Source organism: Anopheles nili, chromosome 3 (genome assembly GCF_943737925.1).
Source record: "Anopheles nili chromosome 3, idAnoNiliSN_F5_01, whole genome shotgun sequence".
Classification (NCBI taxonomy): Eukaryota; Metazoa; Arthropoda; class Insecta; order Diptera; family Culicidae; genus Anopheles; species Anopheles nili.
This window is the reverse complement of record NC_071292.1, coordinates 16443002-16510962: the sequence shown is the minus strand read 5'-3', so window position 1 is coordinate 16510962 and position 67961 is coordinate 16443002. Positions and strand designations below refer to the sequence as shown.

The following is a 67961-nucleotide window of genomic DNA, read 5'->3' as shown; positions in this document are numbered from 1 at the left end:
GATTGGCCCGCGCGTTAATCTAATTTATATCACAGCGCTAATGGGAGGAACGGCATGCGAGTTGAGCAATACTCAGCGCCAAGTACGAATCGGTGGCCTCCCCGAACGGTTGTTGTTTTTTCTCTCCTTTGCCCACAGCTTCGAGAAACCGACACGCTTCACTGCACTGCACCAAGTCAGCATACGCTCGTCTGGGGCCATACATATACACACGTTCCCAGCAAAAAGCTCGCTCAACTGGAAGCTCATTGCATGTGAGTCATTTCGTGCACATCGAGCCACCAACGGACCCAACTGTTGCTTAATGCACTCGTATGCATCACCATGCCTGAGTGTTCTTACGTCGAAGTCTGTGTCTCTTAGAGGGTGGTGTTATACTCCCTAACACGCCAGCGCGATCGATAATGGCGATGCGTGAACACGTTACAATTCGCGACATTCCCAACGCATTACGCACCGCCAATCGCGCTAATGTGGCACGCGCCACGCCAATCGGAAGTGGTCCCTTTTCACCTGCCACACGGGCACGCATCGGCTCGTACAAGGCGAAATTTCTCACCACAGGGAAAAACAAACGCGATCGCACGGTATAACTTCACTTTCCCGGCTTTAGACGCGCGAGCTGATGCGTACGCCACTCCACTCGATCGAAGCGCGCAAACACTACTACACCGTGCGGAGCCGATCGGAGCCGGTTGAACCGTTGAGTCCGATCGCGTCAAAACATAACCCGAACGTAAAACAGCGCGATCGTTTGGAGTTTGGCCGATGGTATGGGGAGGATTCGAACCGCGACCTTCTTGCGCGAATTCGCACGCCGTACTGATGCGCGACGTCCGGTTGGTGCAAAGTTTTATTTTACATCGCACCCGGCTCGATTCGAACCACTCCGGTTGAGGTCCGCTGGTCGAGGATGTGGCGAGGTTCGGTTTTGTTGTGGTAGGTTTGTGTTTTTTGGAGTCGTTTTTCCTTTGTGCCGCGAGCGTGTATGCTGCGGAGCTTAACCTTTGTGGGCACTTTTCGTTTCACGCCTGCGCTCCTTGGGGGTGAGCTTAAATTTTGATTTTCAACCCGGTTCCATGGGGTGTATCTTGGGGTGAAGTTTTCGTATTAATCCTTCCCGTTCTGCCGTCTCACTATGTGGAAACGTTTTTTGGGTTTAACTTCTTAACGCGGCGTAGAGTGGTTTAGTTTGTGTAGCACATTCCGGGTGGGATAAGATTATTCTGCTTGCTTTTCATTTTGTGGCCTCATTTCAATATAATTTCGCTGTTTCCACACTTGAAAAACAACAGTGTGTAACATTAACAACTACATTTTCTACACATTTCGGCATGTTTTGGTGCAAAAGGCCATGAACTTTTTGTATGTAAAACGTGTCGCTCGAAAAGGGCTTGGTCATCTGAGCAATAATGCACATTTACCGTAAAGCATAAAAAAATACATTTTCTAAAGACAATGCTCAAGTTCACAGTTTTTTATTCTCACTGGCTTATGTAGCGCAACATGCTTGAATAAGGGACAATTGAAATGCCAAACTGTTCGCACTGTGGAGTGTGAGATAGCCCTTGAGTGATCCAAAAATCATGTTGTTTACAACAAATGCAAATATATTAATTATTCGTTAAAAACTGCTCTCTTTCTGACATAATTGGATGAAAGAATCATTTATTTCTTTGCTTTTTTAACGCAGAGAAATGAATTGGAACTATACAATTTTGAACACAAAATCCTCTTTTACACAAGAAATTTTTTCAATGCTAAAGAAATAATTCTCCTGGAACATTTTTCTGGGCGGTAAAATATGTCAATGTACAGCTTAACCGTCATGAAAATTAATTGCAGCAAAACTCATGTCCACGAAATACGTTAGGCAATTTTTTTTTCGATGGCATTCATTGCTTTTACACCCAATTGGCGGCCACTCCTCACATCAGGAGCACTGCATGCACCATCGTCGGTACCTTCATTTTTTAATGCCCAAAAATATCCTCTCATTCGATCGATAAATGCAGCTCTGACCAAAACTAGGTGGGGGTGAAAAGAATCACCGACCAACAACGCAAAAATCACAACAAGACACGCGAAGCAAGATGGGTAAAACCGAAACCATGTTAAACCATTTATTCGGAATGAGAAGGAGGGAAATTCCGATATAAAGCAACAAACAAGCAAAACAAAAACTGGAAGAATGAATCAGAAATATCATCAAAAACATCAAACATATAGTGCTGCTACACAACGTATCAAAGTTGCTTTTCATCTTTATCAAAAACAATTCAGTATTCGAGCGAATGGATTTCCGCTTGCACTGAAATCCTGTCAGCTTCAGGAAATGCATACGTCAATGCACATTTTGTTGAAGTTCAATGTATGCATCGAGAATTACTTTTGATGTTTGCCTCGCGTGCTTCAATCAGGATAGTACGGCGAGGAACACAAATATACACATAATGTCCTTGAAAAATAAAATACCTCCAAGGCGCCATGCAAATCATTCAAGCATATACTTTTAGAGAAGAGTTTTTTTTATCGACCAATCCCCATTGAAAAAAGATCGTCCTTTTCCAAACCACCACGGGCGAATGTTTCACTCTGCTTTTAAATCGAAAAGTTCGACGATGGAAAAAGTAAAACACATACGCATTGCGCGATAGAAAGAATCCGCAGCATGGACCACCGGTGCAAATGCAATGTTCAGAGTGGGGGCTCGGAACATGGAAACGGAACATTGTTTTTGGAACGCTGGGGTATCTCCACGTTCGAAAAATACATAGTTCTGTTGGTCCCTTACGGCTGATTTGCAGCTCTTGATTCAAAAATAGTGTATTATAGTTATAATCTACGTTGGTCATAAAGGGTGACTGAGCAGGTGACTGACTTTTTAAATTACAAATTCAAGTTTACCCAAGAAATTTTTTAAGTTGGCTATGATTCCCTGAAATTAAAAATTAAATTAAATATTTTATTTGTGTATTTTCATATTCCTTTTATATTCCACATTTCCCATAGTACATCTGCACCGTTACCCGGTACAGATCAATAAATGGAAATGAACGTAGGACACCCAACGGTTTCTGACGGTGTCAATAAAATCATTCGCACCACTGTGTTATTGCAATGCATCTTTCGATGAGAAGGATCCACACGAAAAAAAAAAGATTTAAATAACAGCAACATCCCCGTTGGAAGGACGCAACATCAAGTGTAAATATACAAGCATATCGTACCCGGTGATGGTGATAGGTTGGACGCATTGAATATTCATCATACCTCTATCGTTGATACCATTTGCCATTTGATGATGCTGTCGTGTCGTTTGCGATTGCATGTGGGGCGATAGTTTTCCAAGGGAGGCAAACGACACACGATCGCTTTTATGCGGAAGCTAAAAGCATCCACTACGACTACGACCGGTATTTGCCGCTGACCGTCGGAAAACAATTCCCCGGCGGACGGAGGCTGTGACGATTAATGCATGCCATTTAGAACAACGCAAATGCCAGAGATCGAAATTAATTTCAATCGCTATAACCTTACGCTAGCGTGAGTTAGTTAGTTGTATTATTGTGCTATTAAATGCATTTTTGAATAGTTCAAAAGGAGGCAAACATTTTGCTCCAAATATCCACATAGCATCCCCGATACATCGAGTGCCATCCTTGCTCATCCAACCACCCAAAGGACACAACTTTTTGCGGTTGAACGTAACCACGATGAGCGTGTTTTGCTAGCAACAACGACCGAATCTCGACGTGCGTATCTGACTCCATTTTCTTTCTAAGCCCCAAACCCGGATCTGGCACCGTTGTCTATTCGGGCGGGAAAGTGTGACCACAAAAACGAATCCGTGCAATTTATCGGCACTGTCGCATCGGTACGGTTGTGGCCAAAATCCCACCAGAGATAACGCCGTATCTTATCGCACAACAAGGAAATGGTACGTCGTTGGCTCGGAGCTGCGAATGTCAATTAACCCGGACCCGGTGGGCATTCGAGTGCTTGACCTCAACTACCAGGATGCCTGGTTGGAGAGATTTACGAGTTGGATGAGCAGAAGTTAAAAAAAAAATACACAGGAAAAGGTTACCATCTGCAACACCGCCATCAAATCCATTTCCGGAGGCTTCTGGGCGTAATGGCAATTGAACGTTCCAGCGTGAGGGAGTATAAAAGAGTGAAAAACCTCACAACCGACGCAAGTGCCCCAAAGGGCATACCAGCCTCGCAACCATGAACGGGACGAAATGAAACATGGGCGTTAGAAAGTACCATGTCCCGTGGCAAGGGCCATTCCGGCCCTGCGGTGCTTCAACGGCATCGATAACGGGAACCGGGAAAAGTTCTTCCTGGCCCCGATCTGAGCGCTGGCGCTATTTCTAGGTCACGCTAGCGAAGCATGAGCGCGACTCGCTGCCACCGGACGTCATAATGCTGCGCGACCATAAAATCGGGCATCGTGTGCACCGACGAACGCCGTGCGAAGATAAATGGATGCATAAATTGTGGTGCAAAACTGCACTCGCTTCGCCCAAGACCCGGGACCATGATGATTATTTACAGTGACATCAACAACCCCGCCATCGTACCGACCTGTGGTTAGCTTGGTCAAACGCGCCCTGAGCATTAGGACGCTCTGGGTGGGCGTCGTGGGAGGGTGAAAAACAGAGGGACATTAAATTCATGGCGTAAATAAAATCGATTGCTTGTCACCCTGCCCGGAGAGGCATGGATAAATGTTTGCCGACATGCTGGGAAAACGATGGGTTAGGAATAAAAACACGGAACGCGTTGTGCTCCATGGAGGGTAAACATAATCGCATGCGTATTAATAACCTAAGTAGGCTACAGCAAAAACCCACATCCCGTAATTAAAGCTATAAATTGAAAAAATATTTATTGTTAAGGCGCCTGCAAAGCACCTATTTTAATTTAACGAAGGCTTCTTCTTCACTCACATGGGTTCATGGAATCAAAGTCCAACATTACCACAGCAAGAAAGCGTCACATGGGGAGAAAAAAATCTCTTCCCAAAATGCAATCAATCGTAATCGCAGCAACACAATCGCAGTTGGCAAAGCTTTTGCACATGCAGCAAAAAATGCTATTTTACGTTTTCTCTCATGATTCCAATCCCCACTTCCCATGGGAATTTATCAAGCGAACGAAAAAGGCGCCAGTTCACGAAATGGGGAAGAATCTTCTCGAATTTCGTAGCCCATTTGCGTCAATGATCGACTTATGACGACTGTTGGTGCGATGCGCAGCAATGGAAATAGTTTCCGCGCAGCAACTAATAAATTACACACCTTATCTGTCAGCGCCATATTCGACTCCTTTTTTTCGCTCTCTTACATCATTCTCGAATGTTGCAGAGATTGATGGATGCTGGTGGAAGAAAACACCACGAAACCCATCTCTACACGCTGGAAACCCCCTGTACAGCGTGCTGATGTGGGATAACGCCACAAACGAAAAAGAAAAACAGCCCCCCCCCTCACTGGAGCCAAGGTCAATAAATACTTTCTTCCACTCGACGCGGATGAAGTTTCACACTTTCACTCATTTCTGCATCCGGAGGCACGTCTGGTGCTGACGCCACGTTAATATATGCAGTCCTTTGTTAGGGTGGTTGTTGATGTGGTTTTGTCTGCCTCAACTTATGCAACGCCCTAGGAGCTCCCGAAGGTATTTTGCAAATTGAAAAAAAAACGAGGGTGATTTAAGGAAGAAGTTATCCTCCTGTTGTTTCATTGCTAACTTTTGCCAAAATTATCGGGAAAGTTCCATCAGTTTATTTACGATTTCTAGCAGTCACGGGTTGTTGAGCAACGTTCAAAAGTGCAAGTTATATTTGACGAATGGAGCTCTCGAGACCACCCAGCTTGAGCATGAAAAGTTGGTGATTTTGTCATGTACATTAGCAACAAAAAAGTGCAGTGTGCAATTAGCAAAAAAAAAATTAACAGCTAAAGCAGATTGATCCCTTTGGTTAATTCTTTTTGCTTTTCTCCCGCAACCTAAGCTTGCCAATCCGACATTCCTTTGCCTTATTTTACACTGCGAATTTTATCCTTCCGACATTCCAGAACGACAAACACTCACCCGAAGCGTGTCTCCGTAATGGTTCTCTTCACGCCAATAAATACCCCGCCCGAATCGGTCTAGACAAACATTTACCGGTGGCAAACAGGTCACTTAAGTAGTGCCCTCCCTGGGCCCTGTAGGCATTATGCGAACACACGGGAGCAATCGGAATCAGAAAACGTACAATCGCTTGCCAAACAGCCCCGCTTGCCAAAAACTCGCTATCCAAACAGCCCCCAAAGGACGGTTGTCTGCTGATACGCCCACGGTTGCCCGGGCGCTCGCTAAGAACGCCGCAGGCAAACACTCGACTCTTTCTATGCTACCAAACTCACATCTCGGACGCTCGAGCTGGCAAGTGTACTCGACCCTGCCGGACACGGTGCGTCGCCCTGTTTACCGAACTCCGCTGGAAACTCCGGCAGGACGAGAGCCCGCAATCCGCACGCACTGATAGCTGCCCTGAACAGCGTAAGAATGGGCCGTCTTCTTTTCTCGTTTCCCCTACACTCGGCAGCTGATCGTTGGTCATCACAGACGACATCTGTGACCAGCGCTTCCTGTGGACGCCATTGCGCTCCTGTTTACGATGGCGTGTCAGCAAATTTTGCCCGTCCCAACGCGCACGTTCCAAAGGGCACGTTTCGGTTCAAAGACCACCTTTTTGGCCACGATCGAGAATGGGGCGGTGGCAAGCGGTTTCATAATCTGTCCCGGCTTATGGCGAGTGTTTGCCCGCCTGCTAAATATACTTCACCGCTCAAGTGCCAATCGTCTGCCAGTCGTTGGGGTGGATGGTATTCTAATTCCCGCTGACAAATGGTACGCGATGCACTTGACGGATGGTCGTCTCGAGCGGCCGTCAGCGAGAGCAACAGCGTTTGATTAAGTGGTCCCATCGTGCAGGGCCCAGGGCGGTTTCGGTGATGCTTGAGATTTACGCAGGAAGTACAAAGTCATACGATATCTTCCGGGGGTCCTGAATAAACAACACGATAAAGCACGAGTGGAGGCGATAATGGTAGAGGTACTTCAGAACACGTTGCTCAGAAGTCGCGAGGATGAGCAACGCATTGACCCAAAATGACTCACCTCAACTCTTTGCTATTTATTGATCCATGAACATTGAATATGCCTGAAGCGTGCACTATTTCATTACGACTATAACTACGCATAACGGATGGAATTCAATTAAGACATACCCACCCACCGGGGCAGGGTTCTATTAGATAACCAGTAACTTGTAATTGAAAAACCTGTCCACGAAGCAGGAGCCCTGCAACAGGAAGATCACGGATCCGTGATAGAACCAGCCGCCACTGACGTCAGCAGGTTTGATTGGCAGGAATCGAGTCTCCAATCGAAGTCTCCGATAACCAGCCGGCTCCTTGGTTTGCCTTCATCACGAGCTCCCCATGGCGTTCATATTTTTTTCTTTCTTTATTTCCATTAGATTGCATTTTCTCACCTTTTGCAAGGTGAGGCTCATCAATTTATTAATATCCGTAACATCCCTTCATCGGATGGATTTCAATCGGCTGCGGCTGGTTCTACGCCGTTTAACATTTCATCGGCTTGATTGGATATCCTGGTTTCTAATGAATTTTTCATGCATCGCCGTAGGAATCAACTTTTTTCCATCGGCACCCATCTGGAGATATTATAAATAGCAATCATACGGCAGCTTGCTTCCTTTTGTGTACCATTGTGAAATGTGAAACCCAGCCCTTCTGAGAGCACGTTCTCTGTAGCTGTTGCAATGCTTTCTCTTGCGCAACACGGCTCCACCGCAATCCACAGGGGTCTCCTGTTTCTAGGGATGGATTGTTTTGAACCCACGGCGCCATCTTGGCCTGTCCACCCGGTTTTGCAATCTTGCTGCGGTTAGGCGGTGGTTGCCGAAAATATGACTGAAATGCCCTCGGCACAGTCGGTTGTGACCCGTGACCGAGGACGGGATCCTGCCCGATCCTGACCACAGAAATCACGACCCATGCGACACCGCATGAGACTCGAACGGATTTGCTTGACGTGCTGTGGGACATCACGCGACCAGTTTCGGGATACGGAAAGAAGAACAAACCGCAATACCGCAACGCATATGACGCTGCCCAGCGGCGTCCGGTGGTGTACTCAATGCCAACACGAAGGAGGCTTAAGGAGCCTTTCGTTGCACCGGAGCGAGTAATGGTACAATACTTGACGTAAACCTCTTAATTTAAAATTTAAACTGCACACTGCTCAACTGACAGCTCCGTGACACGTAAAATGAACAGTTTGTCAGGGCTGTGACAACAAAATCGGAGTCAGCCTTGAACGCAATGCATAGCACTCAAAAACTGAGTAATTTGTAGTAGCCACGCATTTTGTACAGCTAGAGCTGGACGATTTGTGTACGGATTGCTTAAAATAATAATAAAACAGTACAGTTATATTTAATCAAGCCCCAACATTTCAATGTCAATGTTTGGAATAACTATTAAATCGGTCTTCTGGAATGCAAGGATAATTAACACACATGGTCCCATCAGATATCGATTAAAGGCGCATTCTCGGAAGCAACCATAATTAAAACCTTGTAGCGGACTTCAGTCGAAGTCTAAATTGACGCATGCATTTATCCAGTAATTAACGGAAATATTATCTCCGAAGGACTTCTAATACAGCTTCAATTCCGCTGCATAAGATATCTTTCCATGGAACTATAATTTTGGATCCTCCGATTTCAACCGATGACCTTAGCCCATTTGCACATTTACAAGGTGCGCATCAATGATGCACGATGCGATAGTAACTAATGTCTGAGCCAGAATCAAAACCGAATATACAACCAGTGACAATTATTGGACCGTTCGTTGGCTAGAAACGATAATTGAACACCATCCGAAAGAAAATTAGATTGACTTTGAGACTCCAGTTTCGAAATTGCATGTTGACTCGACGTTGTAGCTCACCTCAAAGCACGACCGGAAACGAGGAAGTGGCTTCTCTACGGAAGCACTTGTAACGTTATGGCACCATCGATTAGCATCAATGTGGTGATTTCTACTTCTTCGGTCCTTGCGCTGTTCGAGAGACATCGCCGTGCATGTCGTCAGCCAAAAGTTTGGAACCTGCTCACCGTTGGACATGACAATTATCGTCGCCAGTGACCAGGTTGAAGTAATGACGAACGTAACCTTCTTTGGCTAGCATTACAGATGAACGACAATGAAGATGCAACTTCTCTAGTACAAGGAGACCACATCAAATCACATAAACCACATACAACAAAATCCACGCTTTCTCTATCGATTTTCAAGCAGTATACCTACAAAATCCCTTCTGCCCTTCATGAGCTTCGCCACTTTGTCAATGCGATGTCCATCAAATGGTTGGTGATTGAAATTACCACACTTACTCTGCAATAGCTTCATGCAATGAAACTGCAAAGCCCCACCCAAATCTCTTCTGCTAAAGGCAGTTATTGCTACGATTTCGATCATCAAATGTGGCAGGAAAGAAAAATAAAATTTTGGAAATGGTATATCGTTCCACTGCTTCTCGTTACGATTCGATGCGATATTAGGTAAAATCAGTACTGCCAACATCGAAAATTTTTAATAGCAACAATACAACGTAGGGTTTTCATTTAAAATTCACGCATTGATGTTTAAAGATGCTAATAAGTCGTCTGGGAATGAAACAAAAAGCACGGATCGTCATTGAATCGTTACCGAAGCGTTTTTTAATGCTATAGCATTGCATACCCTGCAGGCGCATTTACAGGTTTCGTGGTGTATGCACTGAAGGTCATCCAAGAAGATAATGTTTACGATGTTATTGAATCCATGATTGCGATCTTATAAAGCAAATTATTACCATATATTTATGCATATTTTTCATGATTTTATTCAGATAATATCTTATTGTAGTGTTATAAAATCATTTTAATCGTATTTATATCAGAATGCACAATATAGCGTACTGGTACTACTTCAATAAAATGCATATTTTCTTAATATTACAATAGAAGTGTATTCATTTTGCATAAGACACTAAATCCTTTATTGTTTTCGTCCTTAAGATTATCGTAAAAAATTTTATCTTTTCCTGAAAAAAGAAAAAAAAATGTAACTCACATAATTCAAAAATTTAGAAGTGGTTAATCATGCTTTTGTTACAACCACGTGTTTGAACCACAAAGAAACTCTACCAACCGCCAATCAGCAAACATGGCTCAACATCTTTCAATCGATCTTTCAAGGGAGTTTCCAACCTAAACTCGATTAACGTTCTGACGTCAAAGAATGAGTGTTTCAAATCAATGGCACAAAATTATTCCGGAACGAACAGCTGAACACTTTAGTCGAGTATGCTCGATGAGACGAAGCATTTTTTCGCGCCTCTAGTAATCGAAAGGCGTCTCAACTCATACAAACCCAACCGTAGCCAAATTCTGACCACACTACGCACAAGTATACGTACAGTGCTGCGAATGTATTCGAACAATAGGTACTCGTAATTGCCGTCCGTCGATAAATGAGCAAACAAAAAAACGTTTTAAACGTTACTTGAACAGCTCTCTTTGAGAGTACACCTATTGCAGCTCATGGTAATACAAAAGAAGCGCATAATATACACCACTGTAGGTTTATTTTAGGCAGGTATACTTGACCTCTGGTGACCGCCTTTAATGTGCCATAAAATGAGAAACACAGAACGGTCTACAACGACATTCGACGCTTTTTAAGCTATCATGACGAAAAAAAGCTTACTGTTTTTGCACATGGAGTTTTACAAATTATACTACATATACAGAATTATACTAGCAAAATTGATACTCGAAATCAATTATAAATTTGCATTGTAAAAATGCTTGTTGCTGATTATTCAAAATAATAAATCTTTATAAAACTAAAGACAAATATTGAGGTAACTGCTAACAGGCCATTCGTTTCAACGAATGGCGTACGGAAGGATAATTGAGCGGCCAAACATCAAAAGTCAATGGCACAGATTGTAACACTAATGCGTGCGCGTGCTGCAGAGACTGTTCGACAAACATAAGGCAAACAGAAGTACGCTAACCCGTTATTTTAACGAAATCACTGAATACACACGAGCTGATATCATCTCGGATGCAAACAAGCTGTGTTTTTTGCAAATCCTCGTACGATAAAATGGTCGACTCCACCGAAAAGCGACAAATAATACGTACCAGTGAAAACGTCAGCTCAGTCTTTACACACTCATTGTGATCAATTTGGATAATCCATGCAATGGGTAACAAGTTGCATCCTCCATGGGCACGTTTTTTCAACAGAATAACAGCTCAATCAGTGCAATGAAATAATGTTAATCTTATAATGCCCACCAATCATTCGCCCATCCGATCCAGATGAAATCGTCGTAAATGTTGTTTGTCAAAATGCCATCGTCCAAATAAACCTGTCTCAAAAAGAGTAAAACAATCAATGTTACCAGAAATATGAAAATTGATAATCTATTACCTTTCGGCGATTCACCAACAAAGTCTAGACCACGGAGCGAAGATTCATCTTCAATGTACTGGGCCATGACGATCCTTTCACGATCGTGGAACAGCACAAAATTGCCGAGCACTAAACAAAGTAGCACCAGCACTATTCTCTTGCCAATCGTGGCCATATTTTTTACAGATTCTGCTAGCCCGAGAACAATCGTAAGTAGCGTTCGAGCAAGTTTTCAAAGACGCGTCCCCCACGAGATCAACTTGTGCGCACCTTCCACTTGCCGAGACGACGTATCGTACAGCGTGATAATCAAACGAGAACTGAGCGTCCACGCCGTTTGCGCAATTGTTCTTCCCTGTTTTGCGCTTCCTCCTTTGCGTAATTCCGTCCCATGTCGAGGGCGTCCGTCACCGGTGGTACACGATCGTATGGCTCAGACGGAGGATTACCGATGGACTCGTCAGTAGAAATACGAGAGGATGCTTCGTTCGATTCACTTGCTTCGTTTTGCATTTTGTAAAACATGACAACAAAACGGCACGCCTTATATTGACGCTTGTTTGATGATGATCACTAATCAAAATGTTTGCTAATCGTTGTCCATCCATTCTATGTCACTCGGCCATTCCTCGCACTGTTTCTCTAACTCTCTCTCATTCGCTATCATCACTTGGGCGAGATGCAGTGGGGATAATTTGATTTATTCCAATCTTCCATTCTGTGTTGTAGCGCTTTGTTGCTGTGTTATCATTTAAATTGAATCCTCTCTAACACAATTCCAGTCTCTTTATATCAGGGAACCCCTATGTGGCGAAGCTTCGAGATCTTTTTGGTAAAAAAATTAAATAAATGTTGCCACACAGTGATCATGCTTGCATCTCATTGACGAGAGCAAAACGATTGCTTCGTTGCATGGCTAGTGCCTTTTTTTACCTGTCGCTTGTAACACTTTGTAAGTATACTAGCTGTATCATTACTTTGGCCACTGAGAATGTCACTGTGCGTAGCTATATCCACCGACATCCGGTATATGGTTGATCAATTATGCTACCGTAACGGTGTCAATTAGATACATCCACAACCAGCACACACCCGATGCGCTCATGTTCTGAGTCACTTAATTTCGAGCATTAGCGCTGCTTACGCTGTCAACGCAGGCAACGTGCTTTCGGTTACCGATCCAAGTAGGCGTGTACGTCGGACATGTAAACTGCTAATATCAATCAACAAACTTCCCCGTTACCGCTAACAAGCTCGGACAACGTGCCTTACCAGGTAAAGTAATTCGCGCTTCTATGCCTCCAAATGATGGTTTAGAATTGTCCAAATGAACGCTACGTTTCTAATACAACCCAAATTTTAGTTTGTATACATGAAAAAAAAACTAAAAGGCGTAAAAATTATATTATATTTGTTCATTAAAATAATTGATTATTATTAAAAAAACATCGAACATTATATGAAAATACTTTCTGTTAGAATTATTGTAGTAAACATTACTCAGAACGGTTTAACTACATTCAGCACAAGCTAAGAATGAAATAGCACTATGTGATTACTCAATTGCATACATTTAGGCGTCATTTTCAAATGATTTTACTTACTTGCAACTTTTGACAAAAGTCGTACAAAACTGCGATGCCCAGCTACAGGAAACATTCCCTGATACTGGCAATCACGGCATCAAGGTGATAATAATGTTATTGCCCATTATTGGATGATTTATTATAAACGGTTGTGTCTTCGGCACGAAAAGCTAAGCAACGATGCGCTTTCAAGGGACAGACCCTTCTACTATCAATGGATAATTTTCACAAATTGCTTGCCATTTCCTATAAAACTACCGTCATCTCAACATCCTCGGCTTTATTCAAGTGGAAATTCCCTCAGTGAAAGAACTCCGTCTAGTGGTTGCAACGGAAGGAATAATCATTTATGCCTACGATGGCGAGCTACCAGCTAGTGTTTGTTTTAGTTGCGTTTGTGCTGGGTGTGTGGGCTGACAACTACGTGACCAAGTACGATAACATCAATCTGGAGGAAATTTTCAACAGCCAGCGCTTGATGGATAACTACATGAACTGCCTCAAGAAAGTCGGACCCTGCACGCCCGATGGACGAGAGCTAAAAGGTAAGATCATCGCACAATTTCTAGCGGGTGCTTGTTAGACATTGACTGCGCGTTATCATTAATGGACTACGGGGTTTTATCGCCCACCAGACAACCTTCCCGATGCGCTGATGAGTGATTGCGCGAAATGCTCCGAAAAGCAGCGCATCGGTTCGGACAAGGTGATCAAGTTCATCATCGCCAACCGGCCGGACGATTTCACGATCCTCGAGCAACTGTACGATCCGACGGGTGAGTACAGACGGAAGTACTTGCAATCAGACGGATCCGGTGACCAAACGGATGAGGAAGAGAGCGACCGATCGGCAAGTGGTGGCGGAACCGATGTGGTTGAGACCCACGCATCCGATCATAACTCTTCGCAGTCTCAAGATCACGACCACGATCACGGTGAAGGACGAACGGATGCGAGTGAAAACTAATCCCCACCATTTGCACGATGAGCGAATGCCGATGCAACTCCGTAGTATTTTTTTATAAGACCACCGACATTCGCGTGCACAAGCAACCAATTTTCCATGGCAGTGCTATGCCGGTTCCAGCGGCAAGCAATTTCGATCATCACACGCTCCAATGCCGTCTTGCTGGCGACAGTTCAACTTCGATCAAACTACAATTTCCATCTAATGGCAGCCGTGCATCATTAGGCGCCATCGTTTTGCAACCACGTGGTCTCCTCCATGCAGCACGCTCACCGAGAAGGTTGATGCGCTTTTCACAAAGCGTAACGTTTTGATTTGACCTCTCCCAGATCTCCTCATTCGGCCAGACTTCGTGCGTCTGCTTTGTAGTAGGGTAGCCGTCATTTTTAAGTACAAATAAAGACGGATGGGAAATCATTGCTAAAGTGAATAATTTCTAAAGTGTTAAGTGTTATTATCAATGTAAAAAATTAGCTCACTAACATCAGTTAAATTGTTAATATTTTATGCGTGTAAAAGTAATAAAAAGAGAAAATTATTTATCGAATGCAGATGCGAGAAACTTGTTGCATAACGAGTGATATAATGCTACTCGAAAATAGTGCCCACACAATCAATGGCTGGGTTCTTAACATCCCTTAGTTTTGAGGCAATCACTACACGACCCTTATATGTCCCTCCACCATCCGAGGCGTGAACAATGTCTCAACCCAATGAATATCGCATGACCTTAACCAAAAAGAATAAAAACACACTCAATGCAATAAAAACACCCCCCGCGTTGCCTTCTGTCTGTCTTTATCTCCTTCATCCGCCGGGAACGTCATTAATGTTAACTGCTTTCCTTTTTCGGAAGAAAACGAAAGCTCTCAAGCAAACGAACACCCACCTCAGGCATGCAACGGTCCCATCGCATGCATCGGATGCACCATCATAATTGATACCTCCGCATCTGTTGCGAGACGTGGAGTGAAATCGGATCCCGAGCAGGATGGCGAAATGTGCTCAAATTATGTCATTATGTAACACGTTCAGTAAGGGAGTGAACTTCGTCATATAAGGCGCATGGCGCGATGCACAAGGGTACCATAAATCAATCATAAAAACAGGTCAACTGCAGCAACAAAAACAAATTTCTGAGGATGTGGTGCACCAGTGGTCTACCAATCACTGAATGCGTTGATTTTGTATAACACTGTACGATTAAAGATGCATCCCCTTGATCCTGGTAATAAGCCCCTACTACTAGCTTCTTTCGGTGAATGAAAAAAAAGTTGTTTCTTTTGGTTTTGTGTTAAAATTGTTTGTTGGACTGTATTTATTTGTATACTGATGAAGTTTGAGGTTGAATTTCACTCAGAAGGCACAGCTTGGCTTGATCGATCACTTCGCCGCAGCTGTTGCCAGCTTGCAGGTACGAATCAGGAATGATTTGATTTTTGTTTGATTTAAAGACAACCGCTGATCTACATTCCCATATCACATCACCAAAGCAGCCCAGGTGGGCTCGAAAGCAACGTTTGGTGTTGAGTTACTTCCGTTGTTGGCGCTTCTAAGGTTCTATTCTATAAAAGGTGTTCGTGCGTCGGCCAAACGACAGCACACTAGACGGCACCAGTTCTGTTTGGAGTTGGCTCGGTATGCGCTTCGGTTCTTAAACGGTATCTCGTCATTTTCCAATCACCCATTGCCATGAGAGAGGGTCGGTTTGCGTGAACAGACACTGACAAAAATTCAGCGTCCCATACCTTACAGGTTGATGCCCTTCTTCTTGGCGTCGTCACGGTACTTGTTGACGTAGATGTTCTCCGGGTCGTACTTCTTCTGCAGGTTCTCCCACTGGTCCTTGCGGTTGTCGATGAGGTAGTTGATCACTTTCTCGGTGCCGGTCTTCTGCTTCTCGCTGCACTTGGCGCAATCGGTCTTGAGGGCGTCCGGCAGGATGCGCTTCAGCTCGTTACCGTCCGGGGTGCAGCGGCCCTGATCCAGCAGACACTTGTAGTAGTTGTTGAACAGGCGGTCCGACTTCAGAATCTCATCGAGATCGACTCCATCATACTTGGTGGTGTACTTGTCCTGGGCGGCAACGACGGCAACCAGCGCCAGGGCGACGACGACGAAGAATTTCATCTCTACACGGGTGTTTAACTGCGGATGGGAGAACGATATCGATTGGCATCAATTGTTTATTTTTCACCGATTTATTGAACAGGCGAACGAGCGTCTGTTAGAATCCAAACCGTAAACAAATTACTACCGTGAAGCCTCGTGCCGCTAATGAAACTCATCGATCATTGACGCTGCATTCTAGTCATAAGGAAATAACATATCATCTACTAGAACACTCTCGTCGAGCAATCGTACACGGAATTAATCTCTGCCTATCCTATGCAAAGGGCAACACCACAATGAAATGCCCCGACAACCTGATAACCCACTAATGTCACAACCCCCACCCCACAAGCGGGGTAAACGCACACCATTGTCACGGGAAACAAGATGCCGAGTAAAGCGTACTCTCAAGCCTAGTTTCCCGAGGCCGAACATTGGCTACAACCCTAAAGCCCCACCGGGGCTCTATTCTGAACAGGTCTAGCCGGGAAGCAAGATGTGATAAATGATGAGTCACAGGCAGTTATTACTGATTACACGATACAACACGCAGCTGTGTACTGTATTTGTGTGCTTTGAATGTTACTAGCATGCTCCTACACCGGGAGGGCAGACCAAAAAACTGAGATTTCTAAGAAATCAGCAGCAGAACCAGGCGATCGTCAAGGGTCGAAGCTAGAATTACGCAAATACTGTTTGTAAACATGTGTGCTTAGAACGTTAGCATACTGTTCAAGGGTAATTTTGAAAAGATACTTATTTCAAAGACAGGCAAAATTCATAAAGAAAAATAACATGTGCTATGTGGGTTGCCTCGGATTTATCTTTTATAAAGCCTAAAATTTGTATGAAAATAGGCAATTCTAAGTAAAAGTTTATAAAAACTAGTACATAAAACAATATTTAGGCAAAAAAGTCCATTGTATGATGGTTTTTCAACCAACTAACTTCAAAAATGTAAGCAAACTTAGATTTTTAAACGAAAGACTTCAACGAGCAAAAATAAGCGACGAACCCGATTTATACACAACACATTGTATAAACGGTTGTTCTGATTCCGCTCTCTCACACATCTCTTAGATTTCACTCTTTTATCGAATGATCGAACGATTCCTTTCACTGTAATCTATTGATTATCACTGCGTGCGATCTATTCTCCTGGCGTAACGTTGCAATTAAATCGATAATTTGTGTGCTACCCTGCCTGCACCCTCGGATCGTTTGGACTTGAGCCTTTCCGCTCACTGGATCGGGTTGAAAAGCAGGATTGGGGAGCCACCGGATGGCAAAGCACTTACCGTTTGGTGGAACTCGCTCGTTGCTCACTGAATTCAGGCAGATGCCAAACTGTGCCTATCTGCAGCTCTGGAGCGGTCTTATATACGGACGAAAATTCGTTCGCTTCCCGGCGCCGGACCTCCGGACTGGTCCCGTCGACTGGTGGTTCCATGCGCAGTTGATCCGTCATGCTCCTTCATACTGTTTTGCCTGTGTTCATCTTGTTTTGTTTCATTTTCAGGCCTTCTCGTGCGCGACGTTTCTTCTCGCCGGTGTGTCTGCGCCGGTCATCTCGCGAGGTTTCTGCCATGCAGGGTTGGCAAGGGTGGCCTGCCCTCGTCCCTAGTCCCTTACCGTGCACGTTGCCAAGAGCTTCAGCTGATTGTCCTTCCTGTTTTATCTCGCAACTATCGCTATATTGCGAGAACCTCGTTGGTGGCGCTGCGATGCTTTAGCTGCTTCTTCTCGAACACCACAAGTACTCTTCTCGCGCAATCCTCTTGTATCTTCCGCCCTCGGAGATGGCCGCAAAGACGCACAAACAAACTGGGGCCGCGAGTGGGATGAAGCCGCTTTATTTTATTTATTTTTGACGTACATTCGCGGCGTGGTATCACGCGTCTTGTTTTCGGATCGCTGGCCCATAATACTCAAGAGGCCTTCCTACGCCCTCGGTGCTATTGGTAAGCTTCTGGCAGGCGAGACGCTACGCCATAATCTTATGCAGCATCCTCCATCGCCCCTGCAAACTTCACTGCTCTCTTCTTTGACACATAATTAGCATGATCGGCACCAAACGACCGAAACCTAGCCAAATCAACAACAAATAGAAGACGAGAAGAATACTTGTACGTAAACTGAGCAGTTTGTGGAGAGGAAGCATCGAGTACGATTTTTCGAGGATCAGTTGATCCTCTTACCTTGCAATATCCAGACACGGCGAGGTTCGATTCATGGTCGTGAAATCTAGCTAAAACCAGTGTACTACCAAGGATCGGAAACCTCGTCTTCAGATCCCGAAACCAGTTCCGCTAATAAGCCCCAATATGGTCAGTAATATTCCAGGAAGGCAATCGCACGGCCAACACAGGAAGAAGAGAAATTTTGCAGAACAACGCAATGCAATGTGTCTCCCATCGCGAATGGCTGGCGCGTTCATCAAATCGTCTAATCTTTGAATGTCAATCAAAATGGTACGATTAACGGTCATTCAGCGCGCGATCGCACGACACTAGCCGGCATTTTGATTCTGCAACATCCTGCGCCCTCGATCACCTTTTTGCTGGGGGAGTCAGATCCGTGAGCGTGCGGGAAAAGAAAGCACCGCAGATGCTAAATTTGAGGAAAGATATCAATCATGCTTATTCGGCTCTGACCGACGAAGAAATTTGAGCTAACATTGCCTAGCGTGAATCGCCCGGAGACGGGGAAATCGGTCAAAGTACATGCTGAGGAGTTGAAGGTGTGCCTGTGTTTTGCTAGATTGATTTATGATCCAAGCAACCACGAAAAGCACTGGATCATGATGATCGGATCGAGCCCATGGAAGGACAAGCGTTACTGTGCCGTTGTAGCCTTGTTGTTTGCTTCAACTTTACCCTTGGCTCACGGAAGGGTGAATCATTTGTTCTACATTCACCCTGTAACAATAGAGTTCACTGTCTATTAGGTGGTAACCTGGAGAATTGAGCCATATGGGAGGAAAACCAGAACAATCTACTCAGACTGCATTTCGCAACACGTGTTGCCGTGGGTCAAGAGAAACAATTCTCCAGCGACAGTTTGAACAACTCCTTCATCCATCTAGAATCACCTGTACGCCTAACAAACAATCACAACCTAAGTCGTTTCATTTTCACTGCAAGCACTACAGTTCTCTTCCGCCCAGCCCTACGGCAAAAGGGGCGCCAAATTAGCACAACCCTCAGAGAACGCCTGGTGTCAATCTCGCCACAAAACGGAAGCCTTCCACTCGGGGGTCAATTAGCGCAATCTAAGTGGCCCGTTTTAGCACGCTGTGCATGGAAATTTCCTTACAAAAGCCACCACCGAGCATTAGTCATGCCACCGACGGTACGGGATATCAGGGCGTTTTGCATCGCGTGTCCAGCTAATCGATCACGAATGGGCCGCGTAATTAGCGGTGTGAATTATCTTTTGTTTTGCCCTTAAGCGTGATAGAATTTCTAAGTATAGCTACTTAAGTACCACAGAACGACAGGCATATGGTAAAATTGTGGTACTCCACTTGACTAGAAGAAACGTCAGAAAAGAATTGCCCCAATAAATGCAACAGTCAATGCGCCCCTTTTCAACTGCCGAAATGCATTTCTAAAAAAAAGTCGGTACAAAGAGGTCAACAAAAACCATCCAGTATTGAGTAAATCAATCGCGCAGTAAAGTCTCGCCGAGTAAGCATCAATAAAACGATAATTGCTCGGTCGAAAATTGTTGCATTCCGGTATGGCGAGCTCACGAGTCGGTTCGGGAATTCCGTGCGCCCGAACAATTGCCAAAATACGCAAATCGCACTTCAATCATCTTCTCTGTACGTACTTCTCATGCGTGCGGTCGAGTTCATGATCAAAACCCATGATAAGTGCAAGGCATGAGTCGGATAAAATGTTCCGCATGAAGCCGGCAAAAAGCAGCCAAATGAGAAACGTAATTTGTAATTTTGAAGGTTGAATAAAAGAAGAAGGAAATGGCTAGATTGATAGCTAGACAACTGATCTTCATTAGTCTACTTTTCGTTCACTTTCGTCTTCTAGGCAAACGGCTGAACGTCCCAATGTCGAGGCGAACCTCAGGAACGAGCTCAAAAACCCCAAATACAGGCTCTGTCCAAAGTAATTGATTTCTAGCGTAGATCCGTGCTGGAGCAAAAAATACGCTCCCTTCGCCGCAAATGGGCAATGAAACTTTCTAGGCTTATCGTATTTTCTCTCCCTCATAGCGCAAAGCGGTCAAATAAACATCGGCGAAAAGTAAACCACGCTTCTTCCGCTTCATGATCCGTCCGGATATTTGGAGGTGACATTTCACTCGACCGCTTGAGATTAAAGCACACACAAGTATGGAATCGGTCTGGTCTGCATCGGACCCGTTCATGAGAGATTTTAGCAAACTAACGCCCATTTACGTCACACGTGTGCCACAAAAGGAAGAAATCGGAAGCGAATGGCTATCCCCGGATCGGGTCGACTAGCAATTACATCCACAACAACGACAGCAAAACACGATTGCCAAATTTGAGCGGTTTTAAACATAAATATCAAGCAAAAAGACCTTACCCAACCGCACTCTCTTATCGACAAATATTAGCTCTTGTTTCGGTCCGTCCATAAGCCCGGTGGTTTGGTGACAAAAAAAGCCATCCAGTCGGTCTCTAGCAGGCAGCGGGTGGATCTATGGCCACAGCATCGCTGACCATGGTTTTCCGTTGTGACTAGCACTAGGAGGATCGTTCATGCGAGTGGTAAAAGGGTTATCGTGTGAGAAAATGGTGTTTATCTATTGTATTTTGCGAACGGGCCTCCCTGATTGCGAAAACTGTACCTAAAACCTGTGAAGCTCACAGTAAACAGTCCCTCAAGGTGGCATACTCAAGCTGGCGCGTTTAGAAGCGTGCTAGACACGCCGACAGCAGTGGCGTGACGTTCACATTTAATTTTCATTCATTTTTGTCTGCGATTATCGATTGTTTACGGTGGCTTTGGTTGACCTAACTAAACCTAACGGAAACAATCCAATGAAGCGAACTTTTTTGTTTTCGTTAGGCTACCCATGATCCCCTTCACAGATGATTAACGTGTAAAAGCTACGCAGCGAACAAACACGGCATGAAATTGGAAACACCCGTAGGCAGGAGCTTTTGCCATCATTGCGTGGATGCTATAAAAATGCACGCTAAAGATGTGATAATTCGTTCGAACAAATTATGAAGCAAAAAACCAATCTCTAACATTTTCTGACTGCGATGGTGTTGCTCGGGTAAAATAATCAAACAGTGAGAAGTTTTTCTTAACGTTTCTGCTCATAATTGGATCATTTTTACGGTTTATACGGGATTCAATATGCTGCAGGAATATTTCTGTTTCGCTGATGTTTTTTTCGACAGTAGCTATTTCCAAACATGAACAAACAAAATGTTGGAGTGTATATCTTCCCCACCGAAGCAGACACCTCATCTCGAGAGATCTTCGCCCTGGACGAGATGCTGTACTACATCCGATAGCACTTTTGCTCCTGTCTAAAGTCAACGGACGCCACGTGCGTCATTTGCGTTCAAATGCGTCTCGCCAGCGTTTCGAGTGGGACGATTTATTTAGCGCTGAAGATAAGTACCTACACTTGCCAATGCTAAGCACGTTTTTAGACGCTGCACTTCCTCGTGGGACGTTTCTTATCGCATTTTGTTCTGAGGGCAATGAATCATGCTTCAAATTTAGATCTTTAAGAAGGATTTTCAATACGGCTACGAAGCAAAAAGCAGCTTTGTTTCCTTTATTTCCTTGTCGCTGAAATTGAAATCCATTGAATCATATTTCGTGAATTGAATTGTTCCATAACAATCCAAAATTACGCATTCAAATAAGAAGTAACAAATGAATCGTTTTGTCTCTTACTCCTTTTCGCTCATCACTTCCGTTCTTTGCTATAAAAGTGGATTTAAATATTTAAGCTACGTTTCATCATTTATGTTATCTTCTTTAAAATTTTTGAATCTTCCCTGTAAAAAAGCCATCAGACCCGCAATATGACAGGATATCAATTAAGAACTATACAATCGATCGATCGATTAGTTTCGAAGACCAACCGAGGAAGAGCCAAAATTCAAACCAAACTTGTGCATCGACTGGCTCGTCATGGACACTTAACTCTGCTGCCCTTGGGCCACACTTCAACGGTCATTGGCGGCTGCCGGCGGATCAATTCGTCAAATCATTCAACGATCGATTAAAGGGAATAAACTAATCAGTCAACCTGTCCAAAGTTTATGGAGGTGTAATTAATATAATACCATTGAAATTCCTTCTATCCAAAGCAAGTTAAAATTCTATAATATTCATTTATTGCACACTCATTTATTTCGAAGCATTTCGATCGTTGCTTTACTCACAAAACACTCCGGGCCTATTGTAGCGGTATTCTCCACATAAAACTCGTTCGTTCCTGAAACGATGATGCAACCGACGGTACAGTCGTCGCCTCGGGGAGCATGTGCAAATAATATGAGAAACAAACCTGAAATAACCGCCTCGAACGTCTCCTGTGACTGGTGATTGGCATAAAAATATAACATTATGTGACTTCGGTGCACCATGTGTTAAAAGTTGCTGCTCCTCGACCGCATCGAAAAAGCCAAGACATTGCGGACGAGTGTGCGAATGGCCATTGACTCCAGGACGCTTAGCAATCTTCCTTTTTTTTCTGTTGATAAAGAACATTGCGAGCCACACGCGCCACCGCATTTCGTAGACCCATGGGGCATCATTTATTCACCGAATCGCATGCTCCATCATTTCCTCCCGAAAAGCGCCAGATCGTGACAGCGCAATCAATCATGCTGGTTTCCGATCATGACATGATCATGTCAATGACTCTTCTCCGCTTTCAAACTGCAAAATCGACGGGAGTTCCACACAGCGAGTTTCCTCGTCCAGTTCACTCGCTCCCGATACCCGCCGCCTTAAAACCGTTGAGATTTGTGGAGCAGCTAGCATGTGGTCTAACGATTACCTTCCGAGAAGCCAAATAATCGATTTTATAGCTGGCTCCAGGGCACGGTTGTTGCTTGCTTTTCGCGTTTCCAATCGATTTCACCCTTAAGATAGCGACGATCGTCACAATTAAACGGCACGTTGTGACTCGCACTAACCCCGACCCGGCTCGAGGGCGGCCACGTTGTCCTGTGTTGCGATCGCGACCACCCGTGCCACTTACCTGAGCGACTACGGATTGGTAGCTGCACGAGTCACCGGCAAAAACAAGATCAAGTTCAAGTTCACGGTGCAGCGTTAATCACGCTCGAGCACGCGCCATTGCCGTTGTGCAACCACAACCTGCCAGCATCCGGTGCAGCCTGGTTCGTGCACTGATAGGGTGGTATTTTTCCGCCCAACAGCACCGACACATACGTCACACGATGTCGCTTCATCAGAAAGCCGGCCGGTAACTTTTCCAACACCGGTAATTGAAGGCTACAGCTGGTAGCTCTTGCCGTATTTCTGGGAATTCCCGTCATCTTCGCTGCTATTTACCAGGAAACTGGCATCCATATTCAACGTGCCAAGAACGGCGCAATTCCCTTGCGTCATGTGAAGCCGGCCAGATGGAATCTTCCACCGATGCTGGCGATTTGTTGTTGACGTTCCGTTCTAAATCCGCGCCGCGTACATCGCTGCTAGGGTGCGTTTGGTTATTATTCTTCCAAGGCGATCGGGCCGTAACATCCAGGAAGAGGGCTGGCAAACGCTATAAACTGCGCGAATCTACAGCCGCAATTAGGGAATTGATCCAATTATTGCGAGGAGCGTGAGTATATTTCGTCTTCTCGTTTCGTTCAACGATTCGTCACGAGGCACATTTGAAGCATTTTATTGACGTCATCATGGGGCAAATCATTTCGAAGTGTTCGAAAATTGAACGAAATCAAGCTCCAGTGCCGACGGCATTACAATCGTGAAATTGTTATTATAAAAACATCGTGGGCTTATCCCCAAATTAAATCGTTCATGATTCACTCATTGTTTGATCGAAAAACACAATACAATAAATCATGGAAGTCCCAATAATCATTTTTCATTTGAATGCACACATGGCACGTGCTATCGTCACCTGTTTTTTCAATCAAGTATCGTCGAAGTATTAGAAGCAAATCATGATTTATTCATTGAAAGTGTTAAGTTTGCTGTGTTTATCCATTTTACCAAACATCTCCGGAAAGTTCTCCAAAACGGGTCAACAAAAATCGGACCACCAACCGGATTTCGACCGGTGCCGTCAAGCGCAACCGCCGTTTCCTTCAGCCGTAGTGTTGTAGAATTAATAGGTTTTCTTATTTTACCAACATGCGATTCGCGTTCTATACACGCTTCATAAACCACCGAAACCGATAGCCACACCTGACGTGGAGCTTTTCCACAAAAACACCAGTGACTCAGCCACCGATGCCATTTAATGGGTAGACCGAGACGATGGAGAAGCTTACGGTCAGATAACTTATCGGTTGATGCCAACAACGTACGCTACCCAGCCCCACAACCTAAACGGGTGCTTATCGTAAGAGAAAATCAAGGGAGTGCTTCACAGCTGCGTGGCGTGCAGTTAGCTCAAGGTGACCGTGGACGATGTTGCCTCCTGCGGCGAAGGGAAAATCGAAATCAAACAACAAAGCGCTTCGGTGTTTTCCCATGCAAGGGCTCTATTTCGGGGAATGTTTATATTTCTTCCAGCTTTAACAAACTATTTACCGGACCGTGCTTTGTGTGGCCGGTGCACAGCACCGGCAATCGTGCACTCTTCTATCGTTGCCTATTGCCGTAGAGTTATTTAGCGAAGGTTACTATCAAAACGAGTGCTACCGGGTGAGATGGAAGCATAAAAATACATTTCAACGCGTTATTTCTCACTCAACGACCCGTAGCCAGCCCCGACGAGGGGCCGTCAAGGCTGTACCCTTTCAGGGCAATCTCCATCGAAAGCTTCCCCGATAGTATGCCGTGCTTTTCCATCACGTTCCAAATAGTGGCCATTACCACGAAGAATATGATGATCGCACAGAGCAGAAACTTCAGCACCAGAAAGGCGATCTTCAGACCATACGGTGCCTGTAGCTCGAGTAGATTAAGCAGCACAATGATCACACCGATCGCCATCAACGAATAGCTGCGCCGGTGCGATTCAAGCTGCTTTAGGCTTTCGTTACAAATCGCCACACTCTCACGGAGGGCCAGTACTGCCTCTAGTTGCATTTCGTCCTCAGAATCGCGACTGCAGCTCTCCTCTTCTCGGGCTTTCCCACTGTTACACGCGATCAAGTTCTGAATCGTCGAGGATGATGAGCTTTTCTTTAGTATCAATTTCGCGTACACGCCCTCGTGGTCGGAGTAACTAAAAGACTGCCCAGGCACTCGTTCCGGTAAGGGTAACCGATGCTCCAGCAAACGTCCCTCGTAATTGTCCCCAATGCGATACATCACGTAGTCGATACGCTTCCCGTTCGGTGCCTGTTTGGCCGCCAAAGCATCGGTGTAGCTGTTGTGCTGGCATTCGTTCGTGCCGATGTAGTTGCCAACCAATTTTCGGTCATACGAATCCTTTAACTTCGAGCTGGTAACCAAAACGCGGTAAGCGAGATCTCCAGGTTCGGTGTTGAGATCGCCAGCCAGCACTTGCAGTACCGACTGGCCGCGAGTACTTTCAATAAACTGTGCCGTATCATGTGCCTGTATTACGCGATGGGCCATGTAATCATCACACTGTCGGTTGTATTCCGCATGAAGCTGGAAAGAACAGAGAAGAGCACAAATGTCATGCTTGTCGTAAGCAAGCGTCGCCCGGTGATATTAACATGTTATGCTAATTTACTGCCACGTGGCCGTGATCCATCATACCTCCGTACAGGAAGTAGGAAGTTACAGAACGTTATGACCAGTGAGGCCAGTCGCCAAACTAATCACCGGTGTCTCTGAATAAAATGGAACCGACATTAGTCTCGCCGTCGGAACGTCGATAGGGATCAAATTGGTTTCTCAATGATGTCTTAACGCAACAAATCACGTCGCATCATTGGAACGAATCAACCTGGCGTTTAACGATTCTAATCGGATGCTATATACCGGTTCATGATTAATACAGCCCAGTTGCACGCAGCTCTCCCGCATTTGCCATACTTACATGGGCAACGTACACATGCACCAGCTGATCGTTCACAGAGATCTTGGCCATACCGACCCCTTTCCCACCGAACCAGTCGCCGTGCTGGATACGGTGAATGTAGCCGTTCACGGACCACGCATGGAAGAAAGCCGATACAATCGGATACCGCGAGAGAATCGCTAACCCTGAGCCGACAACGCCACTGTAACGGGAAGGATGGTTAGAAGGGGGATTCTATTATTCCTTTCCCTCATCTGCGTGTTGTACGGCCATCTATTTACCCACCTGTAGAAATAGTGGCAAAACGGAAGCACGTTTTCCACTCGTTGCCTTAGATATTGGTAGTCGCTATCGGACCATACTTCCTGCAGCGAGACGATATCATAGTTGCCACTGGCCAACACGTCACCAATAGCCTTCACGCGAACTTCTCGATCCTTCGACACGTACGGAATGCCCCTGGAATCACAACAAAGCGTGCGAGAGGACAAAAATGAGATGAACACGAAATCGTGAACAATGCAATGATGCTGAGCAATCCTTACCAGATATTCAGAGTTAAAATACTTAGCTCCATTGCCATTGCTGCAACTAAATTTGCTAACCAGCAACCCAGCCGGCTTAGAGTAATTTGAAAGAGTTCGTCTCGAAAAACAAAAAAATACACATCAATTTTTAAAACACTGTCCTAGTAAATAACACATCCTTCGCTCATCAGCCCTTGTTCCTTTTTGTTTCCCTTGAGAATTTGTTGTGTTTTTTTGTATTTTTTCCAAGGTTCTACTGCTGTCATTCAATGCTGTCAGAATGGCTGCTGAACATCTCCGCGTTGCGCAACGCTCACTAGGGATGCTTTGCTGAACAATCATTTGGCGCGAGAATTCAAATTACTAGTTACTAAATTACTACAATAACTTCTTCACTAAGGGATGCTAATTTAATACTTCACCTACTCCGTCAGAAGCAATTGCAACCAATACATTATAAAAAAACATGCATCGGTACTCGAATGAAGATAGTAAATGATAAAACAGAAACATATGTATGGAGCCGAAATTATATCACATTTATTCAAAATATCGCCAACCAAAAATATCACAAGAGGTACGGCTCCCGTACTCGTTCGCACAGGGCTTATTCCAGGTTGATGCCCTCCTTCTTCGCCTCCTCGCGGTACTTCTCGATGTACAGGTTCTCCGGGTCGTACTTCTTCTGGAGAGCATCCCACTGCTCCTTGCGGTTGTCGATGACATAGTTGATCACCTTGATGGCACCACTGCGCTGTTTTTCGCTGCACTTGGCGCAGTTCGTCTGCAGGGCTTCCGGCAGGATCTTCTTCAGCTCGTTACCGTCGGGGGTGCAGCGGCCCTCATCCATGAGGCACTTGAAGTAGTTGTTGAAAAGCCGATCTGACTTCAGGATCTCATCCAGATCGATACCGTCGTATTTGGTGGTGTACTGTTCCTGAGCGGCAGCAAGGGCCAGCAGGGCAAAAGCGATGGCTACGAACAGTTTCATGATGGCTAAAGACAGGCACCGTACAAAAGCAAAATAAAATAACTAATCAACATTAGAACTTTGAAATACGGTAATATGTTTCACTCGTCCTCTCTAACAGGCACAAAGCTAACCTAATCGAATTTGCAGCTTTTGTTGGAGAAGAAGCTCTCGACTTGCGATTGAAGCACTGACTGTATCGAACTGCAGAACTGCTACCGCTTTTTATACCGCTATAACAATGCGCCCCCGACGAACATGCAGCTTCTAAACAATTCCACCGATCAAGGATACCACCGAACTGTACCGGCGCTATTTTTCGGCCACAGTTTTCTTCGCTATGCTGACTCACTGCACTATCCCCACCGCACCTTGACCTCCGCTTCAAACCACCCCATCGTTTTCCATTGTCCGAACACGCGTTCCGAGCTCTTCGCACGAACGGACATTGGCAGACACACAAAAAAAACGGTTTCACCGGTAGCTGCCCCAACAACCTACAACCTTCCAGCGCAAATTTGCACGACCTGCAAGCCACCTCTCTTGCCTGTAATGCGCGAGCACCACATCATGCCACTTCCGCCAGAAAACTCTGTTGTCCGTGGGGCTCCACACGCCACCTCCCCTCCCACTCGCCTCCCGATCTCCGACTCAGGTGCAACCGATTCGGTCGGCTCACAGATCCCCTCCAATCTATCGCGGAGGGTGAATTGGTATCGATAATAATAACTATATGCAGCTCGTCAGCTCGTGCAGCTGAGGCTGAGCGCAGTTACGAGTGGTTGTGCTTTGGGTGGGGGGAAAACCCCCCATCAGACACTGGTCTTAGACACCCAACAACGATGATGAAGGAGAACCGCCGATCGTCTCTGGAAGGTGCGAAAATGAAAATGCAACGCCTCCCAAGGCGCGTGGGGGCATAACGATCACCCGAACGACCCCTTCGCAGCTGAAAGTTCACGATCATGCACTCATCCCCCGCTCGATCTACTTTTCATGCCACCCTCCCGTTCGACTAATGCACCCCGAGCCACCCCTTGGGCCACCCTGCTGCAGTGCGTGCTAACGTCATCACGATCGTCACGATCGTAGTCGTCACACCGGTCGAAAGGCATCCGTCTAGGCAACCCCCAAGTTCAGGCTACTGGCTCCCGGTGTTGAAGGCGTTGTCGTCACGGCAATCCTCCCCGACTCTAACACGAGGCACATGTGATTGTGTCGGCTTCTTACATGTATATAAAAGGCCCGCCTAGCCGGTGGCTAGAGCACAGTTTAGCAGTGCACTATCGCGAATCCACAACGTCTCTTTTCAAAAGGTTTCTCGATCGCATACTACGGTTAGTATCATGGCGATGTGTGGCTACCTACAGCGCAAGGAGATGTTGTAAAAATAATGCATTTTCCGAATGGGCGCGGTGTGCATCGCCGGGGCGAGTGCATTAAATCGCGTGTGAAAAGTTATCGCTAACAACGCTCCAAGTGAATCAGTGTTGAAGCCGACTACTTCTAGCGCACCCTGAGTGCCCTTTAGAACATCACCTCCGCAACTGTAGCGTTTTCAATTTTCTCTTCTACGGCAGAACCCGCACAACGTTCAACCATGAAGCTGATCATCGTTGTTGCCCTTGCCCTGGTCGCTGCTGTGGCGGCGCAAAAGTACACCAGCAAGTACGATAACATCGACGTGGACGAGATCCTGAAGTCGGACCGGCTGTTCAACAACTACTACAAGTGTCTGCTGGACGAGGGCCGTTGCACCCCGGACGGTAATGAGCTGAAGAAGATCCTGCCGGAAGCTCTGCAGACGAACTGCGCCAAGTGCAGCGACAAGCAGCGTAGTGGAGCCATTCAGGTGATCAACTACCTTATCGACAACCGCAAGGATCAGTGGAACGTGCTGCAGAAGAAGTACGACCCGGAGAACAAGTACATCGAGAAGTACCGCGAGGACGCCAAGAAGGAGGGCATCAAGTTGGAATAATGCGAAGGATGTAACCGTCGCATGGACGCCCGGATATCGGCAAGGGCGTGATGGCTATCTAAGCCGCTTACTTTCCTAGTGCTGAACAAACTACAAAAAGAAAACAATCACCTCAACCTCGAACCTGACCGACCAAAGGTGGAGGCCTTGTTTACTGCGGTTTCCTATGGAATGTCCTATGGAACTTCTTCGTCCATCTACTCTACACCAAGGACAACGCACGTATTCGATAGGAAGCGGAGGAACTTACGAGAAGTTTTCGTGAAAGCTTCATCGTTATTTAACTAACTACCGTTGTGATATCGTTGCTTTTAGAGCCAAATGCTGTTAAAAAGCCATCTTCATGTTTGTTTCTGTTCGATATTTTTATTTTTGTTATATTAGTCTTACTCCTACATCTATACGAAATTATTCGCCAAATTAACGGAAATCCTACAACAGCATCCGGAAGTATACATACAATAAAAATAAAAAGCTTTTTTAAAATAAACAATCTGTGATTTTTTATCATTCCTATTTCCCCCAATACTGTGTGCTCACCCAGGCATGAGGCCGGGCATTCCATACATGAAATTAGTCTCGTTACGTTTGACTAGCGCCCGAGTCCCTGTAGGGTGTACACTTGGGGAATCAATCAACGCCGATTCGAAGGCGCGGAATCTAATTTATGCATCCGAAATGAAGGTTATTAAGCGTAAGTTTCCCTGCTGCCAGATAGCCGTGTGAAACGACTGAAAGCTAGGGCACGCTGGGCCTCAATCTTGCTCGGGGCCTGCTCGGTTCACGTTTGAAGGAAAGCAGCCCTGGCCTCAACGGAACGCCTTCCACGTTAATTCCGCAAAAGATAAAACCTACGCACGTTCGACGGTGTCGATGCGCGGGTCAACTTACATCAACCGGAAGCTGAGAACAGACGTCAGTTTTAGCTGGATGCACTTTGCTCCCGGGGAGCGGTTGCAAAAAAGCGGTTAAGCAGTGTAATCATTATTTATTCCGCACAAACAACGCTAAGTATCGTACGATGCCGCCATTACGGCGGTTACACCCGGCTTCTTAGAAACGTGATCGACATCGGTAAAGTGGTAATTATATTTACAAATTGCTACCGAGCTTTAACGCGTCGTGAGTTTTTGCTTTCTGTAATTTAACTATCGATTCCGTGTAATTTGTTCCAACCATGCATTGGTGCGATATGATTTGATTGCTACGATTAGATTAACACCAACGCTTGGCCCTAGGGAAACCCCTTTACGAGAGGATCATGATCATCTGATCATTCCATGGATCGTGCAACTTTGCAAAGTGTCTTATTTCATTGACGATCCCAGCATGCAAACAGTTATCGTAACTCTATCTGCCGACAAAGCAATCTGGTCAACCAGCTAAAACGTAATCGGGAGGCATCGGTAACAATTGTTGCGTATTGTTTGCTTAGACATTTAGCAACACTATTGTCATATGCAACTGTTGGGAATTGTATCCAAGGATACATGGCATGAAATATGCAGCTTGCTTTTGCAGACAACATGATAGATGATTGTGATTTAAAGAGTCCGTTTGAAGGTGAGACTACAGAAAGAGGAATAGAATGATTCAAAATGTAATTATTTGTTAAGGCAACATCCAAATCTAGACACGTTTGATCATGAACATTTGAATACGCAACTGATGACAAAAAATCCTTGGCCTTTTACCGGATCTAACGAATAGTAGAGTAGTGCTGTAAATCTTTTATAAAATGTCGATTAAAATTTAAATAGTATAGCCAGCAAATAACATGCTTTGAAATTTAATAACATCAGTTTTTGTTATACGAAAAAAAAATTGCACAAAAACGAAATCATTTATATTTGAACGATAAATTGGAGTGGTGCTGAAACGATATCATTTTTTTCGCTGAGTTACATAGCCACTAGGCTCCTGCCGTCAAGTTCTGGGAATGCCCAAGAAACGTCAAAAACGACAGTTTGGTTTCAGTGCTACATTTTTCTAAAAAACGAGTAAAATTTTAAGGTAAAATTACGCATTTGTAGCGTATTTCCAGGTCACATTCAAGGACCTAGTCTGTGGCCAAGTGAAGCTACATTTCGGTGGCCGTGGCATCGTTCAAAAGCGGCCCACAGATGATGGACCACGAGACGCTGAATGTGCCGAGCGCAAAGCAAGATCTGGAAGATGGAGAAGTATGGCATTGTTTAGTCGGGACGCTACAAGGCCTAACTTTGTATTTTTTAACTTTTCTTTAGCTGTCCGATAGCGATAGCGATGGATACACTCCACTGGCGCGACCGGAGATGGCCAAAAGTGATTTTGCCTCCGCCTCGGCCAGCCTATCCAGGCAAATGGATATTGTGTCCGATGAGCAGGATGACGAAGAACTGCTGCACCAGGAGAAAAGTGACTCTGAAGGCAGCTCGGATGAAAGTAGCGGCAATATAAGAATTAGATCGATGTGCTACCAGAACCAGAGGTTTGGGCAAGCGCCCCGGCTAATGCGTCCATCGTCTGGACGAAGTCATGCACCAACGAAAGGTCCCTCTTCCGGCAAAGCCCGTGAACCTGCTTCCCGCCCGGTCACTAGCGTTCTACCAAATAAATACAATATATGGACGCAAAGCCTGCAGGAGGATACCCTGATGGAAACGATGCGCGGATGTGATGTCACGGCGAATGGGATGCGCAATCGGGATGTGGAATCGTATGATTACAAGCTTAAAACGCGGTTAAGCAGTGGAAATGCGTTCGAGCGATTGAAACGTCGGCAGTCCAACTCCGATGATTCGGACGGGTATGCGGGTGGTGGAAAACGCATGCGAACGGCTCACAATTCCTACTCGGAAGGAGGAGACGGAGAACGATCTAGCAACGTGAAGGAACGTCTCGGAAAACGAAACAACAGTACTGATACCAATAGCGACGACAGTACGCAAAGTGCACCTAGGTAGGTTTCAGGTGTGGAACGTGGTAAAGGGATTTAAGTTAAGTCCGTACGCTATGAACGTAAATTACGCCCTAGATTTGCTTTTAGGCACATACCGGATTTGAATCTCGAGGAGGATTGCACCGACGAAAAGTTTGCTATAGAGCTGGCCGAAAAACTATGCGAAGCGCATACCGAGCTGTTGAGTAAGAGAGGCTTTATGGAGTTTAAATCTCTTTTGTGGTGTGGTAATCAACGTTGTTTTTCATTCTAGCGCGAGTCGTTGTTACCCTAGGGAGGGAGATACCACTGAAGCTCTTCAAAGAAACACAGAAAATTGAAGCGGATGGCGGAATGCTTGTTATGGTGCGTGTTCTTAATTGGCGTTATATTTTTGGTGTGTTTTTAAAAGTACCACTTTGTCTACCCTGCAGAAAGGCTGGCGAAGACGCACACCTGGTGGGGTGTTTCTATTTCTCCTAAAGCACTGTGAGCACGTCGATCAGGAAACGAAGAAAAACATCTTCCAGGAAGATAAGAAAGCAAAGCAGAAAGAATGGAAGCAAACGAAGACCTCAAATCGAAATCAAAAGGTAGAAGAGTTGAAGAAAACGTTGAACCGGCAGGCGGCAAACGACACGGAGCTACCATGTTCACTCCCGATAATGTCCCATCTAAAGGCGGAAACACACAGCACTCGTAAGTGAAGAGCTTCACCGTTTCCGGGGAAAAGTCTTTCATTCTCATCATTCATTTATGTGCGATATCTTTTGGTTTTATTTTAGTGTCTAATCCGCCTCCTTCTCCAGTGGGAGAAGAAAATTTTGAGTGCTGCCCGGACTTTGAAGCACGCAATATTCACGTGAATGTTAACACTAGTCCAGACAAATCGCATGTAATGCATGCGAATGAAACTGATAAGGACTCCGACGACGCAAGTTGTCCCGAGGGTGTCCCGGACAGATCTCTACCGGATGGTAGGACCATATCCGGTGAAATGCGCAACATTGCTAGCTACCAGGAAGACTGTCTCGACATTACGTGCGATGATATGGATCTCTTCTAGCGGCGAAATGGGGGAGGATCGCGAGCTACGGATGATGGTGCGACAGCTACAGTTGCGAAAGAACGCAGCACAGCGCTTGAGTGCTGACAATCAGTGGCCTTCGCAAGCGTCGGATGGAGAGAGAATCAAATGAGACAAAAGTGGCTAAAATGTTCAACAGTGACCAACATCTTTGAAGGATCATACAGTGTAAATACTCGAGATTGAATAACAATAATTGTAAGGAAAAAATGAATCAAACACGTGTTTGAATGATACATATAATTTTATAGTGCATGCCTTTTCCACACTCTCGTCATATCGATTTTACTTCTCATGCGACCTTACGAATCTTCTGTCGCATTATTATCGCGATGCTCCTGCAGATTGCATTGTTCGATTAAGCGGTTGATCAGATTGTTACTATCGCCTTCGGCACTGGATGCGCCGCCATCGCTACCACCAGAAGGGACAGCATTTTGGAAAAAGTTGCAGAAATCCTGCGGGAATCCGTACACGTTGCGCTTAATAGGTTGTATGCCACAATCATTCGGAAGATAACGGAACTCAGGATCGTCTTCCTCATCAATCGCGGCCACTGATGCATCTTCATCAAGCTGATCGTAATCGAAGGCCAGACTGTCGGAGTGGCCCTTACCGTACAGTGAAAAATCCATGATGATGACTTTATCCTTTGATGGGCGATATACGTCGAACACATCTGAAGTGAAATAGGTAACATTTTAGGATCTATTAAAATGTTACAATAATTAAATTAAAAGCTATCCAAATGCTCTTACAATCCTTCAGCGGGAATGCGCCCTTTATCTTTTCCTTGAACAGCGAAACAATATCATTCACAATGTCGGTCCGTTCGCGAGCAATATGCTCGTGGTACGAGGGCCAGTGACGCGGTGAAATAGCTATCAGAGATCGGTTGCGTACGAAGCACCGAAACTCCGATCCCGGATGTATGTCTCTCCATTTCTTTAGCACAACATGAAACCCACTGTCGTTCACTGAGGAACGTTCGGAGAAGTCTTCCTTACAAAAGCTGGATGCTTTCAGTAGTTGATAAATATCGGTTATATCGCGGACACACAGCGATTGGCCAAGTGTTATCCACTGTGCGTCTTTGGGGCAGTGCCAGTCGCTCTTTAAAAATGCGTTGCCTCCAAGAGCCTGAATCCCCTCGGTCAGAGCCTGGGAAAATGCGGGAAATGCTGGCTGTTCGTCACTTTCCTCGGTGTCCTCTACATCAGTATCACTATCGTTGAACTGATCGTCAAATGTGTTGTAGTGTGTCGTTTGAAATCCCTCACCGGTGCCAACATCGGTGAAATTCGTGCACTCTTTCGGCAGGATGAGCATGTCTCGTCGCAGATACGCCAGAACGTCATCCGGCACAGGGATGACAAGGGATTTGATGGAGTTTTTCCGGAAAAGCTCGTACCAGTTTACGAGCATGCAAGCTTGCTTTTCAACATCAATATTGCGGATCAACATTTCGAATGTAATGAACAACTAATGCAACAACCAGTCACTAGCCTATTTCGCAGCAGTATGATGCAAACAATAGAGCGTTTTGCGTGATGCTGCTTTGTTTACCAACAATCCAATAGACTGACAGTAATGGCGTCTGCGTTGGAGCTGTCATCATCGTTGCGTGTGTTTTCACAAAAGCAGTCGCATCGAAAAGTTGCGATATTTTGTAAACAAAACCCGTATCACCAGCCATCTAGAGCGCGATTACAACAGTCTAATCGGATTATATCGTATTTGCATGCGTGTTCCAACGACGTGTTTCCGTCGTCAAGTGTTTGGTGAAAAGTGAAAATGGTTCTTTGTAAGCAATAGTATCGTGCTGTCGAGAAGCAGGTGAAACTCGCGGATGTTGAGAAGAAATGTCCATTATTCGTACATTGTTGTAATGTTTATTACTTGTTAAGTAAAACATAGCATTCCTGTTCTATTATCTATTCAAAATTAGGTGAAAATTGTGACATAGGGTAGCCGTCTGTGAGGCCAAAAACTGTTCCTGCTCCTGGACGCAAGGAGCATTTAACTAGGGTAAGATAGTAGCCCATTGCATCTAACAACAAAACCTTACAAGCGCTCAAGCGACGTTGTGGCAGCCAGCACCACGTCAATGTGCGAATTAATCGGTGCACTGTACGATATTTGTGCTACGAAAAACAGAAACCAGTGCATGTGAGAGAACCAAGAAACGCTACAGGGCGGCTTCAAAATGTGCATCTCGTTCTGCATCCACTGGCGGGTCTGGTTGCGGCCCCTGTTGATCGTCCTGTATGCGCTGTTCGTCATCATCGTGGTTCCGCTACTCATTGCCGACTCAGTGAAGGATGGGTTTACGCGCAAAGGACAGCTTATCCTAATCGGTGGCCTCTTTGTCCTGTGCGCCATCCCAATATCAATATCCCAAATCGCCCAGCATACTATCCACTACACGCAGCCCCAGCTTCAGAGACATATTATCAGGTAAAATATTGATCGTTTAAGTGTAAGACTCAGCTTATCAGTACGCGACATTAGTTACAATCAGACGGAACATGTAACACAACATTATTTGTCTAATCAAATTACGCAAACCCTTCTCATCTTTCTCTACTCTCTATCAAAAACATCAACATGAACCGCATCTACGGGCAGATTAGTTTATTCGTGACTCATTCTAAGAGCTTTTTGGACAATCTTTGAGTTCATAAACCGTATTCGTATAATCTTTGTCAACACGTAAACTTATGAATGCGATTAGTAGCTAAACACATTTACAGTAGGTATAGTAAAACTAGGCTATCATCGCTTTTTCCATAGCTTCGTATATTGCGCTAACCCCCGTGAAATTCACTGTAACCGTTGAACCGTGATAAAAAGTAAGCTAGTGGCGAAAGTCATGCGCTGTTTTATATCGGTTAGATTTACTCGATACATTTTGCATGCATTTTCGGTTCTACTTGTGCCCTGGTTATGAGATGAACAGTAGCGTTTATCGATGTATTGATCCTTTTTTTTAAATTAGTTTAACCCATTTTGTCGATTATGGAAGCCGGTTCTTCAGATAAAATAGCTTCAGCATGTTTGAATTGCCTGTATTCGACCATCATGCAATGTAATTCGACCGGTATTTTGAATGATTCATCACACGAGAAAGTTACTGTGACCTAGCAATTGCTAGCAAAGTAGGCTATGGTAAGATCGCGTTATCAACTCGGTCCATTACTTATGCAGCACTTTTCATGACCTTCGATAATGTTACAGTAACTTCTAACTCTCTAGCCGTGCTTATCTGCCAACGATGCAACGCTTACGTAGAACACATGAGATTCAATCTTTTATCGCACGTTTTCTAATTATTATTTGTTTGGTTTTCTTTTAAGGATCCTCTGGATGGTGCCTATCTACGCGTTGAATGCGGTATGCTAAGAAATTAATTGTTTTTAAACCATGCTGCTAGAGATCTTTGGAGATATAAACATGTTTTTGAATTTTTTTAGCTACTATGTTTAATTTATCCTAACAAATCGATATACATGGACAGTATACGCGAGTGCTACGAGGCTTACGTAATATACAACTTCATGAAATATCTCCTAAACTATCTCAATCTCGAGATGGATCTGGAAAGGGCCCTGGAGTTTAACGCACAAACGCACCACTTCATTCCTTGCTGCTGTCTTTCGACTTGGCGGATGGGCCGTGAGTTTGTGCACAATTGCAAGCACGGCATTCTGCAATACACCGTCGTACGACCGTTGACCACCATCGTCGCATGGTATGGAACAAGCGTATTCCAATCAAGCTTCAACCATCACTGAACAATTTATTTATTCCTCGAATAGCATTTGCCAGCTCAACCATGTGTACGGAGAGGGCCAGTTCCAGCCATCCGTGGCCTTCCCATACCTGGTGTTCATCAACAATTGCTCCCAATCGATAGCGATGTACTGCCTAGCGCTCTTTTACCGTGCCACCCGACACGAACTGCGCGCGATGAAGCCATTACCAAAATTTTTCTGCATCAAAGCTGTCATTTTCTTTTCCTTCTTGTAAGTATGTCGTACAATCGATAGGAAAATCTCATATCAACTACTAATGGCCATTCCTTCCGTCTCGTCTCACAGCCAAAGTGTGATCATCTACATGCTGGTGTACTACGGCATCATAAAGGACATCTTCGACAGCAACACCGCCGAGTTCGAGTCCCAGCTCGAGCTGTCGACAAAGCTGCAGAATTTCCTCATCTGTATCGAAATGTTCCTGGCAGCCCTGGCCCATCACTACAGCTTCTCGCATCGTCCGTACGTGCTCAACATTCCAACGAGCCTGGTGGCCAGTGGTAGCATTAACGGGAGCAGCGGAGCGGCTGCAGGGCCACGTCAAACGTGGTATTCGGGCTTCCTGACCATGCTCGATCTGTCGGACGTCCGGCAGGACGTGTCGGATCATCTCGGCGAGGTGGGCAGCTCGTTGAGTCGTCGTTTTCGGGGCCTCTCCGTCTACCACAAGGCACCGACAAGCAGTAGAACCTGTGATATGAGCATCAGTGGATCGGAACGTGAGTTTCTAGTTCCACAAGGTGGGGCAGGTGGTGGAAGTGGCTCGAACCTGCTTGCCAGCCAATGCTACCAGAGCGACCTGTACTACAGCGCCACGGGGGCCGGTCCCGGCGTGTCGCAGTTGTACGCTGGCGGCCAATCGAAGGCTGGTGGCAGCGGAACATCCGGGAATCAGCGGTACGGTGCATTTGATAGCGGCATCAGCATCGTACGGCCCAAGACGGAGAAGCTCGTCGAAACACCAAATGAGGGCGCTCCGCCCAAGGACGTGAACATCTTCAATCAGTTCCCGTCGACGAAGGCGCTAAACCTGACGCTCAGCACTACGCCCAGTTACGAGAATTTGCTCTCGTTGAAGAGTGAAGCCGATCCTGCGGCACCAAGGGCGACGTCCAAGTCGCGTGATCACAAAACTGACCCGCATGAACAACGATCGAGTAGACGACCAGAAGCACCGACCTCATCGAACAACAGCAACAGCGAGTCTAGCTCCTCCAATCGCTTACTCCAACGTTCGGAAAGCAATGGAAGCGATTGGCTGAGTACGCCAGACGACGAGTTGGGTATCGACGTGAAGGGTCTTAGCGGGGACACCATCAACATTAACGCCAATCGCAACCGGAAGGCATAAAGGCTGGGAGCAATACTCGATACATATTTGCAATATGCTCACCGTAGCAGTATTTGGTTGCGACGCTTGCGAAGGAGATAAAGAACTTGTGCGAGCTAGCTCTCGCGCATTGCTTGTACGCTTTTCTGCCTCGAAATTGTACGACTAATGCCTTACATTCTCCTGCAACGGCCACAGGCAACTGATGGCCAAGCGAAATCACGATAAACGGTCACGTGAGCTATTGGTAACGCAGCCTGCTGTGTTTTGTCTGGCGTGCTGGATTGGATATGGTGGCGCCATGTGGCCCTTTTCGATCCACCAACGAAAACGTACTGAAATCTGTCGTAACTGTGGTATCAAAATGGAATGCAAATTCCGTTTCTCATTTGATCGTACTATTTTTTTTCTAAGCGTCGAATTTCCAACGGAAGCTTCCGTCAGTGTAATAGGATAAAACCTTTAACGTACTGCTCCGCTGTGTATGCGGCAAAAGTATACTTTAGGCTAGCGAAATGCGCTGTAAAACTGATATTATATTTAACCAAAATTTAATCCATTTTTTTCGATTGTAAGCTCACCTTTTTTTGGTTTTTGTATATCACCAATAAAAACCGTAAATATATTGTAAAAAAAACCATATTTCATGCCATCGTCTGTTCATTATCCCCGTTTTGTGACTAATGTTGTTCCACGCACGCCCACGTGGCAGCCTCCACGTGTCATACCTCAAGCAACCATATGCTTTTTAACGGCAAATATCAAGCTAAAACAACATCGACCAGAACGAATTCGCTAGCTATGACTGAAAATAGCTAGGTATTAAGACGACAAATAGGAGCACAAGGGTGTTAAGCTTTCTACATGTATATATTCATTTCAAAATTATCCTTAGTGCCAATCCACTGTTCCAGTTGAGATGTTTTCCAGTGCTTGCCAGCGGGTTCGTGTACTTTCCCGTAGTTCTATTAGATTGGTTACTTCAGCACGCGTGCTGTTTCTTGAGCGCTTGAACGCACCGCCTGAGCGCGTTGTACGTGTTAATTCGACAACCAATGCCCAGCTCAAAAACCGACGTCAGGATTTGTGGCGCGTGTTCCTGCAGGCAGAGCGTGTACTCGGTCGTTTTGTCAAGGGCACTATGCGCCACAGCAATGTCATCGTGATTGAGGCACTGCACGAACGCCGTCAGTGCTGTACTGTTCGTAGTACCGCTGCCCGGATTCTGTTTCAGCCAGCGGGCCACTAGGTTGTGCGCCATCTGTCGAATCGCTAGCGAAGGATGCTGCACAAAACGGATCACATCGTCGAAGATGTCCTCCAGCAAGGCAGGCCGTTTGACGGTGAGCGCATCCAGTTCCATCAGTGGCACCGAGATTTCATCCACGTCACGTGACCGCAATAACGCCACCAGTTCCGTCCAGTGTGTCGGCAGCAGATCATTGCGGGCGGGTGGGGCCAGCATGAGACCGGCAGCAGCGGAACAACTGCCCGGTTTGGGTTGACTTCCGTGGCCGTTCTCGATCGGGCGGGTGGATCGTTCCCCGCGTCCATCATACAGCGCCAAACACGCTGCAAGTTGATCTAAATCGGCCATGATGTCATTCGATTGCTTCTTCGATGTAGCACCCGTTTGCCGTAGCATTGAAAGACCCTGTACAAGTTGCTGCAACGACTGCAGGTCGAAGTGTTGATGGGATAGCTCGATCAGCACATCGGCGTACTGCTCCACGAACGCGATTGCCGTCACTGGATTCGCACCGATGTACGCTTGTAGGAACTCGACAAACCGGTAGATGAGTGTGTAACTCTCCTTGAACGTGCCGTGGTGTTTCAGCAGCTGGAAGAAGCAATCGAGCGCGTTCTGAAGCCCCTCACGGTAGCAGTCACGATAGACCAGCGGTGCCAGTAGTTCCAGGATGCCCATCACCTGGTGGAACAGGTGGAAGTGATATTCCGACCGCAACACGTGCAAATCCATATGGGCACGGCCCTGCAATAAAGCGGCCAACACGGACAATTGCCGTAGCAGCAATGTCGGATGGGACGCAGCGAGCTTACGCACGATCAATTCCATCTCCGCAGACATGGTTTGAAAGTCACGCGGATTGTTCAGGCACGCGATCGTCGTTATAATGTAGTAGGTGAATTTGTCCGCCACACAACCGCCGGGAGCATTACGCATGTCCGCTTCGTACAGCGTTGGGCCTACGTTCGGAAGGACGAACTTCATCGGAGGCAAGTTCAGGTACAGCTGGTGTAGAAAGTTTCGACCCACGGAACCAGCACGAGGGAACGCGTCACGCCGTTGCTGATCCTGCACGTACGCTACCATTCGAGGGAGCATCGTGAATTTGGCGGACAAACACTGGAGCAACAGCTTCACACGTTGGCTTAACCGACGGACCGGTCCACCGATCGCTATACTCTCTTCTTCCGCCAAAATGTAATCGATAAAGGTACAGGACTGTGCCGTGTTTAACGTCACGATGTATTCGATTTGCTCGTGTTTCGGAACGGCCTTATCTCGACCCTGCCACAGTCGGGGATTGCGTGTCAGGGTATCGATGAAATCTAGCACGGAGGTAGGATCGTACGTCGGATTGAATTGGTCCATCAGTAACTCTACCGTCTGGTGTAACGTGGCCCAGCTCGCCTGGTGCGATATTAGCGAGAGCAAGTACGGTCGTGAATCCGCTAGGCTTTTGCTAAACAGCAGCTCCATTTGTTGCTCCTTGTCGATCCGTATCAGTTCCGAGTCTGCGTCCGCCACCCAATCCACCAGCAATCCACATTTGTTCCCTTCCAGAGGTACATCCGTCCCGTCTGTCATGATGACGCTTCGGCCTTTGAGCATGGTGGAGGCAACGGAGATCAGGGCTTCGCGACTCGTCCGCCACAGTTGTTGCATACCTTTGCGTTCTACTTCGGCCGTACGGGTTGTCGAAAGCACCTGCAGCAAATCACCTCCGGTCGCTGGCAGCGTTGCCACCGGTTCCTGTTGCTGGCTTGCGCCATTCGACACAGTACCCGCTTCCTTTTGGGCGATCCGGATCAGCTGAGTCCGCCTGCTGACCAGCACCTCCAACAGAACTGTGTTCGGTTGGGGGTTCACGATCCGGATTATCTCGTCCAGTACGTGCAAAAGGTAGTTGAGGTTTTCATATTTTTCGACCGGTGTTTCCAACAGCGCCCGGAAGAAGCAGATGATTTGGGAGTTCTGTACCATCCCCTTGATCACGCTCTGGCCTTGTGGGCTTTTTAGCAACCGGCCGAGGTAGGCGATCGACTTGTTAGCGGCGTACTCTTGTGATTTTGACGCAGAGTTCATGAGGCGCTGGATCAGCTTGCGGTATTTGGCCATAGCCGGGCGATTCAGCTTCAACGGGCAGGTCAGAGTTAGCTCGACTGCTTCTTCGATTTCCTTTGTCTTAGATCCGGAAGGTCGTGCGTCGGACGATACCGAACGTCGTAGATCTCCAGGTGCAACGGAATTGAAACCAGCACCCATCGGTAACAGCTCAATGCGGTACGGTTCCATTAAGCTTCCGGATGACGGTGTCACGATCGACATTTTATCCTTTTCATCGTCAATCGACATCCGTCGCTCATCGACCGGTACGTTTACAGCATCTAATTGCTGTGGCAGGAGCTCCAACGCTTGCACCGACAGATGTCCGTTTTTCGCACCGCGTGCTTGCTGTATCTCGATTAGCTGCGCCAGATAGCTTTTGTTGAGGATGGCCGCGTTCACCGCCTCGTACTGTACGATCACGGCCCGATCGAGCAGCGCCAGTAGCTTCGACATCGAGCTAACTGGTGTGCCAAAGTTCTGCACAAACAGCACGATCTGGTCCGGGGTCAGACCCTGCAAGGCCGCATCCACAAGCCGCTCGACGTTGCTCCGGATCATCTTCAGCTTCAACCAGTCGGGCAGAATGCACACCGGTTCCGATCCATCCACCGTGAACGCCTGCGGTGGCGGCGAACCTTCCGGGAACCAGTAGTCCAGTATCTGCCCTGCAACCGAGATGAACGACGAATGCGTCAGTAGTATCACGAACGCTTGGATGATGTTCAAGTGAATGTGGCACTGGCTTTCGTCGGCGAACTGAACCAGCAGCAGTTCCGGATACTCGGTGAACTCGTGCGGGATGCACTTGGCGTCCCGCAGCTTGATCAGGAAGTTGTTGAACATCACGAACAGGCAGTTGAGCGTCTGGATGCGCTGCTCGCTTTGGTCTGCCACCGTTGGGATGATGTTTGCGAACACGGTCGTCCGTTCGACGATTAGATGCGACATGTCCATCACGTGTTCGAGCATTGTCTCCTCGCCATCGATGGCACTGTGGGCTGCTACGAACTGGATGTACACCATAACCAGCTCGGGGATGTTCTCCACCTGGCAAGCGGCCCGTAGCTGCACAATCACGCTCGGACGAACGTAAGGGAAGTGAGGAATCATCGGCAGATAGCGCAGTAGCCAATCACCGTTGTTCGCCTCGATCGGCACGGTTGCGCCCGGGTCGTGCTCATCCTGGAACACTTTCAACAGCAACTTCAGCCCACGGATGGCCGATTGGCGTGAAGCGCTGGAAAAAGAGGACAAACGCCGCAGGAAGTACTCCACGATCTCGCCGATCATCATCTGATGTTCGCCCGTCTCGTCCTGCAGCACGCGCTGCAAATACAGCAGCAGTTCCGCTTCCCGGCTCGCTTCCACGATAACGGTGCCCGAGTTGGCCAGCAGAAACTCGCACAAACACTGCACCGGGAGATGGTTGAAGTCGCCCTCGGAATTTTGCACTAAATCCGCCAGCCATGGCATCGACTGGGACGTTCCCTGGCGCTGGATTATTTCAAGCAACAGGTCGGGCTTCCGACTGCGACACAGCAAATGTCCCAGCCGGTGGCTTACGTTGAGCTGTTGAATCTGGTCCAACACGGGGTTGGGTGGTCTGCGAGCCACTCCTCGCGGATCCATCAGAATGAGCTGCGACAGAAGCAGGCTGTTTTGCTCCGTAATCGGATTCGAGGCCAGGTGGTTCTCAAACTCGAGAATTTGTGTTTTCTCGTGCACCGCAACAGCTAACTCATCGTCGCATGGTTTCGGCGGGCCAATTTGGTTCGTGATGCACATCTCCATCAGTAACCGAAGCATCGGGTACTGCTCCCAGCAGAATGACCCGAACGAGGATGGGTTGTGGGCTGAAATGAGCAGTAGGATGATCCACGTTTTCCAGTACAACGATGAAATGGCCAAATTAGGTGGTTCGTAGTTTGCAGGAAGTACTATGTTGTCCGGATGGTGATACTCGGACATTTTGAACAGCAGCTCAATGATCTTAAGGTCCGTGATCTCGAGTGGAGGATAGTCCATGTGGCGCAGGGAACCTGCCCTGCGCACCAGCTGCTCTGTGATCTCCATCGTGTCCTGAATGGAGAACGGGATCTCCTTCTCTATGCCGATCAGCAGGATACACAGCATCAGGTTCTCCTGCAGTGGAATCTCCGAAACCATTCGCAGCAGTGGCGCTCGTTCGGGTTCCGGTGGCCACTGGTCACCCTTGGCGTAAGCTTCGGGCGAATCGAGCAGTAGTAGCTTATGCAAGGCCGCTTTGTAATCTCCAGCCGCGATGGGTTTGTACACTCGCGGGACGACGTCTTTCATCCATGCGAGCGCTTGGTCCTGAATAAGTGATTGCTGCTGGTAGAACGCGCTCAGCGCGGTTGAGCTTTTCATCTCGCGGCCACTCCGAATGGACACGTTTGCTTCGCGTATTTGCGGCGAAACGGACAGAAACATGCACAGACAGACGAGATCGACGATGGAGTGGAAGATGCGATCGCGGAACTCCGAGCTGGCGATCTGTGGCGACAGATCAGCTCGGTTCTGGAGCAACACCTTGCAAAATACGGTCAGGTTGATGTCGTACCGCAGCATCTTGACGAGTTCGCGCAGAAAGAAGCGCAACGTACGCAGCACGTCTTCGCGCTGCAACAGAAATTCCTGGTAAATCTCGGCCAGATTGGCCGCCGATTCGGTCGGTTTCGTTTGAAACATCATTGCCAGCATACCCATGTTGTTGGGATTGCGTGCGTTCGAGAGTTCGTTTTGCACCACGTACTTGAGCAGTGGCGTGAGAATCTCCGGCTGGCAGTTGATCATCTCCTTCAGCCCGATCATGAAGATGTTAATGAGCGGTTTCGATTTTAACCGCACCTTCGCTAGATTCGATAGCACCTCGTGCTCTTTCGGACTCTGGCCGGTCACGTTGTAACACAGGAAGGTCAGCAGCTCCTGTACCGGCTTCACCAGCTTACCGTTGTGTATCCACATCTCCAACCGGGGCACCACGAAGGCACGCACCTCAAGGATGCCGCACGTGAGCGACAGGAAGCGAAGGAAGTTTTTCGTCGAGCATTCCGGGCCCTGCCGGCGGTTCAGCTGGTCCTTAACCGCGTCCATCACCATCCGTTCGAGCTGCTCGCGCATATGCCCGAACCGGGGTGGATTGGCGTCAGGATCCTTCCCTAGTGCGTCACCAAACATGCCGCTGTCCGTAGAGTGCTCGTCGTCGAGCCCACCGTCCCGGGGTGTTGGATTTAGCGTACTGAGTTCCGGCTGTAGCATCCATTTGGGTGGAATTTTTGTCCCGAACGCCGCCACGATATTATCGGTAAACGGCGCACACTCCTCGTAATCTACCCAGACGCGATCGTTGATCGCATCGTCTATGTACGTACGAATGAAGCTTTCGGGCCACTGTTTTTTGTCGCTGTAACCGCGGGCCAGCAGATTGCACGCAAGGATATGCATCGTTGGGTTGTTTCGGCCCTTGAAGGCATTCCCGCTACCATCACGCTTCAAAACGGCGATCAGGGCTGATGTGATGGTTTCGTTGCAGAACAGATGTGGCCGTAACCGGGCCAGGTAGAGCAGGGACAGCGAAAGGACCGATTCGGATTTGGATTTTGGCGATATGAGCAGCTTTATCGCGCCGCATATGTACCCAACGACGCTGTCACTGTCCTGCTGCTCGATGGCCGATAAAACTGTCGCGGCTAGATCCACCGATTCACACTCCATCGCACACTGCTCCCAGTACTCGAGGATACTGCTCGAGCTGGAGCTGTCTCCGCCGGAGGACGACTTGCTGGTACCGAGCCCGGAAATGCTGCCGAGTCCAGAGCTGCTGGCTCCGACCAACGAGGCGCTCGTGCCTGATGATAGCTTGATTTTCTTTGCGGCAACCGGACCGCCAGCGCTGCCCAGCGTCATCGAGGCCGAGGCTTCACGCTTCCGGTCCGATACGCCACCGACGACAACCCGCGATTTTCCATCGTCACCACGCGAACCACCGACGGACGATTTTGATCCTAGTGCGTACAGCTCTGCCTGCGGGTGACTAAGCTGTTGCTTCTTCGTGGACCGAACGCCCGTGCCGGACTTACTCCGGTCCATTTCTAAAATTTACGAAGCTGAACGGGCGTGCGGGAACCTGAAAAGTAAATCAAAGTCCGCCCGCCCGAAGTGTTAACACCGTCTATTGAATATATCAGCTTGCGTTTGTGGATAATGAATTGATTTCAAGCTTGTCAGTGCTCTCGTCCTTTCTGTTTTAACAGTAAAAAATATATACGTGTTTCTCGCCGCAACAATCTGCAAAAATCGTGTTCTCGTCTTCGTTATCTTCTTCTTCTTGAGTTTATGACATAACAGTGGTTGCCAAAAAACAGAACTACATCAATATGCGAATGTGCTCATTTTCATGCCATTCTTGACTGTACTGTACTAAATGTATTTTGTATACTTAAAAGTTATACTCACGCTGCTTTCCCACTATAATAACACGATCAATGTACTTAAATATTTCCCGCATATTCAATTTCCATAGTCTTGTCTGTGCCTGTAAACTGATGTCAATATGCATGTCAAATTCATGAGCAACGAATGTCAATTGATAGATTTTAAATTCAGTTGCCGTCAAGTATATAGGCGTTAAATTACGTACATCCGTTAGATGATAAAAATGCTGATATTAAACAATTGTTGCTATTGTAGCATATTTGCTACACGGTGCCAAGAATTCATGAAATAAATTAACTCAAACAGTTAACACATGCATTATGGAATAGACTACTGGACACGTGGATGTCCTTATGAAAATCCTTTATATCATAGTAACTAGAATAAGTTATATTGCCTTTTTCGTGTTTCTTTTTCATTCGCTACGCATGAAATCGAATAGTTAATTATGAAAGCAATGAGATACTAAAGATTGTGATAATTTCCACCATACAGTTACACACAAAGAACGACAATAGATTCGTTGTTCAGCAACGTTTGGTTGTTTTTTCTTTGTTTTATAATAAAGTCAATACATTTGATGTATTACGCGTTTTCTTTTGCTTTACCCAAAGGACTGCTTTCATATTTCATGATAACCCCTCCAACGAAGTAGTGTCACTGTTCCACGTACCATGTTCAACTTATAGGTGAGATAGGTTTGCTGTTGCAGTACACAGCGGGCGTTAATTAGTTTGAATTCTTATGATTAGTATTCTATCGCATTTCCCTCCCTGTCCTACCTTTACCTGGTGTTCTTTTCCCCCAAAAACCGTTAACAAAGTTTCATCGCCGCCCAGCACCCACCAGGTAGCTTTTCGTTTCTAGACGTTGCATTTTCTTTTTCTTGTGTCCGTGTGTGAATGAGTGGGCTTTTTTTCTCGCGTTCGCCGTTTGCATTTTCGGACAGTTGCTGGACCGTGTATATATTAATAAATTATAATAAAGTATCATTAGTATAAGTAGTTAAAGATACAATTTAGCAAATCATCACACTCCGCTCGCGGCTGCTTCGCTTGCCGTTTATGTTTTTCTCCATTTCATCGCAACCGTCGTTATCCTGGCGCTTTTCACCCGGCGTTTCGTTAGGCTTCAATCCAGGTGCAAATGTGGTATAAGTTTCACTTCTGATATTCCCTAAACGTTTCTTTCTCTCCTATTTCTCCTATTCTCGCTCGGCTATTTTTGTGTCGTGGGGCCTAAAGTCTCTGGCAACCATCACTTGAGTTTAAAAGAGAACTTTCCCGTGCGTTCTGTGATTTTACTTTTTTTAAACCGTTCTGGCATAGTTTGCGTTTTAACCAATGTAATAATTCTGCTTTGTTTCCTAACGGTTTTACATCATGTTTCAATCTCCAGCTATGCTTTATGATAAGCAATTCAGACGTCTTCAAATAAAGTCTCACTTCTCGACCTTCATGCGTGGCCGAAATAGTATTTTTGTATGTGAGAGAGTATGTGTCTGAGAAGGGTGTTGGATTAATATATATATATGTTCCTCACTTGGTGACAAAATACAATATAATAATATGACCTAAACATAATACGTACGATTTTAAAAAAAACCATCACGAGAATTCCACTGCAAAAGGACCTCTCTAATGAGTTAGGGGTTCTTTCCTACTCTTTATATCCCACTCTCTCTCTGTCCCGTTCTGGAGTTTGAGATCCACTTTACGAGTAGTGGTTTGCTAGTTTGTTAAATTTGCCTGCTTTTTAATGTTTTAATTCTGCACGAATGCGGCTGCTAAAATAAAGCTTATACTTCAGGTTGTTTTACTCGCTGTTGTCACGTCTGCGTATGCCTGTACGGATCTGCAAGTGGGTCTATTACATATCATTTTTAAACAACAACACTCCCCAAATTAGGCATTCGCGAACTTGAGTAGGGAACAAATCAAAATCATACACAAGAAAAAAAAATCCAGCAAAAACAAAAATGTTGCCATAACGAACTGGCTCTGTCACATTTTGGATTCCCTCAGCCACGATCGGTGGCGATAACGAATCAAACGATTATCCTACATCACGCATATCACTGCTCAACCGCTTATCTAAGCGTCATATCTGCACTAGGCGACGATTACACACGTCGTGATCTACTGATCCTTCCCCCACACAAACTCCAAACGGTGGTGTCCAAAATCTTAAGGCGAAGCAATAACTTCTTCGAAAGGTTCCTAATGGCTGTTTTCGATTCCGCATCTGCATGGGTCCGTTGTGAAGCAGTGATTGTTTTCGTCTCATGCTCGTACTGGTTCTCGGTTTCTGTCTCTGCTACCGTGCCGCCTTGTTAGTGGTCAGAAGTTTGCGCAGCAATTGTGAGTCTTTTTGAGTTACGCAATACCTACAGTATTAATATGAGTTTGTTCAGTTAATTTTTAAGCAGTCGCTGTCTCATAGGCATACTGTAAAGTAGTAGCAGCGAAAAATGGTCACTAAATATGCTCCCGTCTATGGTCTCAACGGTATTCGAGGTTAAAAAAAAAGGTTAGTAGGATGAGCAAAACAAAAATGTTTGTAAATACATCGATCTAAGCAAAAAACCTAACGAACGAATGACAGTGTCGCTGTAACCAAGTTCGCGATAAAATTTCCTGTCCAAATTCGTAACCTTTCGAGGGGAGATTTAAGTAGTTGGGGTTGTTGGTGGGGATACGGGGTTGGCGTCCGTCGGTTTGCCATCATCGGTTATCATCGTGACGCTGGCAGGTGGCGTTGTGGGAGTCGATTCGGTCGTATCCTTATCACCAGCGGAATCGTCCGCCGTCGTAAAGTTGTTGAACTCGAGTTTGTCCGAAAACTCGTCGTCTCCATGCTCGGATATGATTGGTGGTGGTTCGGAGGACGAGGATGTCCGATGCTTCGAGTGGCGCAACTGCTGCAGATAGTGGCGCTGGGTCGGTTTGTGCAACGCCAGCTGAGACAAGGCGTCCTCAATCGAGAACCACTGCCGCTTTCTGCCGATCGTTTTCGAGTCCTCCCATTCGTCCAGCTCTTGAGTGACGACCATTACGAACACCTCAGTCCGGTGCATGTGTTCGCTGTTCTGTGGTGTTTTGAATGAAAAATTTCCCATGCAATCAATTGAATGGCTCACACAGCTTCTCGTACAGCTTTCTACTCTCGACAATGCATACCTCAAACACGCCCAGACATCGACCAAGGTCACCCATTACACCGGCCTCTTCGAGTACTTCTCTCGTCGCTGTTAGAGAGGCTTCCTCGTCCGGTTCCACACCGCCTCCCGGTACGATCCACAGCTCGGGTCTCCGCGATGAAGTCACCAGCAGTACCTAAGGTAGGGAACAATAGGTTACAAATGTTTCCAAGACTGCACGTGATCGTGTCGTATCATTCAAATGTTTTAATCTCACCTCAGCTTCTGCCTCGGATCGAACGCAAATGCAGGCAGCCCGTCGACGGTAACCGTCCTTGTCGTAGATGCGCGTAGAATTGGGCTTTTCCTTCACCATTTTAGTGGTTGTTTAGCAAATGGGTTCAGTATGGGTAGCGAAATCGAACCTATGCCAATCGAGTCGTCGGTATTCCTGAAGCAAAAATATAGTACAAAAAACAACAACAATGAATAAACCAATACCGATCTCAGTCCTCCAGCATGTACGCAACGGAATATGTGCTACGCATATCATAAAAACGGAAATGCTGCTGTAACCGTTCAATCTCCCTTTCAATTGTAATCGTAGCGTAGCGCACATGCTTTACAAAGCGTACAAAACATCGTGGCATAACACGCCGGAGCGATTGGGTGTTGCAGCTCCATGACGACGGCAACGAGCTTCGCGTGCGTGTATACCCGTCGTTGATAACGACACGCTTCCCGCGTCTTTCTCTCTCTCTCTCTCTCTCTCTCTCTCTCTCTCTTGTTTTGATTAGCCATCATCAAGCACATCCTATGAACCATATGCGAATAGCACTCCCTCGGACGTGTCTCATCCTGACATCGTATCCGGCTGAATCAGGAGCGAACGAAGCCGAGCCGTACGAAAGTCCGTATCAGAAGCGAAAATTTAAAAGGACGCAAACGGCGTAGAGCACCAACAGTGGGCTGTCCGCGAGACAACATAAAATTTAATGTATGCTTAATTCAGCGGAGAGGACCGGCGCAATCGCCGGGCGGGAAGTGTTGTGTTGCCCTCGGTACCACCGCGTCCTAAATATAGCTCCCTCACGTCAAGAGAAGCAACAAAAAAATCGAGAACCGAGTAAAAAAAGATCCCCACAAGGGACCGGCCGGGGCGGCATTCCGTATCGTTTACTTCGAACGGCGAAGCGTCTCGGCGCGGTTTTCCGCCTCCTCCCGGTTGTCTAATCTAGCGCCAAAAGCATGTGGGCCACGTTCGTCCGTGTGCTGGCCACGTACGTGTGAGAGTTTGCGGGCATGATAATAATCAAAGCGAAAATCAAGCCCCGTCAAGGAAAGGGTCAACGGCTCGTACCGTTGCGGACTCGGTCCGGCGCGTAACAGGTGTCGAGGTGAGTCTTGCTGCCCGCCTAATAACACCCGGTGGCATCCGTCCGTCCGCGGTTCGTGCTTTGACGTTTTTCACAACCCGCCTGGTGGGTGGTATCACGCGTTTCAAAGTATTTTTTTGGCCCCCCTCCTGAACGCTATGAACGTCTGCCGGGAGCATAATGATCCATATTCCTCAGTATTCGCTTTCTCGCCGAAAAACCATATGACTTTTTGTTCTTGGTGAAGATCATCAGCAAGACTGACAGCGTCCGCCAAAAGCGTAATGGGAACCGTATTGTCGCATCCGTCGTTTCCAAAACAACCATCGGGAAAGAGAGAGAGTTGTAAAGTTAAAAAAAAACAACAACATCCAAGCAAGCCGCTGGCTTTGTGTTTGACGCCATTTTCGCTCGCGGATGACAAACGACCCAATCGCAGTAGGTGGATTTGGACGGCGATTATGTTGCGTTGCGGTATTCATGGACCTTATCTGGTCGCGATCCTCCCCCACAGCCCCTATGTCCGCGGTGCGTCTTGATGACCGTTGTAAAGGGCGCACGCCATTCAACCGGTGCCAATCACGTACCTCCTACTCCCCGTCGTGGTTCGCGCTCGGTGGAAGGTGGGTGGTGATGATGATGACTGTAATGATGATGATGTCAGATGTGGCCAGCAAGAGGCAAGACGGTGTTACTTTTTTTTTTCTCTCGCCCCGGACGTGTTTACGGGGCCGTATGTGGTTTTAGTGCCGCCACCACCGACGCTGACGCCGTCTCGCTGTCCTGTGGGTTTGTTTTGTCCGCCAGCTGCTGTTGCTGCTGCTGCTGCTCCGGCTGGTTGGTTCTGCGGTTGCACTTTTCGTTCCGATTTAACACCCCGTGCAACACGCACACAGTCGCGGGCACAACGCGAGCAAAAACGCAGCAGGCGCAAGACCGAAACGATGCAACAACATGAAGACACACACAACAAAAATAAAAGCACAAAACGGTACACTTCTTTACATCACACGTACTCGCAGCACAAGCACATTCTCAGCCCACGCAAGCACTCGTTCTAATACACACGCCCGCCACTGGATATGCGCGCACTGCTCCGTGGTTCGTCCTGCTGGTCCCCTTTTGCCGTTTAACGGGGCGGGTGGACCGGGCAGATTTGGGATGCAAGGGTGGCTTCTGATGGCTCTGAGGGTGGCTTCCGACCCCGGTTGTGCGTGAAAAGTCGCCGTCTAGTTGTTCGTCGTCGTCGTCGTCGTCCTCGTCGTTGTTGTTGTTGTTGTTGGCGTGGTGTTCGCTTTCGTCTTCGTCAACCGCTTTCGCCTTGGGTACCAACTAACTCACTCGACTGCCTCGTTCACCTTTCGAATTCGCAGGCGCTTGCAGGAGCCGAGCAAGGGTAAACTAGCTCAGGTCGAAGAAAACGGTACGGCTGCTACGCTTGCAGACGGAACCCATCGCGGAGCCCATCTTCTTCCGGTGTGTCTCCGCTCGGACGAGGAGGATGCTGCCCTTTGCTGGTAGGCGGCGAACGCAACGACTGGGACGCGGATTCCGGTTACGCGCACTTGGCCGGGAACGCGTCGTTGGCAGGAATTAGCGGTTCGTAAACGCGGCTTGTTCGTATCACTTATGGGTGTAGCGATGGGCACCACCCGGACCGGACATGGGACCACCGCCTACTGACGACACTAGCGGCGCCACCGAAGGGAATTGGGAATGGGGGGGGAGAAGCTGACCGTAGGGCAGACTGCTCGGAACTATTGGGGTTAGGTTGTTCCGTGGCGGTGTGTCGATCGCCAACCGATGCGGGAGGACGTCCGTCGCGGCCGCAAACGCACTTTTAACTCGCGAACGACTTTGCACAACCGGTGGAGGTACTAACGGGATGCACGATGGAACGGGGAAACATGCAGCGATAGCATGGCGAACAGCGAATTAATAATTAGCCGTCTCGTCAATGCCGATATTTTATTTTTCTTTTCTTTGCAGCCGAACGTTGCTCAGATCGCCATGTTTGACAGTTGAGGTTAAATTTATGCCGTCGAACAAGACGCGCAATCGATGGCGCAGGTTAGCTCGTGCTGTCTTGCTGTGATGTTTTGAAAATGTTTTACATATTGCTCAATATAGAACAGTATTTTTGTTGTTTTAAGTAAATGCGTGTATACGAATAAGTTAATAAAAAATATAATTTTAAATAAATGTTTCCTATAGCTTAGTTTATTCGCAACATAAAATCGTTGAATCTGGGTTGTATTTTACTAGTATTTTTTTCTCTAATTTATGGAAATTGGTTTAAGTTCGAATATGATATAAATTTCTTAAAATTTTGTTCAATGTATTAGCTTTTTTAAGAGTAAATTAAAACAATAAAAAGAAATTCTCATTCAAGAGTGATTATATCAATTGTTTCAATGCAATTTCGAGCATAAATTCAGCACGTGTCAAACCAACTCAGCATGAAACGTTTCTGAAATCTTTCATTTCAACACTACGCGATATTTCAACATAAGAACACATAATTCGACATAATTCGCAACATAATTTAAGCATTTGACTGTTGAATATATTACGAAAAATGAATTTATCATTAACTGTAACATGAGTGTGATGCTAGTTTCTCCCAGTACACATCTATTGAAAAGAGAATAAACATTCCATATGAACAAGTATCGGCCAAATATGTATTTTTTTTAAATATGTATTTAATTCAAAATTATCCTTTGGTGGAGCTATACGTAATTTGAACAATCCTTCTGCATAATATCTCTTTGGAAATCTACCATTTCATTACATACCTAATAGTTTCCTCCATTTTTTAAAGTGGTGTGATAGCTTCCCTCTTCTCAAATAAACGAATATTATTAACAGAGCCTCTACTATGAATGACTAGCAAGAATTCTTCTTTCGCTGCTACATTCTGCACACATTCACCAACCACGTTGATTGTCTTCGCCGTCACAATAGAACCCGCACCAAAACGACAGCCACCATGCGCCTCCATCGGCGCGCGGGTGCAGAATCACGTTTCAAATCGTCTGCGTTTCATAAATCCTCGTTTAACCATCCATGCCGGTGCCACTAGTGGCCACGGCCGCTGCCAACCGCGATGCCGTGGATTATTGCCGCCCTGGGTAACCGTGCATGACGGCCGAACCCTGCGGCACCATGCGCTCTCCGAGCCAGCACGCCACATTAGCAGCAGCTAGATGCGCATTTTGTCTTAAATGAGACATTTAGAATCAGCAATTTAACATGAATTATGTACGATTTCGTTCGCATATAATTAAGTGACATTATAAACTCACCGAGGTTAGTTTACTTATTTACTAATTAAACCGGACACCTACCCGTCTGCCGGCGAACGCGATCCTTCCACCCACCCACCAAGGAAGAGGGTGGTGGCCATTATCGAGCGTGACAGGTACATTGGGTTCGCTGCGCTGTGGACGAATCGCGCACGCAGTCGGCTCAAACACGTTCCCAGGGCGCGTTTTCCAGCTGCACGCGGACCAGCATTAAGACTTCACCGTGGCGGCGTGCGTGTTTACATAATGATGCGCTTGTAAAGCGAGTGCGCGAATGACGCGCCACGTTCAGGCTGATCTCGCTTTTCCGTGGTGGGAGTGTGGGGCGTTAATTATAAGTTTATCACCGGCAGATCCCTTCGACCGTTGCACTGCGGGAACGCGCGACGTCGATCGGTGTCCGCGTTGGACGTCTCCCTCGCAGTGGCGGTCGTTTGGGTGTTTGGCGATTTCTTGCCCTTTTTGTTGTTGTTGCTTTTTCCACCCATTTTGTGTGTACGGTTCGTTTGGAGAAGCCGCCCTCGATCACCTTCGGGAAGGTTTAATTGCATTGAAAATATGTTTACAAGTGCAGCTATCAGATCGCGCCAACGCCCGCTCCCGATCGTGGAACGGCATCGCGGACGCCATCGCGGTTCGTTAGGACCGATGAGCTACGTTAATTACCCACCAAACCCATCAAATGTCAAATTTCATTGCTTCCCCGCCGGTTGCCACCCACGAGGAAGGGCCGTTCGTTTGGTTGGGGGTTGCACTTTTCTGACCACGATTTGTCTCGCGTGCTTGACGTAGATATGACCCAAAAAAGTGAGGGTGTCATTGGTTCCCGGCCGTAATTAGTGCGCCAGGCGGGTGGTTTTGATGTATGTTCGCGATCGCGACGGTGCATCGGAAAATAAGCGGCAGATTTATGGTGCACATTGGAAATTCCTACTGCAATAGGCAACGGAATGCTGGTGGAATTGGCACGAGGTTCAATGTAAGAATGCAGCCGAGTAAGTTTGGGGTAAACCGATACATTTTATCGACGAACATGATCTCATGTTTTGTTTAAAAACATGGTACATTCCTTATCGTAAGACAGAGTTTAGACCAACAACTTTTTTTATCTAAATAAAATCAATAAAAGGAAATATTTAGAGATGATATTTATATGGAAATTTCTATTAGTTCATTTTTATATCGAATTACTTTGTTGGTACGCTGTACTATTGCCCGTAGCCAGTCAGGGATATTATCCCTAGATCCTAGGGGTCCTAGAACTATTATAACACAGCTCATCACCTATGATCATAATAGCACAGTGATACCTAAACAAAGCGTCTTACGAGAACTGTGACAATGATTCTTAATTTTCGGAGGATTTCAACCACCTAACCTCCTCGAAATCATCCACCCTCCTCTCTAAAGCAGACACCCTCTTCTTGTGTTATTCCCACGGACGATCGCGACCCATTCCCGGTGACAGCTCGATATCGATCGAGTGTCGTGTCGAAAGGATCCCGGAGCCATCCCGGGCCCATTCAGTCGTGGGTGCAAAAATATGTGCCTCGATCAACCCCTGCATCCCGTTCACCCACGTGCCAACGGATGGAAAAAGGGGCCCTCGGGCCTGAAACAGGGAATGAATCGTGTCGATGCTATTAATGGCTGATGTGCAATGTGTCCATTTGCTGGCCATCGAGAGCTTGTCCCATCGGCCACCTTCGCTCGCTGTCTGCTGCATCTCGCCCTCTCCGAACTCCGGTTGCGTGTACTGCAATTCGTCACCATCACGTCCTTCGCGTCCCGTTCTACCGCTTCCCGGCCACCACGCTGGTGGCTTCTCGTGGCCGCGTATTGTTGTTCGGTTGATGGCCGTTTTGCCATCCCATTTCCTCGCGCATCTCACTGTCTCGTGCACACGCGAGACCCACCGCTGCACGATCAAGCGCGACAGATCGGACCGTGCAGGCGGTCTCATAAAGCATGGCCGCTCGTGGACGCTATGCTTTGCTGGCTTCCACACACATACACGATTGGCACCTGCATATATGCAGCCTCCCACCCGAGATCCCCACCCGGGCCCGACCCGGCTGCACCTGTTGGTGGCGGGTTGATTTATGTTTATGGCATTTTAAGTGCTTATTTTTGTTGCGACGCTTCACCAAACGAGGGAAGAGACGGAGACGGTGCGAAGACAGACTCAAACACACAAAAAAGAACGAAACAAAAACCAAAACAAAAAAAAACAGACACCGATCCAAAACCCCGTCTCACGCCAAGGCGATCGTTTTGGCGTTGAGGTCGGCGATCGCTTTGGTTGGAGCATCGCTCTTCGGCGTGAGGGTGGGATGGAGATCGTGAAAATGGGATCCTTGCGGGTGGGGTTGCAGCCGGTGGAGCTTTCCATGTGCATTTGTCACCAGTATTGGGTGGTGTTTGGGCTGGTACGATCGTTCGCCGGCTTGGGAGATGAGGACTGATACTCTCCTCTGGTGGGGGTGGGTTTCTAATTAAAACCATCGCTTTATGGCGCTGAGAGAATCGCGAATCGCCGGTGCCGGTTTGATGCCTTTTTTGGGCACCCGAATGTCGCTGGTTGTTTATGTGCCGCTTGGAAATCAATTTTACCCTTTTTGTCGTCGTTTTTTGAAGCTCGCAATCCACGATCAGGAGGCTTGGTGCGGTTGATCCTTGCCGATCTGACCCCGTTAATGTGTCGCGCTGTACGGAGATTTTTGACCTCAAAGCAAGGCGAAAGTAAGAGGAAACAAAAAAAAAGCATCAGACGCCTCCATCGCAACCGATGCCCCTAAAAGGCGAACGAACGGTCCTGAGCGAGTCCACGCAGGTCTGGGTGGACTCCTACGAGTTTGCGATTAGTCCCCGGGTCACCGAGTCGGGAAGAGGTTGTGAAATGAAGGGGCATGAAATCGTGGGGTGGAAACGCCACCACAAATAAAAACTCAACATCGGCCCGCTTGAAGGGATATGGCTAGGGTTCGTTGGCGTTTGGATGGACGCCCGCGCGATGGTGTTGCCCATTTTCTGGTGTTGCCCTCAGCTGAACCCCATCGAAAGACACTTGCAACACTTGGCTGCATTGCCACCCCGGAGAAGCCGAAGAACTTCCCAATACTACTAGCAATAATAACGGCCAGACACAGGCCAAGAACATCCTTCACACGCTCGTTGTGCGAGGAACGCCTGTGCGTACGGGATGTCGAGCAAATGAGGCGCACTTTCGATGCCGTCTGGGGTAGCGCAAGGGCAAACCAAAAGTGCATTGCGAAAAGTGCAAGCAAAGTGAAGCGCAAGGAGGGCATAAGACCAAGCGAGAGAGAGAGAGAGAGAGAGAGGGGGCGCGAAGAAAAAATGGCAAACGGGATTAAAAAGCCGTAATAAACCCCGGCCAAGGGCCACGAAGACCGTTCGAGGTGGGCCCAAAAACAAGAAAGCAAAAAATAAAAAAAGGTTCGCAATGAAACACTCTCTCACACACAGGCACACGCGGTCACACTGTCACCGGAGAGGTCCCGCCGGCGCAGGCGATACATTATTTATGTGCATTTTTCGTGCCGTTGATAAGAGTGTGGGAGCGCGAAACGAATGTGTACCACACCGTTGTCGTCGTCCCCGCCATTGAGGGGGATTTAGTGTGGGTCTCTTAGATTGTGTTTCGTTGATCCCTTTTTTTTCCTCCTCCTCCTCCTCCTCCTCCTCTCCAACTAGCCACCCACCATCCCAACCACACGGGGTCCCTGCGGAGTGCCACATTTATCCGTCTGTCACTATTCGCGGCGGTGGAGCCGGCTTGACTCCATTGCATCGGAGAGATGTGCGATTTTTTTTCGCGCGTAAAGGGCTAAGTACAATACGAACACAGAAAAAAAAACAGTTCCCCCAGCTCGGCACGAAGAAAATATTTCCCCGCGATGTGACTGAGGGCTCACGGCCACGTTCCGATTCGGAGCCAACGTGGATGCGTCCCGTCGCGATCACGTGGTGATGCATCGCGGGCTGTTGGGTTGGTGTGCTTTTTTTCCCCCGCATTTTGACGCTCTTTATGCTAGAGTTGTTGCTGTCCCACCATAATTACCCCTCGGTGTGCGCCTGTCGGTGTGGTGTGATGCATCTGTACCATCGAGAGTTTTTTATTTGCTACGACCGACGACCAGCGTCTACCTTGCGAGAAGTGATCGCGTTGGGTAGCGATTGAGCAGCTTGATGTTTGACGAGAGCATTATAGCGGCACAATTAGCTATTAAACATACAGTTACAGTAATCCAGCGTCTTTCGCTGAGAAAAACCAGCAATATTTGTGTGACTTTCATCGTTCGATCGATGACAGATAGGTTGAGGTAATGATTGATCTTCTTTTATCGGTTACTCACAGATTATGCAGGGGCGGATGAATAATGCACTACATTACATTATTAGGGTATGAGGACTAATAGACACAACAAGCTCTCAATATTTAATGGGTTTTCATTGATCATTGTTTGTTCATCAATCGATTAAATAATTTCAAAGAAGCATTGATCACTTTCCCATTGATCATTGGTCAACTGATCATCCTTCAGGAGTCTTTAAAAAAGGTGATAATACAGAAAAATGGTTGAAATTGGATCTTGTTGTAGATTTTTATTATCTGATCATGATTACAACGAATCCTCAAACCAGTGTAATTGATGTAAAGATACATTTATCGATCGCCAATCTCCGCAGCAAGCGCCACATCCTAATTACTGATGCAAGCCGATCTCTTGGGACGACAATTTTCCGGCACGCTATGAACCGCCACTGGGACATCACTGCCCAACTTGGGCCACAGGAGAGTTGGTGGCGGCTCAATATCGAAGTATGACACATTGAGCGAATGATTCGACTTTTTGCCGGTGCATCTCGCGCTCAAACCGCTGCATATGGATGCAGTTGGGTGCCAGTTGGGGACAGTTGCAGGTTTACAGCGCCACTCGGGCGCGATCCAGATGAAGCCACTCGCCATCGATGTAGCACACGTCCGACATCTGGCGACAAGTCCCAAGAGTGGGGTGGCTCCAGCATTCGCCCGCAGTCCTGTGTGTGTGTGTGAGAGAGAGAGAGAGAGAGCAAGAGGCTTGATTCCCTCATTTTTTTAAGTCGCCCGCCCGGCGAACGACGACCCGAGGACGATGGACATGATGTTTGAATTACATATAAATAAATTTGCAATCAATGTTGTTTAATGATCGTGGCACCGGACCGTCCCTGGGCTGGCGCTATTGTCTCCTTCTGGGAGGGTGGTCGGGTAGGCGGGACGCACAGGAAATGGAAACACGAACCTGTCGTACCGGTGTGCCGGTGGTTCTGAGTGGAGCTCGAGAACGAAGCACGTGGGAGAGTCCTGGGAAAGCGGACGAGCGTGGCAAGAATTGGCAAGAGAGATAGTGGAGCGTGTGTGCGGCAGGGCCATCGTCCAGTTCCTTTCGGGGGCTTCGGATTCCTTTGGGACTGGCGAGCGCCAACACAGCGCCAACGTTGCAGTCGTACGTCCATTCAGATAAGCGCTCGAACGGAGCCGCCTTGCGGATGTCGTGAAATGTCGCTGACATCTTGGACCATCCAAGGTGGTGCAAAGGTTTCGAAGTCACTCGTTGCTCGAAAGATGGACACCTTGAGGAGAGGACACCCTCGTTCGCAGCCAAAGTGAATGGGTGTCATCGATAAGGTGGTTCTTTTGATGGGGTTTCAGAACGGCAAAGTTGAATTATACGCTTTACAAGAGTCAGACGATATTATTAAGTTACTGATGAGGTTGTAATGAAAGTTTAAATAAATTGCCACCCTTTTTAGCACAACATTTCTTCAAAAATCATCAGTGATAGCAACATGCTAGTGTTATAGAGCACGTTGTCTATAGCTTGTTTATTTAAACTTTATCACATTAATGTGGCCGAAGAACAATTGCTCATGTGCAGGCTGGTAATTGCAGTAGGCGTTTTTTTTTCTACGTTCATATCATACCACCGCCTTAACAGTTACGATCGTTAAGGGCAACATTCGAAATAATAACAAGAAACACGTCGCAGAACGCCGGCTAGCCGGCAGCTGGACCCGTAAAATACGGCAGCAATACGGCACACACGCCTTCGAAGCCAGCTGAAGATTCACCCTGCCCAGAGCCACGAGCCACCGCGATCAATGTCGCGCGATCGCGTGGTGTACGTTTCTGCTCTCTCTTTCTCTTCTGTTTTTCCTCGCTTTTCTCGTGCTTTCTTGCGTGCACTTCACGCGCAAGCGCAAGTGCGCCTGCGCGCCGATAACACCGAGACAGGAGGATGTCAATATATAATAATAAATTAATTCAGTGAAAAAATGAAGTTGATTAATAATTATTTCGATTACCGTTCCTGCTCGCCTGGGCGTCCCTTTCTCTCTTTCTCTCTCACGCTGTCTCGTTCGTGTGTGTGTGTGTGTGCTTCTTTTTCTTTGTTTCAGTTCCCCAACATGGCAGGGATCTCGTTCGGGCGAGAACTGGAAGGAGCAACAGGCCCATGCACCAGCTGCAACCGTGGCATGATAAGGTCAGGCGTTGGGGCGTATGTTTGCAGCATGTCGGCCGGCGCACGCCTCATGCACGGAAAGATCGATGACGAATCGATCCTGCCGGGTTGGTCGTGAGGCAGGCAGCTCGCGAAAGACGACACGATGCGGAACATGTAGCGTGTCTACATCAATGCACGCAGCATTACAACTTGATAAGCCCGGAGCGGAAGTCGAAGCCGGTGCAACCGATACCTGAAGGGACTGGGTCTGCTTGTGGGTGGAGGGAGGAAAGGGGTAGTGTGCGCCTTCTCCCCTGAGGTGGTGCAATTTTCCTTCCACCCTCGGTTTGGACGCTGTCCGCCGTTTGGACGACGCCATTGGTGTGTCGCCGAATCGCGAGAAACACGGGCGATTCTCCCACGAGGCTCGGACTGCTCGCGTTGTTGGTCGCGTCTGGCCGTGTTTCGCAACAAGCCCAAGCCACCTCCAGCAGCAGGGTCAGCAGCAGCAGCAGCAGCAGGTGGACGAGCCAGCGTACAGCAACCGGCAGGTCCACGCAATGATCGCGCGCAGAAAAAAGAAATGACCGCAGACAACAAAAAACCCACCACCACGAGAGAAGCCCAGACCAGCCTGATGACAGTCCAACTGGCCAATGATCTCCACAGCCCAGTTTCCCTTCCAGTTGGTGGATAAACGGTTGTGAAGGAAGAAAAAAAAACGGGCGTACAGCAACCCAAGCATTATGGACAATGGTTGGGGCGAGAAGGGCGTCCGTACGGTGTCCCGTGCGAATGGAGACATTCCCAATGGCACTATAATTTTTCCCCTGCACCAAACCACGGGCCAACGCGTAAATCCTTTGGTTCGGGGGATTCGAACGGTTCGCGGATCGAAATCGCGGCTGATGGTTTGAATATTGGCGAGAGACGGCATTAGACGGGGCGTGAAATGTGTAAAGAGTGCTCCATTTAGGACGGACACACACACAGGCGCGCGCGCATGCACGCAATCGTTCCTTGAGGTTGTGCTGGGAACGCTAAGGGCTGGGAAAAGCGGTTATGCATTATGGGAGACCATGAGGTGTTGGAATCTATTCGAAATTGAAGCGAAATTAATTAGTAGCTAGCTAAATGGACATTTCTTAGATGTGGATATTGCCGCAGGTAGTCATAAGAAACAAATGTTTGAATATAAACGGAATGTATTTCCAACCCACAACGTTTAAATAAAACAACTTGACAACCTATAAAAGAATGCACAAATACCGCATAATACCCATAAATGTTTCCCAAACAGATATGACCTCTTCTCAGAGTAAACTCAACGTCCCTTAACCAGCGCTTCGTGGTTGCAATACCCGCACAAAACGCGCCTTAGCGTGGGCTAAAATTAGCGCAACGGATCGGGTTAATCTGCCAACGATCAAACCGATCAACCGCCCCCAAACAAACAACCACCCGAGGTCCGTGCGACGGGTCCGAACCGCAAAGTTGATTTAAATTATGTTGTTTCCCTGATGCAGACCCCCACAAGCACCGTAGATTAGCCCTGCCTTGCGAAGAGGTTTGTTGTCATTTAGCACCACCGAGAGGGCCGACCGGGTTAGCGAGATGCGCCTCCTTTGGCTGCACCGATGCACTCTCGGCGTGGCAGTAATTTACCGCGAGCGCGCTCGTCCACTCGGCTTTCGCGCGCGTCCAAGCTAAACGGATGGGAGGGAAAATTTGACGGACGATTGAAAACGAAATAAATGTATAATTTTCCGTCCGTGGGCTTGCACCGCGTGGTGGAAACCCGCGAGGGTGCCCGGGTGACGATAAAACCGGATGCACCAGCAGGTGGGCTGCTTTGGTGTGCCGAATCTAAATTACAGACCGCCAGACGAAGGCGCCGATTGTGGGCTTTCGCGTGGATGAGTTTATTAAGCCGCGGAAGAGATCGAGACACCCAGAGACCGAGAGAGAGAGACATTAGCATTAGCAGCATGATCGTGCAGCAAAAACTAGCCGAGTGGACATTAAACGGACCATCGGACTGGGGAGCCTTTTGAGAGCCTTTTGCTGTTAGTAAACGAGTCCGGTGTCTGGCGCGCAGGAAGCCCGGTCAAGATTGATATTGTCTGAGTCAGAAGCCCGACTAGCAGGATATCAATCAAAAAAGACCGACTAGATAAGTAATATCGTGCCGTTCGCAATTACGATGCCGTTGCTGCTAAAAGGGATCATGATCATCAGCCAGCTCAGAAGGAGAGAGATTAATGTACGACAAGAATGCGAACTCCATCAGTTAGTTTGTTCGGCGGGAAATTATCACTCATGAGGTGGAATGATTTCGTTCAATAAAAAACCTTCTGTCCGTCTTCGATAACGGGTCCTTTGCCGGGACTTTCCGGGCCAATCGCTTTTTGCGCGGACACTAATGAACGCACATTCGATTCCTAAAAAAAAAAGGTCCTTCCAAAACCACACACCACACGCTCTTTTGCGCCCCAAAACAAAAAAAAATGACCGAATCTCGTCAAGTGGCCCCCTCTGCAAGATGGCCACCGGATGAAATATGCACGAGATGTGTGTAATTTTGTGTAATATTTTACAACGACCACCCGGTGCATACAATCGCAGCAACCGCAACCGTGGCATCCCCTTTCGACGACACGCGCGGTTCGGTGCTTTTGCGTATGCAAATGGTGCTGGCGTTTCAGGCACCGCATCAGAACAAACACGGCCCTTCGAACCGGCCCTTCGAAGGCCTTCAATTAATCCCGGGCTGCGTTTTGCGCCCGCCAGCGCACCGGCACGATCCATCACGTTTCCGCGCCGTTTTTGCGCCCACCTCCAGTTCACTGGCCCGTGGTCCACGTGGCCGGATGTCCTCGAACGATGGACATCCCAAAGGTGGCGGCGAACGTTAATGTGCCATTGGAAAATAATTATCCCTTCGTTGCGAACGCCCGAGCCGTGCGATCGATGCGTGCGTGGCAGCTCTGTCGCTGGGGGGAACAGGACGAACCCTGGGTGGAGCCGGGGTGAACAACGCGAGGGCGCTGATAAGTGTGCCGGCACGATCCACGCAGCATCGCCCGGGCCCAGGCTCAGGTGCTTGCTGGAACAACAAATTGCAGTTGCAGTTGGGTCCTCGAGCACGTCCGGCAGCGCTCCGTTCGGTTTCGGAGCGCAGTTTAATCAGTCGTGTCAGGCTACCTGTGGGATGGGGTGGGGTGAAGGAATGGCAGGCAGATGCACTTGCGGTGCGGCAGAAAGACACGCAAGGAGGCACTCGCGCGGTCTACGAAGTTCGTCCTTTTCCACGGTTCGTCGCTTAGCGCAGCGGACAAAGTCACTGGGCTGGCTGTGAAGACTGGCGCGAGTGGAGTGACACGAACTCCAGGTGGGTTGGGTGAATGGGAGCGGGTGATGATTACTGCCCTCTTCGTCCTTCATCTCCCCCCACCCCCGCTCCCTCCCAGATGGGGGAGAGAGAGAAAGATCCCAGGACGAGAGGACAGATGCCGCGTGAAGGCGAGCACGATCGTTGGCGAAGCGACAATTTGAAATGGACAAAAATTTGCATATCACCTGCTCTCGGTCCGGTTGGGTTTGGGGTGTGCGTTTTGTTTGCGGAAAAACCCTCCCCTAGGGAGTGTGTTTGCTTACGGAGTCGTCGGTGCCGTGTCGTGTATTTCTTCGGACGAGGAATTTTGTACATCCTTGGAAGTGTGTCAAGCCGCTTGTACGGGGCTGAATACATTAGAGAGGGTTTAGGGCGTTTTGAGGGGTAGGATAATTTATTTATGAACTTTTAAATTCATCAAGCTTTCAATTTATTTAGAAAAATAAAATAAAAATGTCTTATGAACCCGCACGATCTCGCTTATTTGTTGATCGATCGGAAGTATAACACCCATTAAGGGAAGTATTAATTAAAATTAGCAAACAACCACACGAGACCCACGCTGGTGGTAAAACGAAACCGACGGCCGGCTATCGGCAGGTCTGAAAAATATTAATAAAACGATAAAATTTATATCTGTCAAACGGTAATTAATCGGACACCGGTGGGACCGTCGGCTCGGTTCCACTCCCACTTTGCCACACCGTCGTTATCCCGCGGAAACGCCACCCTCTGGTCGAGAAAAAAAACACGCCAACACGCACATGTGGCTCCGGGGATTACGACGTCCCGATCTTCCATCGCTCGAACCTGTGCTCCTCTCGAACAGCCGGTGGGAATCGCACGCCTGCGTTGCGGGGAAGGAAATGCACCACTTCCGTTGCGACCGGGCGGAATCTCGACTCGACCATCCATTTTCCACGCTCCCGACCGATCGGGGCTTCTGTCTGGGGTGTTTTAGTTTCTCGCCCGGCATGCTGCCCATCGGGTTGGGTTTTTCATTCAAGAAAACGGGCCGGGTTGCGGGTTGGGTTTGAGCTTGCGAGAGCGCCTCGAGGCGACAGGAAGATGCAATTACGCTATTAGATGGATCTTTAAACACTTAACGGCGGCCCCCGCGTGGTTTCTCGATCGTCTGGCCGGTTGGACCCCGCGAGGGTGGTGATTATTGACGACGGTCGGGTTTTCTCGTGGCGGAGCGGATTGTCGGAGCCTGCAGCGGGAATGAAACATTACGGTGGAATGAAAATACGGAGACCAGAGAACAAATAGAATAATTATTAAAATATTTTTAAACATACCTCGCCGATGTTGGGAATAAGTGAACTAAACAAATGCGAACGCACTGTGAATGCCAGAGACAGAGAGAGAGAGAGAGAGAAAAGTGGGACTTCTCCTTCGACGTGGAGGAATAGAAACGCCTCAACATCGCATCACGCGGTCGCGCCGAAGCCGATGGTAGCCCTTCCGTGACATGGCCACCGACGCCAACACCGAGCCAGCGAGTGCCGGGAGCATTATTACGTAGAACCTGTTTCCGTGAACCGGGCCGAGCATCATGGGAGTCGAAGGGGACACGGCAGCCCCCGGGAGCAGCATAAGTCGGAAGGTTGAGGCGGGCGTATTGCGTGCCACAAGCTGGCAAGTGCGGGAGGAGCGAAACGACGAACACGCGGTGCGAAGGCGAACAAGGAGAAGAAAAAAAAGGGCTACTTATCAGCGCGACGCGCAAGGACAGCATGCGGGGCATGCGTGGAAAACCCGCGTGGGGAGTGTCGGGAATTGGCGCAAGAAGCTCGGTTAAGCGTCGAGGAAGAGAGAGAGAGAGAGAGAGAGAGAGAGAGAGCAAGAGAACGCGAAAAAAAGAGCCCGCAAAACAGTTGCCAGGTCCCCGGGTCTGAAGGACAATGACTTTTCCATAATTTTTATCACGTGCTGTTTGCTCTCGCTCGCACCCGCACGCAGGCATCTCTTTCCACCGTTGCACTTGAGACGTTCAAACGTTCGGTGTCATTTTCTCATTTTCTTTGCTTGCATTTTTTTTTTTCGTTCGCTCACCTTCGTCCTTATCCCGCCGTTCGCGTCGCTCCGGTTTGTCGCCCTTCTTGATGGGTTCCAATTTTTGTCGCCGCCATTACCGTGTTAGCGTTGAAGGATGGATTCCGCAGGGATGATTTTTTTGCTGCTGTTGTCGCCGGTCTGCCGGTTCCCGTGGTTGTTTGCTTTTGCGTTGAATGCGCGTTTTTTCCGTCTAACACTCTGTTTGACAGATTGCCTAACAAAGTGTCCCCGCTCGTGGTTTCAGCGCCTACTCTGGAGGAAGCACACCAGCAGTAGGCTGTGACGCAAGCGAACAAATGTCATCTGTACCTCCTTTTCCGGTGGTCCAGAAAACCTCGGGAACGCCTCCGTGTCATGGGTTAAAACACACCAAAAGGCGACCGTCAGCTGAGATTACAGCATCCACCGACCGCCTCGATTCGCTCGGGAAGGGGCGTTTTTCACGGAAAAGTGAAAATTTTGCCAATTCGTCACGATCCATTGTGACAGCGGGGTGAAGGAAAACACCGCCACGATGGGACGACGATCTTGTCACACACGCATCTCGCCAACATCGCGGTTTCTTCCGTCAGACTCACCGTGGAACGCCACAACACGGCGTGGCAGTGGTGAATCTTAATTAAAATTCGAAATCCCCCTCCGAGTGCCAGGGGCCAGGGAGCGTTCTTCTTAACCATCCTCCGGTTGGCTTCGTCGGTGCTCCCGTTTATCAGTGAGACTGCTTTAAATCGTCGGTTAATTAGCGGACAATGTTGGCAACATTGTTGCGGTGTAGTGGGATGCGACCTGTTTGCTACTGCATGATAGCACCACGGATGCCACGTGTGTACGTGTGTTTGTGTGTGTGTGTGTGTGCGAAAGCGAGATGGTGTCGAGATTTCCCACGACGTGGCAGACGTTTGGAGCCGTACTGGGTGAGATCGCTCGAGCATAAACGGTGCAGATATGTCCTTACTTTAGAGGGTGACAATAATGCGACGAAAGAAAGCCAACACACCATTTGGCTTGCACAAAATGATCATCAGTGCAATAGAATGCATCGTCAAACATTCCCGGTATCGCTCACGATCACGAGACACACGTTTATTACGAGCGCCGTGTTGAGATCGGTGGATTAAACGCCTAGTTCCCGCTCGCCACAAAGCATTCCTTTAAGGATTCCTCTTCACAGCCCATCATGGTGATCCACACCGTTCGGGATGCACAATTGCACGTTATGTGGCCACAATTATTGCCACCAACGCTCGTAAAACTGTCCCATAGCGCGCGGGCGCGCTCAAACACATCACCGTTAAAGCCCACAATCGGAATGAAAACCGAGGACTCGAAACCGCTCGATCAGACGCA

General features: G+C 47.5%; 9 protein-coding genes and 1 long non-coding RNA gene across 10 annotated transcripts; 3 read left to right on the top strand and 7 right to left on the bottom strand.

Annotated features, from left to right (window-relative positions):
* Positions 1 to 9980: 9980 nt before the first annotated feature.
* On the bottom strand, positions 9981 to 11938 carry LOC128727419 (uncharacterized). The gene is made up of 3 exons (XR_008410844.1): positions 11580 to 11938; positions 11288 to 11517; positions 9981 to 10179 (listed from the first exon to the last, which is right to left on the bottom strand). It is a non-coding gene; the product is annotated as an uncharacterized LOC128727419 (long non-coding RNA).
* A 1564-nt stretch (positions 11939 to 13502) lies between these two features.
* Positions 13503 to 30358, top strand: LOC128723787 (uncharacterized). The gene is made up of 4 exons (XM_053817552.1): positions 13503 to 13692; positions 13783 to 14099; positions 29164 to 29221; positions 29465 to 30358. Exons 1-4 carry the CDS (start codon positions 13506 to 13508, stop codon positions 29863 to 29865), a joined length of 963 nt encoding a protein of 320 aa, XP_053673527.1. The 5' UTR covers positions 13503 to 13505; the 3' UTR covers positions 29866 to 30358.
* LOC128727418 (ejaculatory bulb-specific protein 3) lies at positions 15407 to 17568 on the bottom strand. The gene is made up of 2 exons (XM_053821330.1): positions 17525 to 17568; positions 15407 to 16262 (listed from the first exon to the last, which is right to left on the bottom strand). The coding sequence occupies exon 2, from the start codon at positions 16242 to 16244 to the stop codon at positions 15864 to 15866; it is 381 nt and encodes a 126-aa protein (XP_053677305.1). The 5' UTR covers positions 16245 to 16262; positions 17525 to 17568; the 3' UTR covers positions 15407 to 15863.
* Positions 24914 to 27037, bottom strand: LOC128727416 (putative neutral sphingomyelinase). Its single transcript, XM_053821328.1, has 4 exons — positions 26933 to 27037; positions 26673 to 26846; positions 26406 to 26589; positions 24914 to 26011 (listed from the first exon to the last, which is right to left on the bottom strand). The coding sequence occupies exons 1-4, from the start codon at positions 26968 to 26970 to the stop codon at positions 25139 to 25141; spliced, it is 1269 nt and encodes a 422-aa protein (XP_053677303.1). The 5' UTR covers positions 26971 to 27037; the 3' UTR covers positions 24914 to 25138.
* LOC128727417 (ejaculatory bulb-specific protein 3-like) lies at positions 27437 to 28054 on the bottom strand. Its single transcript, XM_053821329.1, has 2 exons — positions 28019 to 28054; positions 27437 to 27910 (listed from the first exon to the last, which is right to left on the bottom strand). Exon 2 carries the CDS (start codon positions 27903 to 27905, stop codon positions 27522 to 27524), a length of 384 nt encoding a protein of 127 aa, XP_053677304.1. The 5' UTR covers positions 27906 to 27910; positions 28019 to 28054; the 3' UTR covers positions 27437 to 27521.
* A 1588-nt stretch (positions 30359 to 31946) lies between the features above and the next one.
* LOC128727415 (phosphorylated adapter RNA export protein) lies at positions 31947 to 34028 on the top strand. The gene is made up of 6 exons (XM_053821327.1): positions 31947 to 32048; positions 32112 to 32806; positions 32882 to 32991; positions 33060 to 33151; positions 33220 to 33484; positions 33571 to 34028. Exons 1-6 carry the CDS (start codon positions 31989 to 31991, stop codon positions 33849 to 33851), a joined length of 1503 nt encoding a protein of 500 aa, XP_053677302.1. The 5' UTR covers positions 31947 to 31988; the 3' UTR covers positions 33852 to 34028.
* A 146-nt stretch (positions 34029 to 34174) lies between these two features.
* On the bottom strand, positions 34175 to 35336 carry LOC128723786 (cell division cycle protein 123 homolog). Its single transcript, XM_053817551.1, has 2 exons — positions 34631 to 35336; positions 34175 to 34551 (listed from the first exon to the last, which is right to left on the bottom strand). Exons 1-2 carry the CDS (start codon positions 35334 to 35336, stop codon positions 34175 to 34177), a joined length of 1083 nt encoding a protein of 360 aa, XP_053673526.1.
* Positions 35337 to 36078: 742 nt separating this feature from the next.
* LOC128723785 (transmembrane protein 184C) lies at positions 36079 to 39117 on the top strand. The gene is made up of 5 exons (XM_053817550.1): positions 36079 to 36329; positions 37229 to 37265; positions 37346 to 37623; positions 37691 to 37897; positions 37973 to 39117. The coding sequence occupies exons 1-5, from the start codon at positions 36079 to 36081 to the stop codon at positions 39036 to 39038; spliced, it is 1839 nt and encodes a 612-aa protein (XP_053673525.1). The 3' UTR covers positions 39039 to 39117.
* An 815-nt stretch (positions 39118 to 39932) lies between these two features.
* On the bottom strand, positions 39933 to 46482 carry LOC128725418 (integrator complex subunit 1). The gene has a single exon (XM_053819159.1). The coding sequence runs from the start codon at positions 46480 to 46482 to the stop codon at positions 40000 to 40002; it is 6483 nt and encodes a 2160-aa protein (XP_053675134.1). The 3' UTR covers positions 39933 to 39999.
* Positions 46483 to 49235: 2753 nt separating this feature from the next.
* LOC128722600 (diphosphoinositol polyphosphate phosphohydrolase 1) lies at positions 49236 to 51977 on the bottom strand. The gene is made up of 4 exons (XM_053816274.1): positions 51930 to 51977; positions 50244 to 50417; positions 50007 to 50162; positions 49236 to 49915 (listed from the first exon to the last, which is right to left on the bottom strand). The coding sequence occupies exons 2-4, from the start codon at positions 50340 to 50342 to the stop codon at positions 49496 to 49498; spliced, it is 675 nt and encodes a 224-aa protein (XP_053672249.1). The 5' UTR covers positions 50343 to 50417; positions 51930 to 51977; the 3' UTR covers positions 49236 to 49495.
* Between the last annotated feature and the right edge of the window lie 15984 nt (positions 51978 to 67961).

Bases quoted from the DNA above. Each gene is read 5' to 3' on its own strand.
- LOC128725418 (XM_053819159.1), bottom strand. From the start codon at position 46,482: ATGGACCGGAGTAAGTCCGGCACGGGCGTTCGGTCCACGAAGAAGCAA.
- LOC128723787 (XM_053817552.1), top strand. From the start codon at position 13,506: ATGGCGAGCTACCAGCTAGTGTTTGTTTTAGTTGCGTTTGTGCTGGGT. The intron at 13,693-13,782 runs GTAAGATCATCG...ATCGCCCACCAG, and splicing joins CGATGGACGAGAGCTAAAAG to ACAACCTTCCCGATGCGCTG. The intron at 29,222-29,464 runs GTTAGTATCATG...CTTCTACGGCAG, and splicing joins TTTCTCGATCGCATACTACG to AACCCGCACAACGTTCAACC.
- LOC128727416 (XM_053821328.1), bottom strand. From the start codon at position 26,970: ATGGCAATGGAGCTAAGTATTTTAACTCTGAATATCTG. The intron at 26,847-26,932 runs GTAAGGATTGCT...TTGTGATTCCAG, and splicing joins ATTTTAACTCTGAATATCTG to GGGCATTCCGTACGTGTCGA. The intron at 26,012-26,405 runs GTAAGTATGGCA...TGTTCTTTCCAG, and splicing joins TGCATGTGTACGTTGCCCAT to CTTCATGCGGAATACAACCG.
- LOC128723785 (XM_053817550.1), top strand. From the start codon at position 36,079: ATGTGCATCTCGTTCTGCATCCACTGGCGGGTCTGGTTGCGGCCCCTG. The intron at 37,266-37,345 runs GTATGCTAAGAA...GAATTTTTTTAG, and splicing joins CTATCTACGCGTTGAATGCG to CTACTATGTTTAATTTATCC. The intron at 37,624-37,690 runs GTATGGAACAAG...TTCCTCGAATAG, and splicing joins TTGACCACCATCGTCGCATG to CATTTGCCAGCTCAACCATG.
- LOC128727418 (XM_053821330.1), bottom strand. From the start codon at position 16,244: ATGAAATTCTTCGTCGTCGTCGCCCTGGCGCTGGTTGCCGTCGTTGCC.
- LOC128727415 (XM_053821327.1), top strand. From the start codon at position 31,989: ATGATGGACCACGAGACGCTGAATGTGCCGAGCGCAAAGCAAGATCTG. The intron at 32,992-33,059 runs GTAAGAGAGGCT...TTTTCATTCTAG, and splicing joins AGCGCATACCGAGCTGTTGA to CGCGAGTCGTTGTTACCCTA. The intron at 33,152-33,219 runs GTGCGTGTTCTT...TCTACCCTGCAG, and splicing joins ATGGCGGAATGCTTGTTATG to AAAGGCTGGCGAAGACGCAC.
- LOC128722600 (XM_053816274.1), bottom strand. From the start codon at position 50,342: ATGGTGAAGGAAAAGCCCAATTCTACGCGCATCTACGACAAGGACGGT. The intron at 50,163-50,243 runs GTGAGATTAAAA...TCCCTACCTTAG, and splicing joins GATCCGAGGCAGAAGCTGAG to GTACTGCTGGTGACTTCATC. The intron at 49,916-50,006 runs GTATGCATTGTC...AAAACACCACAG, and splicing joins GATGTCTGGGCGTGTTTGAG to AACAGCGAACACATGCACCG.
- LOC128727417 (XM_053821329.1), bottom strand. From the start codon at position 27,905: ATGAAACTGTTCGTAGCCATCGCTTTTGCCCTGCTGGCCCTTGCTGCC.
- LOC128723786 (XM_053817551.1), bottom strand. From the start codon at position 35,336: ATGTTGATCCGCAATATTGATGTTGAAAAGCAAGCTTGCATGCTCGTA. The intron at 34,552-34,630 runs GTAAGAGCATTT...ATTTCACTTCAG, and splicing joins CGCATTCCCGCTGAAGGATT to ATGTGTTCGACGTATATCGC.